The 72089-nt window shown below is 45.6% G+C and overlaps 1 protein-coding gene across 1 annotated transcript; it reads left to right on the top strand.

Moving 5' to 3' along the window:
• Positions 1–24333: 24333 nt before the first annotated feature.
• On the top strand, positions 24334–54868 carry HOATZ (HOATZ cilia and flagella associated protein). The gene is made up of 6 exons (XM_083163225.1): positions 24334–24674; positions 28502–28537; positions 29871–29941; positions 48002–48061; positions 51888–51940; positions 53804–54868. The coding sequence occupies exons 1-6, from the start codon at positions 24494–24496 to the stop codon at positions 53862–53864; spliced, it is 462 nt and encodes a 153-aa protein (XP_083019351.1). The 5' UTR covers positions 24334–24493; the 3' UTR covers positions 53865–54868.
• The last annotated feature ends 17221 nt before the right edge of the window (positions 54869–72089 follow it).

Genomic DNA, 72089 nt, shown 5'->3' with positions numbered 1-72089 from the left:
ACATTGTGTGCGAGAATCTCACCGTGTGTGGACATCGCATTGTGTGCGAGAATCTCACCGTGTGTTGGCATCACATTGTGTGCGAGAATCTCACCGTGTGTGGGCATCCGCATTGTGTGCGAGAATCTCACCGTGTGTGGGCATCGCATTTTGTGCGAGATCTCACCGTGTGTGGGCATTGCATTGGATTTCTTTGCCCAGGTGGGGTCCCTGCATAATGCTTGCATGCCAAATTTGCCAATATTCCCCCTCAGTGATGATCAAGCTGAAGCTGGTGTATGCCACCACACACTCCGCACTGTTAGTCTCCCTGTGATTATTGTGACCAGCCCAATTCAAATAGGGGAGTTGCCGCAACTGCCACCCCATACTCTGCCCAATGTCACCAGCTGGGAAGCACTTTACACTGTGACTCCTCTATTTCAATTTCTTGCCCGAGCTGTAGCCCCGCCTCTGCAACTGCCACTGGTTAGTACTCACCATCACAGGTTACATCACTGCTGCTGGTTACATTGTCAAGGGAAAGGGCAGAGGGGTATTCATCATGGTGGACGCTTTTCATGGACAGTATCCTTGCTGCTGCATTTCTGTGCACTGTCCAGTCCCCCATGAGCTCAACTGCCGTTGGTGTTACCATGTGCAGCTGCTGGGCACACTGAGCCCAACTGTCAGCATCCTGGACCACCAGCCACAGCTGCAGAGATTGCCTACTATATTTGTCCCATGGGGTAATATAATGTTCACCCCCTCCAGTCCTCTTCACACTCTCATTACCTGTAACCTACCCCAGTACGGCATTCATCTAATTCTCATATACCAGGCACCTTCTTATTCTCCCATCTTCATCACCTCACTTCTGCCCACACTGGTCCTTTCCATCCAGCATACTGTTTCCCCATCCCCTATTATTAATTCCCCTATGCTACTATCTCCCTATTAGTCTGCACCTGTGTACTGCATTGTTTGCATCTACCGCACTCACCGGTCTAATCAGACACAAACCCTGCAACCACAAGTTAATCCTTTAATGTCCTTCTCCTCATGGCTGCTGGAGGCATCTCCTCAACCATGAGGCCCATTTATGTCAAGGTACCCATACATGGTGCGATGATCGCACCCATTATAGGTTGGATCTCATTGCATCGCAACGCATACGTTTTGCATGCGATTTGCGTGCGATGCGATCAGAAGGCAGTACAAAAAGTATGTGCAGCTCATACTTTTTGTACTGTTATGAGATGCCTTTCGGGAGTGCGGATCGCATTGCACAGTGCAAACGCACCGTGTATGGGCAACGTAAGGGTTAAGTTCTATCTCCCTGTACTGTTCTATTTGTGTGGCACTGTGAAACACTCATGGCACCTTATAAATAAAATGTAGTAATAATAATAATCCTCACTGTCTGCTTGTTGCGCTCCCAAAATGTTTTTGCTTTTTTCTTCTTTACTGCAATCCTTACCTATATATCATTCCACCAGAATTATGTTATTTTGATCCAATAAAAAGTCCTTTACCTGCTACTGGTGGTGAGTGTCCTCTCTGGTTAAACAACTGGCATTCTCTGTATATATGTATATTACCCTTCCCATCCTTTTCCTGTACACTATGGAATGCTTGAACAGAGCTCTTCAACATCAACCTTTGGAGTATACATACAATATATTAATGGTACTGTATTTGCCCTTTTATTAAGATTAACTGTATTTGTTTCGAGATCCAAAGAGGAGTAATGAAGTCTCAAAAACAAAATCACAAAGGGAAGTGTCTATGGTCTATCTTGGCACTTCCAACCACAGAGGGCAGAGTCTAAATCAGGGTACAAATTAGATGACTTCTGAATGACAAATCATGTAAATGTACAGGTTAATACACACTGGGTGATTTTGCTCAGCGTGTATGGTGAGCAATGATGTGGAAAAGTCATCCACCCCACCGTCCACCTGCTGGTAATCCCAGCAGATGAGCGTTGGTGGCCGGCGATGATGTGGGAGGGCGCAGCTGCACTCATAGCTGCCCCATACTCACTGGGCGGCTTTTGAGCTGAAAGCATCTCAAACAATAATACTGAGCTGCTTTCAGGTCAAAATCACCCAGTTTGTACGGTCCTTTAGGTTTAAGTTTGCAAATAAAAAAGTCAGGACCTATTGTAACATGTGCAGAGCGCTGAGGACCTCTACTGGTCCATATTGTTAGGACGTTTACTGCGCTTTTATGCATTTCAAAGAGATATTCACAGTAATGCATCTGTTTAGTGGAAAATGTAGCTGTGTAGTACTCTCACAGTGGTATCCGGACTCATGATAGATTGACTCCAGGTCCACATTCATAAGGTCGACAGGTCAAAGGTCGACATGAAAAAAGTCAACATGTTCGGTATTTCATGCCCTACCAATCACTATGGCATGGACGGCGAATATAATAACGCCCGATGCATGGCGAGCGAAGAGAGCCATGCGAGGGGAAGCGGTACACCTATGTCGACATAGACATCCAAAAAAACATGGAAAACATGTTGACATTTTGAATGTCGACCTTTTGACCCTGTCAACCTTTTGACCCTGTCGAGCCGTTATCTGTCAACCTTTTGAACCTGTCCACCTTTTGACCCTGTTAACCTTTTGGCTGTCGACCTTTTGACCCCTTCAACCTTTTGGCTGTTGACCTTTTGACCCTGTCGACTCTTTGTCTGTCAACCTTTTGACTGTCAATCTTTTCACCCTGTCGACCTTTTGACTGTTGACCTTTTAAGAGGACAGAGGGTTAAGTGGGCACCGTGTAGTGGTGTCCACCTGAGGGCGCTTAATAAGAGTGGTTAATCACAGCAGCTGCACTGTCGGGTTAGTCGTACCTGATGGAGAGCAAAAAAGGGATGTAGGTGGTACACAAGGTTCTATAGCAGCGCTGATGAAGATGATGGGAGGTGTTTATAAAATTAAATAAAAAAAAAAGATTGGATGATCTATTACAATGGATTTTAATAAACTATAAAAAATGAGGGCTGTATACAGTGGTTAAATTATGCATGAAATAAAAAAACACAATATTACACATGACAATGGAAACACTCTGCATGTTGGACCTGTTTCTATAATCCTGGGGAAAGACAGTTGTTTGGATTTGAAACAGTTAATAGTGCATCGGTATAATTACCACTCCATGGAAGATGATGTGGGGGAGTAGATAATGAGGAGTCTTCCTGCCAGTTGGCTGGATGGGGTGTAGATGTACCAATTGTTTCCAAATAGGTTCTCCTGAATGTTACAGAGATGGATGGTTTGCACCAATGGGCTAGGAGGGTATGTAGGGGATGCAGTTAAAATCCCGGCGGTCGGGATCCCGGCGTTCAGAATCCCGACTCCGGAATCCCGACCGCCGAAATCCCGACACTTTCTCCCTCCGTGGGTGTCCACGACACCCCTGGAGGGAGAATAAATTAGCGTGCCGAGCGTAGCGAGGCACCGGGCCCGCTGCGTGGCGAGCGCAGCGAGCCCGCAAGGGGGGGCGATCCACGTCCCCCCTTGTCGGGATTTCGGCGGTCGGGATTCCGGCGTCGGGATTTTGAACGCCGGGATCCTGACCGCCGGGATTTCATACTGAATCCGTATGTAGCTCCTGTATGCTGGATTCTCTCTAGTGAATGACCTGGGAGTAGAAGAAATCAGTTTCCACGGCCACTGGAGGTTTTCCAATAGTACTTCCTATAGGTTGGTAAGGGATAATAGAGTGGTGGAATGTCCAGTGTGGTTGTAATATATATCCAAATGCAATCAATGCAGTGTCCAACAGAGGCAGCAGTGGGGTGTAGGTGGGTACCCAACGCATTTCGCTGCTTACCCAAACTGCAGCTTTATCAACGCTGGGAGCGTGCGAACTCGGCGCTAATTCTGTTTGCCGAGTGCATGCTCCTCCCTTCCTTTCGAGTGGGGGTGGAAAGGGGAGTAGGGTGCCGGGCAGGGCCATTAGCATATGTGAATGGCCAGGGTTTCATGGGCGTTCCCATGAAAACGCTGGGCGTACACATGCTAATGCGTTCGATGTCAGCTGCCCGCCCAATTCTCTGGAAATCTTCACTACACGCATATGTACGAGTGGTCTGGACGACCCTTACATAAGCATGCACTTTCAGCATCATTCGATGGTCAGCGACCATCGAAAGATGGGGGAGGTTCCCACTTGCATGTGAACAGATGTTTATGTAAAACATCTATTCGCATGCCAGTCGAACTAACCCGGCGTGCGAAAGGGGACGGGTGTACCACCATTAGCAGGGCCTGTTCAGGGTTACTCGCAAGGGTGCCAATTTGGGGTGTCCCGAGTGAGTCAACCAGAATAAGAACATGGATACTTTCATCGCCTCACTAGATGTTATCTCATCCTCTTGCCAACTGGTCCATCTTCCGGTACCTGCAACAGAACACAGAGACACAGCTCACTGCACTGTACGCTTCTCCTACACCATCTTGGCTCCCCTGGAAAGAGTTTGTGTCTGGCTGCTGCTTGAATGTCGGTAGTGAATGCTGGGGGAGGTGGGGAGGCATTTCACCTACAAGCTCCTTTTAATATCTTATGCCACTGAACCATACAGATTGTCAGGTAGTACCCCGCACCTATGGAAAGGAAGGCACCCCTCCCACATTTTGCCCACTTCCAATGGGCTCAGCCATTATACGGCACATCTTGCAACACTATTACCTCCCTGCTCCGCACCACTTCTCCCACCCTCGCTCCATGCACCAATACTTCAACTATGAACCACTACTCCCACCATCCATTCCTGCTCCACACTACAATTTCCACCCTCCCTCCCTGCTCCGCACCACTACTCCCACCCTCCCTTAATTCACCAATACTTCAACCCTCTACCCCTACTCACCACTACTCCCTTTCTGCTCTGCACTACTACTCCCACCATCCCTTCCTGCTCCGCACTACAATTTCCACCCTCCCTCCCTGCTCTGATCCACTACTCCCGCCCACCATATCTGCTCAGCACCACTACTCCCATCCACCCTCCCTGCTTTGCACCACAACTCCCACCCTCCCTATCTGCTCCACACCACTACGACATCATTGCCTACCCTCCTGCATTCTGCAGGAGACTCCCTGAAATAGCATCATTGCCTACCCTCCTGCATTCTGCAGGAGACTCCCTGAAATAGCAGCAATCTCCCTCTCTCCCTCATTAGTCTAGCAATCTCTCTCATGTCACCTAACCCACATTACACTGTTACATTTTTGGGGATAAAAAAAAAGGAATGAGAGATAGATACATTGAATCATCAGCACCATTTCCTAAAACATTAGCAAGTATAGTAGCTCTTACTAACTGCTTTGGGCTCATCTACATTTGGATATAAGTCATTTTTAGAAGATTCCTCTCAGATGTAGCAGTACACACCCACGCTTCTAGGTGCCACATTCACAGTCTCTTTTCACAATATCTCCATATATTGAACTAGACACGCCCTTTGAGAGGAGCATGACACGCCCCCTCAATGGGGTGCTGTGCAAAATTCTACTACCAACTATAATCTCCTTGAAACTAATTTTCAAAAGTAGGCATGTATGCACTACGACCACCCTCCCACCCACTACTGTGCTTGATGGGGAGGTGGGCCCCCAGATATATCAGTGTATGGGGCCCCAAGATTTCTGTTGCTGGTCCTGGGGTTGGAGGGGGCCCTAATTATATTTTTGCACCTGGGCTCACCACCCACAAGTTCCGGCACTGCTGGCAGCAGTATGTGGCAATCATTGTAACCTTACTATACATGCTCCCCACAATCTAGTAGAATAGACGCTGTGCGCATGCGCACAGCGTCTATTCTCGTATGAAAATGAGGTTGCGGCTAATTAGCATAAGCCGCGCCCTCATTTGTATACGCCCCGCCCCCTTTTCGGGCGCTCGCGCCCCTCCGGACAAAAGTTGGGAGGTATGATATTGGATGTCACAAAAACAGAGAATCATGAATAGTTTCCATGCAGCAGTGATATTGGAGCAATGAAGCACATCAGGTTATGCTACAGGACATTGAACTCTCTACTGAGCGGCATTCACTTGCAGGTCCAGACAAGCCCAAAGCATTAAGGCATTCTGTTGTGACACAATGAAAGACTGGATTTTGCAAAGAAACAATAGGAATGAATACAGTTTCCAGAAACACCCAATTTACACAACCGACAGCATGTCGTCATCTTGATTATCAATAAACCAAAAGCAAACTAATTAAAAGGCAATTCATAAGAGGTACAGTATATGTAAATCTTGCAGTGCACAAAGTACATTATCCTTCCATTTTTACAGATTTTTCCATTTCAGAAACATGTGTCTGAACATGATGTGATGTAATACTACTGAATGTGATTAAAGTATACCCCGATTACAGCAAAGCAGTGCCGCTAATTCAGGGTTGCCTACCCACCCGGAAATCGGGTCCCCCTACCGGCCCCCCGGAAAGGTGGGCAATCCTCCCAGATTCTGCCACACCCTCCGCATCTCCGCAGCTGCCTGGCCATCTCATTTAATTACCGCTATTTGTGGGTTTTTGCGGTGGAGGGGCTGGGCTAAATATGCAAATAGCACAATTTTGACTTTAAAAGTAGGCAAGTATGCGCTAATTGGACACTGTCCTGCTCTCCCACCCACCGGCCTTAGTGTCCCGTGGGTGGGCTGCCCAGCTGCTCCCGGATCCTTTGAATGGTTGGGGCCTTTGGATGGTTGGCTGAAGTGACTTGCATGGTTGGCAGTCATTTTCTTCTAATTGGCGGAAATCGTTGTCACCGAGCATCTCAGCGTGGCTTCGGATTAAGAGACAGGGGCTTCTCAGTTTGGTGCCTGGGACCCAGTTTGAGGGACATTAAAAAGATTGATTTCGTACATCCAGCACTATTAAGTCCAGGGAGACTATTTTTGCATGTGACTAATATAGATCACGTGATCGGGATCATAATTAGAAAAAAAGATGTAATTTTTATACTTTATTTATTTACTCATCATACTATGAAAACATGATTATATAAAATATTGGCTTCTATGGTCAAATCCAACCACCTGTGTGATATCTATCAGTCAATTAGGGGTATTATATGTCACTCACCAACCAGCTCCTGAGGAAGATGTGGGTTTTGCCACGTTGGGACACGTTGACCTTTTACTTGATTTCCAAGCACTTTAGGGAGCGCAGGGAGCCAAAATGGCCCCCGGAGCAAGATAAGGGGGAGGGGCGCTGGGCACCCTGCAGGTCAACGGCGGGAAACCCAGGTCGGGTGGATGGGGGGGGGAGGCAGCAGCCATGGTGGCCGGTCCCCTTCTTGTCACCTAGTAGGGAAAGGAGCCAGTGAGAAGGGACAGGGTTAATTGCAGGGGGATGTGAGCAGCAGCGGGGTTAAAAGCAGAGAGCAGGGGGAACGAGCTCACTCATTCCCCAGCTAGGACGGAGACACCCACCCACCCAACCCCTTGTTTGTTGTGGTTAAAAGCCGTTGATAGGTACTTGCCAAGTGGGAAATCGTGCATTAGAAATGTTGTAAATGTAGTTTTCACGTTAAAGCAATGTGTGTTAAAAAAATTAAAAAAAAAAGAACAAAAACATTTTGTTGATTTCAGATGATACATGAATGGAAATAGAGAAAAACGTTTGCTTACTTGTTTAAAGGTGCGGTCATGCAATTGTTGGATTGGGTTGTCATTTTATTATGTTATATCAGATACTTGAGTTACAATGTTTGTCACATTATTGCGGGGAGGGAGCGGTGCACAAGGCAGGAAATGTAGGGGAGTTACAGAATGCCTCGCATACTCACCATTAGGTGGCCGCACGCCTGGTTCCAGCATTAATATGGCAGGGGGCCATACGGGTTGCGTGCCACGTAGGGTGAGGTGCGGATGGTAGCTGATCCCAAAATGGTAAGGGGCGTGTTCACGTGAGTCACTTGACAGTGGCTGGCACGGCCCAGGCGGTACCAGACAGTGAGGGGGCGTGGTCGCGTACCCACAGCGGTGGAACGGACACGCCCCGGCGGTACCCCATAAGCAGGAGTAGAACGCACCGCTTCCCTTTCTTTTCCTTAACCCTGCGAAAATTGTTTGGTTATGATTATGAATTGGTGAAATAAAGCTGTGACCATTTTAATTGCCACAAAGCTATGTCGTCATGTTTCAGTTATTTCGTTGACCAGAGCGGGGCGCCAGTAAGTCGCCCTCTCCCGCCTTAATTGGATCTTCAGAGTCATTATATCCGGACCGGCTTCACATAGCAGGAGAACTTGTATTCCCAGCATCCTTTTATCTGCAATTCACTGCGAGGATGACTTGTTTAAAAGCAGCCACATATATACATGGATCAGCAAATATCACTGGGTAATATATTTCTCCTGCTGGATATCACATTCACTAAGCTGAGGTATCTCATGCAGCCTCGCATGTAATAGCTCGGTAACTCCCACCAGCAGCTAGTATCACACATGATACATTGTATGTGGCCCTTTTGCATATGCTGTATCATCAGCGATACCATTCACTTCCCCAGCACGCAACAAATCCTTGTGGCAGCCATGGTGATCTTTGGATCCGATGCACACGGAACCATGGTTCAGATTGGAGTCGGCAGTAAATGACATACGATATGACACTTTTCAATCAATCGATGGATCGAAATAGTGTGAAAAAAGGGCCATATCGTACTAATGTTACATAACATAGACGTTATCACTGATATCTCCTGCTTACCTTGCAGCCCTAATGCTGTCCATTGTCCCATATACTACTATGGGTAGCAGCACGCTCCGAAAACTAAATTTTTTTTAGTTTGACTGCAGGAACTGATGTCACCTTTATATGGCGCAAACTTCCTGGAGCCCTGTTCCTTCCTATGCGAAAGGAGATCACGGTTGTGAAGAGGGTTCTTCTGGATCCTTCTGCCTCCTCTGGCCATATGCCATCAGTCAAACCCACTGCCAGTAATTATTAATCAGTAGGGGTAGCTGGTAGGGCTCACGGGGAACAGCTGATTTTTCGGAGCAAAATTGCTCAGATAGTAATATATCCATCACAGCAACTTGGGGCAAGTTGGATACATACTGTAAGTATTAGGGGCTTTAGTGGCATTTTGATGTTTATGCCCCATGAATCTCGATAATTTAAGGGCCTGATTCAGGTTGGCTTGGTCTACAGCGGATTCGCTCCAGGGACCGATGGCACGGCTCCGGGCATGCATATCAGTGTATGTACGCATGTGCAGAGCCGATGTGCAAAGGCCTTTGGTGATTATCACAGTCCCAAGTTGTGTGCACAGATTGGGGGCAGGCAGTGGGCAGACAGGGGCTGGTGCACGGGGACACCCAATAATTCTTGGGCACGACCATAAAAATGTGCCCCATCGAAGCCTGCACTGGGCGGGCGCGTGACGTCACATGATGTCAGTGCCCGCCCTGTTCTCGGCCATTTCCGAGCCAAAAAAAGTCAGTCTTAGCTGACTTTTATTTGCGAACGTCTAAAAAATCATTTGATGCAACCATTGAATGATTGTGCGGCCGTACACTTGCATATGAAAGGATGTGTGAACGTACACATCCATTTGCATGCCGCCGCATATATTCTCGGGGGAGGCAGGCGAGCGTTCAAGCAGCAAGTGGGTGGCGTTAACCAGCTCACTAAGTAGTGAACGACCGCTGCTTAGTGAGGGAACCAGAATAAGGCCCTAGGACAGTTAAAGCTTATTACAAAATGTATCAAGTGTACACTTTCCTTATATACTGTATATATATATATATTATATATAATATATATATATATATATATATATATATATATATATATATATATATATATATATATATATATATATATAATATATATATATATATATATATATATATATATATATATATATATATATATATATATATATACACCCAAACATTTTATTTAGACAAACACACAAACTACACACAAACTAGGCAAACATTCTTATAAAGATTAAATTCATGATGGGCATGCCTGGACTTGTACCACAAAGAAAAAAGTGTCACTCAGGAAGGTTACTATGGTAGCCACGAGGCCCAATCATGCCTGAGATTGTAATACATTTTTTTGCAACAATAAATTCTAGGCCACATAGTCACAGTTATAATGTTAGTCCACATGATACGGTTTATTCATTCATTTTCAAATGCAAAATTAAAAGGGGAAGTGTGGTTTTTGCCTGCTCATGTTTGGATGAGCTACAGTGAGTCAGCTGGGAATCCTGTGGAAGAAGTGGATTGCGTCTGGTTATACTGTAGGAGGATCCTGTTCAGCAGGTTTCAGGACATTCCACGCGACTATCAGGTAAGAGACAGTTACAGAGTCACTCATTAAGGGGAGCCGTTGATCATAGTAACAATGCACTGACTCTGTTAGGAATCTCTTTTCTATGGCTGCAGACTCAGAATGTGGTTGACTACACCAGCGGGCAGAGTGCATGCCATATTTATCTTGGCTTTAGGTCTGAACAGGTGTCTGATTGGCAGCTTTATTAACTGACCTCTAATACACAATACAATGGGGAAAAAAAAGAACAGACCTAATAGCATTTCATATGAACAAAATGGATACAATATATATATATATATATATATATATATATATATATATATATACACATTTATTATTATTACAACATATTACAACATATTAATGTGTTTGCAGATCTAATCTTCAGAGAACAAGGGAAAGATCTGGCCACATGGGTCCAAAAATTGGCCATCAAAAAGAAGTAAAGCATGGGAATGATGGGAAAAAAATGACAGTAATTACAATGGCATTCTTTGCTCTGAAAGGGGTAAAGCACAAAGTATAACTACTACTAATAATAAAAATGTTTGATAAAACAGGTACTGTACAAAACAATGCTGGGGGGTGGTGCCTGTAATTGCTTTCACCGGGGACATGGGGAAGGGTCAGATTACAGCCATCTCTTATGGTCCAGACCGTTCCGGTTTCTATTACCCCCCCCCGGACCATGCAGTGAGGCTTTAATTTCCCCTTCTCCTCTCCCTGGTGACAGGTGTCACAGCAGCCCCACCGGACGGGGCACCCCCCCTGCCCCCGGCAATGCAACACCCGGACCGGACGCTACAAGCTCCAGAATGATAGATGTCGATGTATGGAGCCTGTCTGGTCCAGCGTTCCGGGGTGCTGTCCGGTTCCGGTTTTTACCCATACCCCAAGTTCTGTGGCTGATTGGAACCAGGTGATATGCAGGCTTACATTAAGCCAGCCACAGAACCTGTGTAATTCATGAGTGTCCTGTTTAAAGATAGTATGGTAAGCCTATGGTTACTACCAGTAGCTGACAAATATCTCTGCATTGCTTTATACAGTATGACGGCACCTTAGATATACTGTTATGTTACTTATATACTGTATCTGCTATCATGTTAAAACAGCTTCAAGGGGTATACCTAATGCATAGTTGCCTACTCCTATACTCCCTGAAATAGCAGCAATCTCCCTCTCTCCCTCATTAGTCTAGCAATCTCCCTCATTTCACCTAGCCCACATTACACTGTTACATCATAGTTACCTCCCCTCCTGCATTCTGCAGGAGACTCCCTGACATAACAGCAATCTCCCTCTCTCCCTCATTAGTCTAACAATGTCCCTCATTTCACCTAGCCCACATTACACTGTTACATCATAGTTACCTCCCCTCCTGCATTCTGCAGGAGACTCCCTGACATAGCAGCAATCTCCCTCTCTCCCTCATTAGTCTAGCAATCTCCCTCATGTCACCTAGCCCACATTACACTGTTACATCATAGTTACCTCCCCTCCTGCATTCTGCAGGAGACTGCCTGAAATAACAGCAATCTCCCTCTCTCCATCATTAGTCTAGCAATCTCCCTCATGTCACCTAGCCCACATTACACTGTTACATCATAGTTACCTCCCCTCCTGCATTCTGCAGGAGACTCCCTGACATAACAGCAATCTCCCTCTCTCCCTCATTAGTCTAACAATCTCCCTCATTTCACCTAGCCCACATTACACTGTTACATCATAGTTACCTCCCCTCCTGCATTCTGCAGGAGACTCCCTGACATAGCAGCAATCTCCCTCTCTCCCTCATTAGTCTAGCAATCTCCCTCATGTCACCTAGCCCACATTACACTGTTACATCATAGTTACCTCCCCTCCTGCATTCTGCAGGAGACTCCCTCAAATAACAGCAATCTCCCTCTCTCCCTCATTAGTCTAGCAATCTCCCTCATGTCACCTAGCCCACATTACACTGTTACATTTTTTGGGGATAAAAAAAAGGAATTAGAGATAAATACATTTACATTGAATCACCGGCACCATTTCCCAGCACATTAGCAAGTATAGTAGATCGTAATAACTGCTTTGGGGCTCATCTACATTGTGTGGTGCTGTGCAAAATTCTACTACCAACTATAATCTCCCTGAAACTAGTTTTCAAAAGTAAGCAAGTATGACATAATGTACTAAGCAGAGCTTTTAAAATCTGCAGCTCTACGGAATTTACAAGGGCAATTATATCATCATAAACGAGTATATAATCATTAGGAGTCTTATTAATTTAGCAGGAACTCCAACACATTGCAGTGCACTAAACTATCCATCAATAGCTAATATCACTTACTAATACAGGTACGTACTAACACCATTTGGCTTACTTTGTGACTGAGAGAAACTGGGCACATTAACTAGCAACTCTTTGTTACAAAGGATAGGGATACACAAACTGATAGGGGCAGACTGGATGGGACAATTGTTCATATCTGCTGTCAAATTCTATGTTTCCATGCCTTTATATTGGCTACATATAAAACTTATTTTTTACATTTATTATAAATTGTAATTAATGTAATCCATTTATTTTGGTATATGTGCATGCATGCGCTATCAAATATAATATGTATGTGTTGATTATTGTTTTATTTCCGTCATAATAAATTAACATTTATATAAAAAAAAAAGACGACAACATACTGTATACAGTATATTATTTATTGAATGTTCTATACCAGGGGTGGGGAACCTTTTTTGTGCCAAGGGCCAATTGTATGGTGTAAAAATCCTTCGGGGGCCATATGTAAAAATGTTTCTTACAAATTGTCCTGCTGCAGCCGTCCCACGACCCGGCGACTGCCGTTGAATAGGACTGAGAGTCTCCGCCTGCTGTTGATTAAGAGAAATCTCGCAAGAACTACCGACCTCTCGCAAGAAGTCCCCTGTACTTGACTCCCGGCAAAGCCGCCGGGTGGGTAGGAGGGCCACTCAGACCGCATACGGCCCCCGGGCCTGAGGTTCCCCACCACTGTTCCATGATCAGTGATTATTCATATTTTATCCTAGTTAAAAATTATGAATTCTACTGTAAATACTTAAATGTTTTCAAGCTTTTATTTTTGACTCTTTTATAGAAGTAAATAGCAATACAATTACATATGGAGCCTCCATTCTACTATAGTATTCAACCGTGTCTTACTACATCCTGTACCCTGTCTGAATGACCATACTAGCTTGTTTAAAACACTAGGTTACTATGGGTAATTGGAACAAATCAAACATAACGAAACAGTAGAAAAGCTGTGTTGGTAACATCAGAAAGTAGGGTTAGATTGCAAATGTATGGGAGGGGTATTAACACAATTGCGCTGCTGAGTATTTAGAGGACACTCTGAGTAATAGCCCGCTGACCAAAAAAGCACGCTGGACACGCTTGGAAAGTTATTGTTTTTTATAGAAATATTAAAAGAAAAGCATAAGTAATATACAATACAATTAGTATATAGCACCTAAAAAAATCTAAAAACATATAGAATAAAGTGTCAATTACAGGTGTGTCTCCAAGAATTAATTGATATATCAATATCCGAATCAGGATCTAAGTATATCCAAAATGTATAGAGAATTAATTGTGAATTAGATTGCAAATGTATGTCTAATTAATTTGTATAAGAGGGGCATAGCCAGCACATTAGGGTTGCCTACCCTCCCAGAATGGCCGGGACGGTCCCGAAAACCGGGTCACCCTCCCGGCCCCCCGGAAGGGTGGGCAACTCTCCCGGTGTCCTGAATGTTAACATAGTCGACATGGACACGGTCAAAGTGTACCGCGTCCCATCACATGGCTCGCTCTGCCCTGCTTCAGGCACAGTGCCTCGCTGCGCCCCGTACACATTGGTAAACTGAATGCGGGCAACTACGGGCTATAAACTCATTTTCACTGTGCATAATTTTGCCACCTGTTTTAACCAAGGTTGGGCAATAGGCTCCATATATAAGGGTGGCCATAATGACTGTGTCATTACACATCAGCCACTAGAAACAGGAATGCGATGGCAGCAGCCAATCCTGTGCTGAATGGGAAATTAATTACCCTGGGAAATTAATAAAATGTAAAATGAGGCAGGATATGGGGGGGGGGGGGGGGGGGGGGGGGGCGCTACACTGTACAGTGGAGAAGTGAGCCAGTGGAGAAGTTGCCCATAGCAACCAATCAACTTCGCCATAGCATTTCTGGAGGACTTGCTGCTGGCATCTTCTCCTCTCGACCACTCTATGCACCGCTGGATACACGGCGTGTACAGACCATGGCGGCATATTGCGCTTCTAGTACCGCGGCTCCTCCCTCCCCGCTCATATGCCCGCGGCGGCTGCACACTGTCGCCTGGCGCCGGTCGCTGGGTGACTGGATGCCGGGACTGAGGCACACTCCTGTCTCCCCGCGCGCGAGGCTGGCGGTGTTCCCGCCACTGTCCCGGGCCGTTGTTGGCGGCCACGTCCGCCACCCGCCGCCGATATAAGGTGTGGGGAGCGGGGGTATAGTAGTCGGCCTCCCACCCTTGGATGCTGCAACAGGTGAGAGGAGCCCTCGCTGTGCCCGGTACCCGCACCGCGCCTGCTGTGACTGCCGGTAGTTACTTGTCGTATTCCGAATACGGGGCAGCTTGGTGCCATGCTGTACGGGGCAGTGCCTTGCTGCTGTATGGGGCAGTGCAGTACCATTCTGTACTGGGCAGCATGGTGCCATGCTATAAGGGGTGGCATGGCGTCATGCTATACGGGGCAGATCGGTGTCATGTTGTATAGAGCAGCGCTGCTGTATGGACAGTGCAGTGCCATGCTATACTGGGCAGCTCGGTGGAATGCCACACGGGAAGCAGAAACACCATGATACTATAAGGGGCATGGCTATACGGGATGCGGTCATTCGTCAGACTGCATTTAGGTCTACAGTCATTAGGTCGACCCCACTAGGTCGACTGGCAGGAAGGTCGACCTGACTTAAGGTCGACATGGGCCAAGGTCGACATGACTTAAGGTCGAATTTGCATAAAGGTCGACATGAGGAAGGTCGACTGGTCATAAGGTCGACATGGGTTTTTCACTGTTTTTTGAGCCGACATGTGCCGACAGGCGGTATTTCATGCCCTACCATCCACTAGGGCGTGGTGGGAGAATAAAATAGTGTGCCCGAAGCGAAGCGATGCGAGGGTCCGATTCTCATTGCCAACTGTGTCCATGTCGACTGTGTCGACATTCGGATAAAAAAACAGTGAAAAACCCATGTCGACCTTATGACCAGTCGACCTTCCTCATGTCGACCTTTATGCAAATTCGACCTTAAGTCATGTCGACCTTGGCCCATGTCGACCTTAAGTCAGGTCGACCTTCCTGCCAGTCGACCTAGTGGGGTCGACCTAATGACTGTAGACCTAAATGCAGTCTGACGAATGATCCCATTCCGGCTATACAGGGGATGCCTGTACAGCTGAGCACTGCAGCCTGGCTGGTGGTAAGGCAGAAGCAATCATCATATATTATGCTGGGGCAGAGCCTATCCATCTGTAGGGCAGGGACTTGTGGGTAATCCCCAGTTCATGCACTGGTGTGTCACCTACACTCCTGTAGGAACTAAGGGATCATACATTCAGTGCCATCAGGATGCAATATTAGCAGCCTGGGTTGCATTGCAGAATGCGGTCACATCAGATGGCGGTAGCTTCATGGGCCAATATCAGGATACTTTGCATTCCGGATGTTGGTAAATCTATCAGCATCGCATCCCCCATAGAAACCTGTGCTGGATGCCACTGCGAATGGAGGGATTGCAGCAGGTATATGAGAAGGCAGCTGAAATCGCGCCCCTCACAAGTTTGGGTCTACCATAAGTACAATATATAGCCGCACTTACTTGTGGCATACAAAAGACCCCTTATGGGGAGAATTCAGTGCAGTGATGTCCTGTTCTGGAACAGAGCATCCCACCTGCTGGTATTGTAAGTTTCCCCTTGCACCCTAAAGAGATGCAAAGGAAAATTAGCGATGATAGCACTCAGAAATGGGCAATATGTGCCCAGCAATGCCCAGCAACACGTAACATTGAATTTGTGTCTACAGATTTCATTATCCATTGTCTCCTCATTCCCTGGTTCGTGTGAATGGCCGACTCTATAGTACAGGCTGCATTGTGTAGCACAGATAACCCAGATGCAGTGGTTTGCAGTACTACATCACTGCAGTTTTTGTTGTGCATTACTGTAAGTATTTCACATGTTCATCATTTAGGTTACATTAGCTCAATATTCCAAGCATATAACACTGGGATACAGAGTAAAGTGTTGCCTTTATTATAAGAGAGTGTACACACTGGACGATATTGTAAAAGATATCGCTCAGAAGGCCCTTTCTGAGAGATATCTTTTACAATGTCCTCTAGTGTGTATGTGCCTTAACATCTGCACTGTGTGTGATTAGGGGGAGGCAGCTGTATGTATTTTATTCTGACTTCCTATACGAAACATCGGGGCTCACTGTGCATGGGGGGCTTTTCAGGGAGGGTTGGTACCCACAGTTAAGCTTGAACCATTTTAGTTGTCCCCATAGTAGTGTATGGGTATAAAAGGCAAATTGTGGCTTCTAGTAAGTATCACCATGAAAACAATTAGGGCATTTGTTTAATTTTACATTACTTTAAATGAAGCTCTGAAATGTATTTTTTTCCTCTCCTTGACATACAGTATGTCACACAGTTATTTCAGGAAGCATGATGGTGCCATGGTTAGCATTGCTGTAACCGAGCTCCAAGCACTGCCTCCAAACCCCCCAGATGGCACACTACTGTGGGGGAACGTGCAACGCAAATGCCGGGTCGCTCCCTGGATAGACCAGTTTCCAAATCCCGGGTTGTGACCCAGCATATGCGATGTGAAAGGGGTATTACAATGGTCAAAGTGATTTGTTGTGATTACGCTTCAGTTAGTTTACTTCATGCTGTCCATGGAAACCTTTTCTGAAACCCAGTCACAGGTAACAAACCATATCTGTCATGTGGCTCTTGGCACAATGCATACACTCAGCTACACCTGCCCTCTTACATCACATACACATGTCCATGGATACAGATTGTATACAGAAAAAAAACTTCAACAGACCTACAGTTGGTGCTAACAGTTCCAAAGAACAATCCTTTCCGTGGAAGAACTTGGAGACATTTCACTGCTGTGTTTTTAAAAGCTGCTTTATTCATAGAAAACATTTTATTAAAGGTAAGATTTTCAAAGGGGTCCTTCAGGCTTGGCAATCACGTACAGCAATGCTATATGGGTATTTGCACGCGGGTGAATAGGTTGATGTCAAGACCATGTCAAAAATTATAGATATTATTGGAGTGTAATTAGATGATTTCATTTTACTTATTGTCTTACTGTGGTGCCAGTTTCTCTATTAATAGCCTGTGTTCTCTTCCAGGTCTGCAGCGTTGCTCCCAGACTGTGTTTGGCTTTCAGGCAGTGTAGTTAGCTGATTGTGTTTGCATAGAATTTACAATCACTAACTAAACTACCATCAAAACCTAACACAAAATATACGCCGGTTCAGCGGGTATGCAGCATAAGCAATCGCAGTATAATATTATGTGTTTTAATGACAGTGAAACTACAGTGTTCATTTCTTTTATGGTATAGGTAAAACAGAATGTAGATTTATTTATCATAACTGATATATTTTACATCACTAGGCAACAAGAAGTTGATATAGGATATAATAGGAATGCACTGTATAGCTTTCATTTGCTGTTTAAACCCTTTTCATTAACATATGAAGGGGAGAAGCTACAAAATGGTAATTCTTAATCTACTATTTCCATGTAAAGAAGCATCTTTCATTTCTCATAAGGGGGCATATTCATCATTAGTTCCCAAAGGCACTGTGCAAATAAGGACCTGGATTTGCAGTAGACCCAAATATGGTAGAACAATTTATTATTGCTTCAAAAAGCAGCTGTCCCGCAAGGCCCCAGCACTACCACTCAACAGTAATACTAGTGGTGAAGGTTTTCATTCAGCAATATTACTGCGTTATTTTAGATCATGCAGGAGCACTGCTAACGCCATCTGGAGATAGCGTTACTTCCCACAGTCAAGCAATTTTCAGAACTTTATTGAACTGTTTCGTTTCTATGGATGTGTGGCACATCAGTTCTGTGCTGTACTCAGGATATATGTGTGGTCTCGCCTGCATTACAGCAGTGGTGAATGTCCATATAAAGATGAACATGCCTAAGGCACTGTTTCCGCATGTATATCAGACCTGTTCACCTTGATGAACAGGCCCCAAGGTCTTACAGGGTTCTACTAGAGCAGTGCTATTAAACAGGTTCATCATTCTTCAACTGATCTTGCCTGTAACATAATACGCCGCCATATGGACTACAACTATAAGTATCTTTTGGATTTCAACAGCTCGGTTACCAGGCAGTGTAGTTAGATGATTTGAAATCATTATCAATCACTAACTATACAGCCAGGTGAACGGGACAGGAAAGCAGCATCGTCTCTACAGGATAAAGAATCACAATCGAAGAAGATGAAAAGGATTACTTTACATGTGCTACTTATAATTATATGTTTCTATATCCATATGTACTCAGTTCTAAAACTCTATGTAAAAACAATGACACTTTCATTCATTTTTTTTTTTTACATATTTTAAAAGTATTTGAGTTAATTTCCTTACATACAAAATCAAGTAATCCCACTGTTAGCCACTCTCCACTTCAATAAAACCCGCCCTTTAGTAAATATACCGCGTAGACTATTTTGCAACATTTCCGTAGTTTGGGATTTGATTTTAGGGTGAGTTTTAAGCCCTGCTCTTGCTGCTGCACTTGGGGTGCTTTGTTTCAGCCTCTGAAATATAGATTGTACTGAAGATCACAGCTCAGCACTGTTACTGATTTCTATAGACAAACCAAGCTTTTAAAATTGTCTCTGACATTGAGTCTCATTTTCTATACTTCTATATTCTAAATTGAATTCACAGCACTTATTCTTGTTTTGTATGAATAATTAAAATATGTGTGCAGGTATACACAGATATAGTATAATGAAAGTGCATCAAGATGCTTGAAAAGAAGTATTTTGTAGTCAGAATATAGATTTTCAAAATTTCACTCAATTGTCTAAACAAAAAAAAAAAACAATTGAATAGTGTACTGCTAAAATGCATCAATTAGTAAGGCTCATACTTAACGTGTAACTATTTTATCTCTGTAATTCATGTTACGCATTTTGGCTAATCTTACACCTTTAAAATTGCTTGTAGTAGCACTATGCTATTAAACTTGCTTGGAGAACTCTTTATGCACATTGCAAAAGTATTTCGGAACCCTCCCCCCCCCCCCCCCTTCACCCTCTCCACACCTGAAAGAAAAGTAAAAAAAAAATCAATTAACGCCTTATAACTGTCTGGGTTGGTTTCCACTAGTGACTTCACAGCAGACTGGATGAGCTGGGATTGATCACACTTTCATGGGGAACCCTGGTGTGACAATTGTCTCAGCCCAATACTGGGTCCCGACTGTTGGGCTGGCCCGACAGTCATGATCCTGTCCCGTTCTCGGCCAGCTCGACGAGAAATCGGCAGGCGGGATTCAATGTCGCGAATGCCGAAAAGGGGGCGTGGCCGTGAGATATGGCCGTTGATCGTGGAGCTGCGGCTGGGCGCTCGACAATCCACGGCTGTTCTGAGCAGAACGGGCCCGACTGCTTTTAAAGTTGGGCACGTTCTGCCGGGCAGGGGGGAAAGCCACTCAGTATGTACGCACTGAGCAGCTTTCCACCAGCGATGACAGTGGTCATCGCTGTCCATACACACTGGGCATAATCGCCCAGTGTGTATGGACCTTAAAAGATATCGCTCAGAAGGGCCATTTTAAGCCATATCTTTTACTTTCTTGTCTAGTGTGTATGGGGCTTTAGATGGCTTTATTTCTACACTGCAATTGACATTTCAGTTTCAACACACCCCACTTAAATGTTAGCTGGGTACACACTAGTAGATATATATATATGCAAATCAATTGATCTGCAGATACATCTATAGACAGATCGGGACTGACATCACAAATGGGGGGGGCGCATGCTGTCAATCACCTGTTCGCAGCTTGGCAGTACAAGCCATCGGCAGATCAACCGTACAGCACAGCCAAAGCGGTATATCTGTGAACACCACAGTTCACAGATATATCGCTCCTACATAGTGGCCGATGGTGCAGCAATATATCGGCCAGTGTTTACGCACCTTAACTCTGCACATGTTACATCTGCAACAATAGCAGTGCAACATGGTTTTTCCCCATTAGCAAGGCTAAATCAGGCCAATAGTCTAGTGTTAAGCTGTGTACACACGGTGCGATTTTGGCTGAAAATTGCAAGCTATTCTGTCTTTACCTCATTTTGACTAGAAATAGCTGGTGCAGAGTGCATTGTGCACCAGCGATTTTTAGCAATAATCGGAGGAGCATGCTCTAGCGACCATGTGGGGCTGGCAGCTGGAGCGTGCTCCTGGAGATTTATCTCCTACAGCACATGAAATCACCGGCAATATGGTCGCTGAGTATGTGCTGAAATCTCCCCTGTGTGTACACAGCCCTAGTTATGGATATTGCAGGGAATGAAGCACACTGACAGTTGTTACAGGTCCTCTAGTCATGCACACAGGGTGATTTCCAGCATACTCACAGGTTACCTTTAATATGACATCTTGTGCTAGAAAAAGGGTACTGCATGTACCTGTAAGACAAATAAATAATGAGACTTTGGGAAACCTGTACAGCTCACAAATAGTAAGTCTGAAACCTATCCCCTCTATTTTAAAGGGGATACGGTCACCAAGCATTGCCTGAAGCATAGCGAGCCATGCCAGGGGATGTGGTGCACTTTTTTAGTCTCTGTCGACTGTCGACATTCAGGACAAAAAAAATTGAAAAAAAAAACCCCATGTCGACATTTTGACTGTCGACCTTCCCCATGTCGACCCAATGCTTGTGTTGACCTAATGACCTGTTCACCTTAAGTCATGTCCACTTTCATGCATGTCGACCTTCAATTGTCGACCTAATGTATGTCTTCTATCCAATGATCCCATTCACTTTCAAAGTGTTCTGGATATTTTATTTTAAACTCAAATTATCTGAAGGGTCACAATCAGAGGCACATCTCCTTGGAAGCAGTTTTTGTTAATACCCCCGGGCCTCTGACATAATTATTTTTTTCATTACATGAAAAAGACTTAAGCTGTGTACACACGGGGGGCGATAGGGGCTGAAATCGCTGGGAATATGGTCGCCGGCGACCATATTCCCAGTGATGGGAGTGTGCCCCGGCGATAAATCGCCGGGTGTGCGCTCCCGTTTTCAGCCCCATTCTAATCGCTGGTCACAGGAGCTTGCTCCTGCGACCAGCTGATTACCTCTGCGGCACCGCCGGCAGAGGTTCCCTTTCATCAGCGACCATCTCTGGTCGCTGATGAAAAGGAGAAACTGAGCAATATATCTCCCCCGTGTGTACGGGGCTTTAAGGGCTGAGTTTCCCAAACTCCACCATTACGGTCCAGGTTTTAAGGATATTCCTACTTGAAAACAGGTGACAATTAGTATCTCAGTCAATTTGAATCAACTATCTGGGCTCAAGTATGGATATCCTTATATCGTGGACTGTAAAGGCGGCGTTTGGGAAACTTTTACACACAGATTGCAATTGCACCCATATTCTGTGAACGTAACTAAATGCAATTATATTTCCATGTGCAGAGTTATACGGATCGATACAACCGCAACACCCCAGCCCTACTCTTGGTTTCATTGTTATTTATTTTTCTAGTCGAGTCTACAAAAATGACGTTTGTTGGATACATTCTTCCCTTTTACTACAATTCAATATTTAAAACTCAAAGTAATAGTCACTTCAACGCAAGTCATTTTTTTTTCAGTGGAGCCTTCCAAGAATCTACATCATGTTACGGTCATGCAAAGAAAGTGCGCTCTGCTACTGTAAGGAGTTGGGTCATACTAGATATATTGAATGTATCCCGCTCTATACATGAATTCTGATACCTCAAGCAACTGATCCTCCCTTGTTTTTAAATAATGCCCTAAGGCAGGGTTCTCAAACTCGGCCCACAGTTCACGTTTTCCAGGTCACTCAAGGTGCACAGGTGCATTGCTTGTGATTCTGTGAGGAGACCTGCAAAACATGCACTGTGGGGTCCTGAGGCCCAAGTTTGAGAACCTGTGCCCTAAAGTATATCCAACCCTTCTAAAGTGAAAAAGTGGAGCAACCAATCAGCTTGTGTCAATTTATAAAATGAACTAGATAAATGATAGCTAGAAGCTCATTGGTAGCTATGGGAAACTTCTCATCTTATTCTCTAGAAGGTTTAATACATCTCTCTATGAGGAACGGCTGTAATGGGGCCTACACGTAGCGAGTTGGGGTCATTTTCACTTAGAAAATGCCCCTATCATTCTGTGTGTAGGACCGATAGCGATTTGCAGCCCAGTGCCTTGCTATCGCCCGGGGGCCGGCGATTAATATCCAGGATGCTGGATATTAATCAGTCATTGCCAGTGTTCTCACCAAGACCAATGCCACTTGTTATAAGCGGAATTGGCAACTATGCTGGGAATCAGATTCCTGTAAGACTAGCCAATGGGAGTCTGGGTCAGGCATAGAAGTAGTGTGTAAAGCCTTATACTGATTCCAGAAGTTTGGCGGCATTATGACATTAGCACAGAGACGATGATCTTGCCATGTGCACAACAGCTGTGAAGAATTTGCACATTTACAGGGGGCGATTCTCTAACAGGTGCCCATACACGTACCAATTACCCGGTACTTTTTGTGCTAAAATAGCATCGTTGTGCATGCGATGCAATGCTATTTTAGCACAAAAAGTACCGGGTAATTGGTACGTTAAGGGTTAAGACAGAAATGCGATAAACACCCCGTTATCGGGTTTTTACCGCATTTCTGTATGCTCTAACCCCCCTCTGCAGTGGCAGCGCCTATGGGCTTCTTACTGCAGCGCTGTTTGAGGGATCCGTCACGGATCCCTCCCAGCATGCCCTGCGGCCGGCGCCATCACTCTGCACATGCGCAGATAGACTCCCAGGTCTCAGACGCGGAAGTCCAGTGCCGGCGCCGCATCGCAAGCTCTGTCCCTTGCGTTAATAACCGTATATGTTAGAACATAATGCCGTTATTAATAATGCGGTGGCCGGCGAAGGGGGGGGGGGGGGCGAACAGGGCTGCGGATGTTACAACATCCCGCCCACAAACTGGGATTTTAAACATGGGAGGACCATCGATGGCACTTCAAGTGACTGGTTCTGATATATTGACAGGACTAAAGATTGACATGTACAAGATCGGCAGTAACAGATGGTCGACAAAAGAAAAAGGTCAACATTGAAAAGGTCAACCTGAGTTTTCACTGTTTTTTTGTGTCAATGTTGACACCTGAGCATGTGGATCCACAAATAGTATACATTTGGCATACATCCCAACTGCTGGAGGAGGAAGAGGGATGGCTGTCACCCAAAACGTCCCATTTTTGCCACTGTGAGGGTATGGCCAGCGCTGTGTAAGCTGCTGACCATGACCCCAGCACCTCTGCATGCCACAATAGATGCAGCCGAGGATTCCGTTCTCAATCCACCCCTGGGTAGGACGGATGCCCAACTGCCCCCACCCCCACTGTGGAACACCGGCAGGGACTGTCCCAAAAAAGGGGATCTCCTGCGAAAATTGGGACAGTTAGGAGGTGTACATAGTCAATTAGAATTCCTTTTAGCACAGTGGTAGGCATTGCAATGTACAGCAATCCAGTTGCAAAATCACAGCATGCACTGCCACACTCAGTTATGGCATAACAGGAAAAATGTGGCAGGGCATGCTGGGAAGTGTAGTTCCCACACCAACGTGAGTGCCAGACGTTGACTAGTGTACAGTAGTTTGATTAAATTGGAGCAGCTATTCCTCCAGCACCTCGCTTCACGGCTCTGACACGCACTGACTGCCGCTGTGTGAGCACTGGCAGCCGCACTACATCCTGCGCCAACAACAAACCCCGGTGTACTGCGGCTGCGCAGCGTCCGGTTACCATAGCCACCAACACACACACACACACACCGGCGGCAGCATGGAGGAAGAAGGGGAGGAGTACGGCGGCCATCTGACCGTGTTCTCCGGCTCTTCTGAGCGCGATGTGACGGTCAGCCGCATCTTCTGGAACTCGGTGACCCTGCAGCCGCCGCTGGAGTCCAGGCTGGTGTCTGGGGACATGGAGCAGCGGCTGCGGGCGGCCGGGGAGCCCAGCCTGCGTGAGTGACGCCTAGGACGCCTCTCTGTGTAATATGCACATACACTGCGAGACGCACACACACACTCGAAATATGGGTATACTATAAGGGCGTTGCAGGGGGCTTGTGTGTAGCATGCACATATACTGTGACACCAGGGCTTAAAGTGACCATGCAGAGGTGGGGGAACTAATTTCTCTATGCCACCACCCAAGAAGGGGCAAGACGGTGGACTACGGCACCTGAGCAGCAGTGAGCGCTGAGCTGGTCCCTCTCCATGCAAATCTAATGAGCGGGGACCCAGCACAGTGTATATTTAATGAGCGGGGTCCCCGCCTCATGCATATGTAATGAGCGTGGACCCAGCGCAGTGCATATTTAGTGAGTGGGACCCCGCGCATTACATATGCTCGGGGCGGGGACCTGTTCATTTAATATGCACTGCATTTGGTCTCCGCTCATTAGATATGTACAGGGCAGGACCAGCTCAGCGCTTACTGCTGCCTAGGTCGCCTGTCAGTTCAGTCAGCGGCGCCCACCACAGACCCCGCTGGTACCGCTCCCGCAAGCCACTGCAGGGTCTGCCACATATGTAGCTACGCCACTGCCCCTGCAAACTAGAATGCTGTTTTCTGTGAGAATTACTGTGCAGGGCCAATGTGGAGGTTAAAATGTTTCACATTACCATTAGAGGTGGTGGAATCAGTTCCACCCCGTTTCCCCCTCAATTTAACCCCTGTGTAACACACAAACACATAACATGGGTATAAGTTACTGCATGTCCCCCGCTTGCAATGCATGAACTAGGGACTATGTAAAAACCGGACCCGGACAAAATCCCGGACCGCCGGACTGGACATCAAAATCTGCAGTCTGGAGCTTGTACTGTCCGGTCCGCAGGCTGTCTTGTCCGGAGGGGGGTTCCTGTGATAGCTTTCACTAGGGACATGGGGAAGGGGAGATTACAGCCTCCCCATGTGGTCCGGACCATCCGGTTTTTGATACATGCCCGGACCATACAGGGAGGCTTTATTCTCCCCCTCCTCCTCACCCAGGTGACAGCTGTCACAGGCAGGCCCCCGGACAGGAATGCAGAGTTCGATGTCCGATCTGGGGGTCTTGTCCTGGTCCGGCTTTTACCCATACCCCATAAACTGTCCCCCGCTTCTGATTGCACAGATAAGCATGAGAGTAAAGGTCCTCAAACATCAGTGGAAGGCACGCTGGGATTGGAAATACTGTATTAAACATGTTTAATTCCCCTGGTTCCCTGACAGATCGCAGATCATCGAATTAGCTTACTGGTGTCTAGGGGCTTTTACTCTGCACTATGGCCTTTATTCAGATCTGATTGCAGTACAAATTTGTTTGGAAAATGGGCAAAACCATGTGCACTGCAGGTGGGGCAGATGTAACATGTATAGAGAGAGTTAGATTTGTGTGAGTTATTTTGTTTCTCTGCAGGGTAAATACTGGCTGCATTATTTTTACATTGCAATTTAGATTTCAGTTTCAACACACCGCACCCAAATTTAACTCTCTGCACATGGTTTTGTCCATTTTGAGAAAAAAAATTGTTCTGCGATCAGATCTGAATAAGGGCCTTTGTCTCCTGTCTGCCTCCTACCCCATTTAAATTAGGTGTACAATGGTGGGGCCTTTAGGCGTTTCACTGCTAACCCCTAGCAGCTTTTTCAAGGGTAACCCTTCCCTACTCTGTCTGTTATCTCAGTCCCTCATGTCACCGTCCCCATCTTTCTTTACAACCTCTGTCCCCATCTTTCTCTTCTATTCCAGTGCCCCCTATCCTTCTCTGTCTTTCTGATCTCTATCCCCCTCCTCTGTTTTTCTCTCTCTCTCTGCCATACCTGCCCCCCATTCATTAATCTCTCTCAAATCTGTCTTCTTACACCTTCCATCTTTCTCTCATTGCTTCTTTCTCTGTTTGTCTCTGTCCTTCCTTCCCTGCCTGTCTCTCTCTCTCTCTCATCTTTGTTCCTCCTTCCACACTTGTCTCTTGCTCATCTGTCACACTTGGCCTCTCTTTACATCTGTCAGTCTCTCACCACTTGCCCCAACAGGGGTCACAGAGGACTAACAGGGGAGAGGGATGTAGGGGTGTCACCACCAGGGTAATGACAGGAGAGTGCACGTGTGTGGTGGGCAGGGCCTCATTCATTCTGTCCCTAGCAGCCCCGGAGAGGGGAGGGGGCTCTGCCCTGCTCTCTACTGAGCAAATGCTTGAGTAATATTTAGGGATATTATATTAGAAGTGGATGTAATTTATGAATTGCTAAATGCATGAGGTGCACTGCACATTTCTATTTGGTCCTGCTGTAGGGGTGTGGTATGGCGGTCCAACAATCGGGATAACGACGGTCAGTATTCCGACTGCCAGTGCTCTGACAGGGGACGAGCGCAAATAAGCCCCTTGGGAGCTCGCTGTGCTTGCCACGCTGCAGATTCAGTGGCTCGCTTCGCTCACTGCAGGTTCTATTACACAAGGGAGAATAGCCCCTGTCAGTCAGGATACCGACTGTCGGGCAGTCATCCGGCACCCCTGCTGTAGACCCCAAAGTAGTGTTCATTCTAGCACCCGCTATCTTAGAAAACCCATGCAGTTCCTCTTCCCTGCCTGAGGCGTCATCGCCTGCTGTAGTGCTTCTTGCACAGTGTGGTCTGTATATCAGCACTGATATGCAATCCAGACCTGTGCTAGAAACACCACAGCAGACAGTGACACCCCAGGCAGGGAAGAGGAACTGCATGGGTTTTCAAAGATAGCAGGTGCTAGAATGAACACTACCCAAAGTGTAGATAGGGTTTTCCCTAAACACACAAGGTTAGTTGGAAACAAGTGCACAACTGCCATAGGTGCAAGGGGTGCAGCTGCTATGTGGCCCACAGCTGAGAGGAGCCCACCTTCCCTGTTAGAGAAACATGTCCCATATACATTTTTCACAATTGGGTGGTTCATAGGGCAAACTTTTTCTATGGGGCCTACAAATACCTATTTACACCATTGGATAGAAAAGATGGAGGTATGTGCATGAAGCCGACTGTGGGTTGGCGTGGTGTAAAAATAAATTTCTTACAAAACACTTTATTGTGTGCAGCTATTGAAATACAAAAAGAAGTGACGTTGGTACACTGGAACTTATTCTGGTTCACTCGCAAAGGCAAATTCCTTCTCAAATGGTACAAAACCATGTGCACTGCAGGTGGGGCAGATGTAACTTGTGCAGAGAGAGTTAGATTTGGGTGGGTTTTTACTTCCAAGAGAGATCTATATTGCAGTCTAAAAATAAAGAAGTCAGTATTTTCCCTGCACAGAAACAAAATAACTCCCCCAAATCTAACTCTCTCTACACATGTTACATCTGCCCCCCTGCAGTGCACATGGTTTTGTCCATTAGATAGAAAATTTACGGTACTTATCCACAATGTTTTCTCCTTTACCAAGCAATGTCTGCTGGACTTCTATAGACCTTACTGGTCATTCATTCTCTAATCGTTAGATTAAATAGGCTTTGAGTTCACTGAAATGACACTTGAGCTGAAACAGCCTGGTCAGGAATACATAATTAAAGGAATCAATACACATTTGCTTTTACTCGTTGATCCCATACAATGAATTATTTTAAGTGAAAACTGAAATGACGCTGATAAAAAATATTGTATGTCTGAGAGAGATCCTCGGCCTACATAGATGTTATTGGCAGGAATCCCGCAGTAGGGTTAAGAATCATGCTTGCCTCTTACATTGGTAGTATTGTGCTGGATTATGCTTGTTTTAATGTATTGCGGATAAATGCTAATCTTGTAAGGTCTTTTCTTTTCATTACCAGGAAAGACTTGTACACAACAGCAGCTGGATGATCTCAGTAAGTAGATGTACTATAATATAAATTGTTATATTTCATATTAACCACTCCTCTGCTTAATGCCCTGAGAGGGGCCGTAGAGCCCGATCTCTCAGGCAGAAGATGTGATGGGATGAGCTTACAGCATTTCCCTGGGTAATAATAGCTGAGAAGGTTTATCCCAGGGAAACATGTTGAGCTGAGCCACAGGTTTTATAAACTTCTGCCACTAAAGGTCCATACACACTGGGCGATTTTGAGCTGAAAGCCGCTCAAACTTGGTGTTTTGAGCAGCTTTCAGCTCAAAGCCACCCTGTGTGTACGGACCGGTGGTGAGCGGTGATGCGCACTCCCGCATCATTGCCGGGAAAGCTGTTCATCTGCTGGGATAACCAGCAGATGAGCAGCTTTGTGGACATCTTTGCATAGCGCTGTGCTATGCAAAACCGTCTGCCCCCCCACTTACAGCACCGGGTTGGTGGAAAAGCCGCTCATTGAGCGGCTTTCCCCCAGCGATGACAGCAGTCATCGCTGTCCATACATGCTGGGCAAAATCGCCCAGTATGTATGGACCTTTAGAACTGCTATCTTATGTACCAACACCGATTGTTTGGACAATAATTGGACCAATGAATTTCCTCTATTTACCTCATTTAATTGCAGCATGCCATTTGTTGGAAATCCCCATGCGCATTTATTTTAATATAAATCAGTTTCATAAGAAAAATAAATTTTAGCCAGCGCTGGTACAATAAAATTATGATCATTGAAGCTGTTGCCTTAATGGACGTTTTCTTTGTGCAATACAGATATGGTACGCCATCACAGCCTGTAGGTAAGTGCAGATTCAGCAATCTCGCAGAATAAGATTGCTGTCACTCACACAATGGTGGAGCTGCTAATGCACAGAAGTGTGTGCTCATTGGAATACACACAAGCAGTCTATGCAACTGAAGGTCTGAGCAGAAGACAGAGCTGCACGGATAGTGTAACAGCGGTGCGGGTGGGAGGGTAGAAAGGTGGATCAGCAAAACAGCACGCCTGATACATTTACTTGTTCTTCAATGCGAACGTTGGTCCTAATATTGCTTCATGATTACATTGCAGATGCAATCATTGATGAAGGGACCTCCTAACAGCGACAACTTTATAATTGCTCCTGTATCTTGTTAATGTACCCATTTACCACCCTCTTCTAGTTTGAATTCTGACCTATGGCGTAACAGCCTGGACTGAGGAAGCTACATAAACTTACCATAAATGAGTTTGTTTGCTCAACAATAGTTCACAGGATTATTCACACAAAACCTCTGCTGTACAATATGGTGTGATAGTTTGTGTTACTCTGTTTCAGAGACGGAATATTTCTTATTTGAAGCACAGAGGGCACAAGATATAGAACAACGATCTATTTATCTACAAAAAGTAAGTATTAGGCCTATTTAAGGTGGATTTACTGGTCTGATCAGTCATCATCAGTTTAATGAGGAGTTTTCCTTGACTCTTAAGGTGCCCATACACTTGTCCGAATTGGGCCCGATTTCACCTGTCGCACTGAGATCGGGCCTATTCTGATGTGTCTGACATACGATCCATTGCACAGTTCCATGCACATCGGCGTCGGCGGTCGGACAGGCTGCGCATAAGATACATCATATGTTTTTTCAGCACACACGATGCATCGCATCCGATCCCCGAGCAGCCATACTTCCTGCAGAAGAAGCGTTCTCCCTGCTCTGCAGCTGGTGGCAGTAGCATAATTAAAAAAAAAAAAAATTTAAAAGAATGGGCGGCCGCTGATTGGCTGAGAGATTTATCGCATGTAAAAATGGCACATCAAGTGCCAGATCGTTCGCGAGCCTCTCGGGGAGCTCAGGGGAAATTGGGTCCGACAAGTCGGACAAATGTATGGGCACCTTTACTATACTGTATGATCCCCCTTTTATTCCACTTTATTATATTTTTCTTCTGTTTATAGTTTCTATAATTTTGTTATTGTTTTGTGCTGTGGGGTCAATATTTATGTGCGACTGCTGTTATTCAACCTTTCTCTAGGCGTGAAAAAAACCCAGGAAGGTTGGGCTGCTTGTAAAGGCATCTGCCCGGCCCTCACTGGGTGGACCTACAGAACAAAACCAATGTGATTTGCTCTGCACATTTGGGGTAATTTAGATGTGATTGGAGAATCTTTACATGCAGAAAATGACTGATTATCAGTACTTTGCACATCTGCAGTTTCCTCAGACATCGGTATCAGGGAGTTATTCACATTCATTCGCAGCCTGTGCGTGGGCGGCCCGGCATTCGCCGGGCGGTGTTTGGTGGACTCGCAAAGGCTGCGAATTCACAGCCTTGCGAATCAACCAGAATAGAACAGACTGTCAGTGACTGATGCTTTTGGGGGCAGAGGTGGCCTCTGATTCTCCAAACAGAAGCATGTGGCTGTTATTACAGGGCAGGGAACAGGCCAGGATCTCCATCAGAGTTATCCAGCCTCTGTGTAGGACTTTTGGTGGCCAGCTTGCATGACCCCATGGGCTACACAGCCGCCTGATGCTGCAAGGGAACTTTTGATATGGTGTCCTTGGAACATCCGATACTGTGTCCATATTACAGCTATCGCTGCTGCTTCTGGGTGAAACAAGTGGCCAGTGTCTATTTATTGCTTATACACTGTAATAATGGTATAATATATTAAACGAGTGATTATAAACCATTTGGTACATTAATGTTTTTACTTTTTCTTTAGTGATACTTCATTTTGGAATGTTGAAATTGTGCACAGACAGCTTTACGTTTAAATAATACATGGAAGTGACCAAACATGAAATACAGTATATGTTCCAATCACAGAACATGTTATTACTTCAATAACCTCTGACCAGTAATCAAGATGAGATGAGTTAGAGAAATGCCTCTAATGCTTGTTCTTTGTATCTCCAATTAATTGTACGGACTATTTTCCTGACTAGTACCTTATTTAGGCAAGTGGTGCTCTTATACATTAATATTAATTGTGGAAAACCCATTTGTAGTCTATCTTCTTGGAGAGAAAATCATTACACAGTGAAATAAGGATGCTGGCATTTGTCTTTACAAATTGATTGTTGTCAGAGGAATCCAGGGTCTACTTAGGATTTAATGGACATATGTCAGAACTGTATTTAATAGGTTAAATTAAGTATTTAAACAGCGACTCTGAAAAATTCCTGAATGTATGTCACAGTGTTTTCTTGCTCGTTTTCCTCTTGGTCTAGAATATTGTAGGTGTTATTCATTTATTACAAATACATTTTTCAATGCCAGTTTTGCGTCAAGAGACGCTCTACATTTTTCAAGTGTGGTTCGTTTTTAGATTTCATCTCCCTTGGTGTTGGGTACACATTAAAAGATGTGTACCTACCGCAAAATCGGGACTGACAGGGACTTAGCGGGAGCCGGCTTCGGCAAGGGCTAATGCCCTTGCTGATGCAGGTCGCAACGAGCCAGGGTGGGTGCTGGTTAAGGGGGTATGCTGCTTGTGTTCATTCTAGCACCCGCTATCTTTGAAAACCCATGTAGTTCCTCCTCACTGCCTGGGGTGTCGCTGTCTGCTGTGGTGTTTCTAGCACAGGTCTGGTTTGCATATCAGTGCTGATATACAGACTACACTGTGCTAGAAGCACTACAGAAGACAGCGACAGCCCAGGCAGGGAAGAGGAACTGCATGGGTTTTCAAATATGGCGGGTGCTTGAATGAACACTATGCTGCATTCCGCAGCATACTTCAATAGTGACGTCTCCTGTTGGTCCTGCATACAGTGCCGACGCAGGATGTTGCTGACTGGGGCGCACACAATCCGCAACATAGAGCGTACACCGTAGAGGATATTTAGATTTTGCCATTCCGATCCGTCGCAATTGACTGTGTCCTGACCAAGGGGGATGCACCCGAAAGCTCGTATACACGCAATTATGTTTTGAAACATTTACCTTGCCTCTGGAGTGCCAGTTCTTTGGATTGGATATTGTTTTCTTGTATGGGCACCGAGGCCTGATGTATTATTATCAGAGTGCCGGCAAGTTTGGACTAAAATATATATATATATATATATATATATATATATATATATATATATATATATATATATATATATATATATCTATAGATATATATATAAATATATATATATAGATATATATATATATATATATTGATTCATTGTTTGATTGATTGTTTTCCTTTTTAAGTCATAAAAATGTTGCTGTATAGGGGGTATTGACATAACATGTTGATGCATAGTCCAATATGAACATCAATTTTCCTTTATTTATTTTAATTTTTTCCTATTTTACCCTATGGTAATGGCTACTGCTAGGAAAGTTATTGGTAAGCAGAGAGTATAAAAATACTGTTTATGCATTCAGACAGTTATGGGGCTTGTGCGCACGTCTTCCTTACATCCCTTCCCCCTTATTTATTTATTAACAGTTTCTTATATAGCGCACACATATTCCGCAGCGCTTTACAGAGATTAGTTGAACATTCACATCTGTCCCTGCCCCAGTGGAGCTTGCAATCTATATTCCCTACCACATGTACACGCAGACATTCTAGGGTTAATAATTCAGCTGGGATATTAAACAGAAAAGAGCCAATTAGCCTACCAGTATATTTTTGGATTGTGGGAGGAAACCGGAGTACCCGGAGGAAAGCCACGCAAGCACGGGGAGCATATACAAACTCCACACAGTTAGAGCCATGGTGGGTATAGAACCTATGACCTCAGTGCTGTGAGGCACCGTCCGTACTGCCCTCTTATTGACTGATGCCCCTGCAGCATCCCACTTGTACTCTGTAGAAGGCCATGATTAGCAGTAGTGATCATTCTCCAGTATCACAATATTTGCTGCCGCAGAGCGGTTCACACTAAAGTCTCATCATTTACTGCTGAGAGGTTTCAATGAGATTGAGAGTTTTTACTATTGTATTTACAAGATTATTTACAGGTGTAACCGTTAGTAATTTCCCAGAAGATGATGCTGTGAAGCCTGTATATAAATGGAGTTCTCTCCCATAGGAGCCGGGAGTTCTTAAAGTAACAGTTCCCAGGAGAGCTTTCTGTTTAAGTACATTGCAGTAAACGGATTAGATTGTAATAGAGCGAATAAAGACTGAAATCTATAACCGTCAGTTCTGTTATTCAGGCTCTTTTCTGTTTAATATCCCAGCTGAATTATTAGATCATTTAAGGGCTTTTGGTCTCACAGCAGCATTTGTAGAAAAGATGGGACACACATAGTTATATTTAAATCTGTGTGTAGTCTTCATGTATATCAAAGGATATAATATATAAAAAATGTCAGAAGATAATGCCCCATAATAATCACATTTCTGAAATCAGTTCTGTCCACAAATGGTGTGCGTCGCCCGTCTGCAGATGCATTGGTTTAGTAATGGAAATGTTTCCTGCAACTCTTCTCTGATATTATCATACCTCCCAACTTTAGAGGAGGCGTGTCGAAAATTCAGGGGGCGTGGCCTATACTCGCGACTCTCCCGCGAAGCCACGCCCCCCATTTTGCCGCTATGGGGGCGTGACCCAGAGGCTTTATGAGCCTCTAGGCATGCCCCCAGCCCCCTGGCTGCGGGAATAGACGCTGTGCGCATGCGCACAGCGTTTATTCCCCGCTGTTTAGCAGCCGACAGGGGGGACTCCCAACAGCCCCCCTCACCGCGGGACACTGCCGGCCGCGGGAGGGACAGCGGGACAGGCCCTGATCATCGCGACTGTCCCGCTAAAATCGGGACTGTTGGGAGGTATGTATTATTCTTTCTCTCTCCCTCCCCAAACTTTTATGACACCCTCCATAATATTTTCTTTATTATGCTTGACTGTCCGGTGCTGCTTTATACTGTACAGATGCTGCTCAGAACTCTGTTACCTCTGCCAAGTCTGCATGGAGCTCATTCCAAATAGCTGTAATGTAACAGGCATAGAACATGATAGACTTGTCTAATAAATCAGCCAAGTACTAGATGAAGCTCATTATATTGTATTAAGGTCCATGCACACTGGGTGATTTTACCCAGCGTGTATAAATTTGCAAAAATCTCCCAAAATGTTTTTTTACGTTATCCTTATGGGGTATTTTGTGTAGAATTTAGTGAGAAAAGAATAATTCCTTCCATTTTGGAATAAGGCTGTAACATAACAATGGCCCTTATTCTGATCGGTGCGGCCGGATCCGAATATGCGGCCAGGACCGTGCGTGCGAAACCCCGCCATCCATACGGATCGCCAACTCCGTCCGTACGCGGTAAGAAGCTGGCCGAACGGACCGCACGTGTATTTTTCACGGAATACGCCTCCTCCATCTCAGGGAACCTCCCCCATCATTCGATGGTCGCAGACCATCGAATGCAGGACCGAGTGGTCCACCAGCTCCCGCAACCTCAGACCACACGGACATTTTTCCGTGCAAAAGCAGGGATCTGGGCGGGCAGCTGACATCCGGCGATGTGATATGTCCGCCCCCTACACGTGCGTCACGGCCACATTACCAAACGTACGGCCAGCGTTTGCATGGGAACGCCCATGAAACGCGGGGCGTATGCATATGGTAATGAGCCCAAATAGCCCTTCACGCCCCTCTCCACCCCCTGTTCGGAGTGTTCACATTTCATGCGGGATTTGGCCGCACATGCACATGCGCAGACACAAAACATCGGCGGCACGAACGCACGCGGATATTACCGCACCGATCAGAATAAGGGCAAATATGTGGAAAAAGTAAAGCGCTGTGAATACTTTCCAGATGCACTGTATTAATCATTACAGCTTAAGAGGAATTCACTGTGTTCTACCCATGTATTCCTATGGGTGTGCGTACTTGGGGCCTAATTCAGACTTTTCTCAAATGGACAAAACCATGTGCACTGCAGGTGGGGCAGATGTAACACTTGCAGAGAGTTATATTTGGGTGAGTTCTGTTGTTTCTGTGCAGAGTAAATACTGGCTGCTTTATTCTTACACTGCCATTTAAATTTCAGTTTGAACACACCCCACCCAAATCTAACTCTCTCTGCACATGTTACATCTGCCCCACCTGCAGTGCGCATAGTTTTGTCTATTTGTGAAAAAAATGTGCTTTGCGGTCAAGTTTGAATTAGGCCCTTTGAAGCACATGCGTGTCCTTGACATGGGCACACTTACCGCACCAAGCTTAGCGCAAAAAAGACCTTCAGCAGGATAGATTAATGTGGTTCTATCTGAAAGTGAAATGGAAAGAAAAGGTAAAAAAAACATGACGGATAAGTGCTAGTTTGCAAAAGCACTGAGGGGCAAATTTAATAAGCTCGGTGAAGTGATAAAGTGGTTGGTACTTTATCACCGGCCAATCAGATCCTACCTGTCATTTTTCAATCCAAGCCTGTAACTACACAGTTGAGAGCTGATTGGCCAGTGTTAAAGTACCAGTGACATTGGGGCAGATGTATTAAGCCTTAACAAGAGATAAATGCAAGGGTGATAAGGAGAGAGAAACGTCCAGCCAATCAGCTCCTTACTGACTTTTTTCAAACACAGCCTGTAACATGGCAGTTGGCAGGTGATTGGCTGGACGTTTATCTCTCCTTATCACCCTTGCATTTAGCTCTTGTTAAAGCTTAATACATCTGCCCCATAATCACTTCCCCAAGCTTAATAAATCTGCCACTGATTTCATAATTTATTACCGTTTTTCTATGACAGTGAAAAAAATTATGGGAAGCGCGTTTCTGTAAATGCCCTACTTTAACCAAATTGACATAATAAAGCATTCTATGAGCCTAATTAATCATTAGGGCGTGTGTTCCAATGGTTCTGGAACAAGTCCCGAGATATTCACCTTTTAAAATAGGGATTTATCTAACCTTTGCACCTGCTCAGGAGGTACTCAAAAAAATAATTACATTAATTAAGTCCTATAGAGAATAACAGATGTAAACCGCTCCAGCTTATTGAATAGCCCCAAATTTTCACACACTGAAAAAAAAAAAACACTTTTACATGCAAAAACGGGTTATTGTGGCTAATTGAATTCCCCCTAAACCTCCATCTTTATTGTAAACAATTGCAATATATTTTATTATGCATTAGGTCCCCATTATTATAAGGGCCCCCCCATACACTTGTGCGAGGTATCGCATGTTAGCATCACATGTGATACTCTGGTCCGGTCACTCCTGGGAAGTGGCATTCAGACCATCTCTTCTATACATAAAGTAATGGTTCCATCCATAAGTTACATTGGCATAGCCATGTGGCAGTCACCTTGAGAACTTGACCCCACACGGTACATTGGGACAGGTGATAGCTAATAAGCATGGAAGAAATCAGGCCTTTAAATTTGTCCCCCCCAGTCCTGTCGTCCTAGGCTGCAATCTAATCAGCCTATTGGTTTAACTGTTTGAAAGTGTCTTAGCTGACATATTTAAAAATGCATTAATTTGGCAATAACTAGCTTGTATGGGAAACATTTACATATTGCTTATGTGCACAAATGATGTCCTTATGTAGAACTGACCTTATCTGGTGCTTGCGACCCCTTGTTCCTGTAGAGGCAGATAAGTAGAATTAGCACACATTTTTAGTACAGAAATTACATTTTAATTGCGGACATGAGAGAGATCTTTTTTTGTATTGCATAGATATTAAGGATCTTATTCTAATTGCTTCGGTCCTCTGCGTATTCGCACGAAGGACCAATGGTGTGCTTCTGTTCATGTTCAGACGCAGGGTGCACGCACCCGTGGCGAACATTCTACACAGCGGGCGGGGGTGCCGGATGACAGTCCGACAGTCAGTATCCTGACGTCGGGATCCCAACTGCCGATGCTCCGGTGCACAACCCCCATAGAGGGGGAATATAACCTGTGGCAAGCGTAGCAAGCCACCGGGACCGCAGCACGGCGAGCGGAGCAAGCCTGCAAGGGACTTCTTTGCACTCACCCCCCTGTCAGAGCACCGGCAGTTGGGATCCCGAGGTCGACATACTGACTGTCGGGATCCCCACTATTGGAGCCCTATACCATACCCGTGGGCGGGGGGTGCCGTGCAGCTCCATTTGCATATGGGAATGAGGCCGTGACACGGGTGCGGGGGGTGGGCAACTGACATTACTGGATGTCAGCTCCCCGCCCTGTCCTCGCACAGGGCGCCCACAGTTTAGAGACATAATATAGATGTCTCTGAACTGCGAGTGCTGGAGAAATCATTCGATGGTCGCCGACCATCGATTGATTTCTCCCCGCCTGCGAATGGATGATTATGCAGGGGGTCGCGCGTGCGAGGGGGGGAAGCCGGCTCTGCGGGTGGCGTCTGATGACTCGCAAAGATGCGAATTTTGCAGCCTTGGGAGTCAATCAGAATAAGGTCCTAATACCCATATGAGATGCAATACAAATGGGGTGCACGTTTTTTTGGGGTGACAAGTAACACAAATATAAAGTGCTACAGACTATGCTGGCCAAATATACAGAAATGTATACACAGAATACAGCGAATGGTGCGCATTGTTCTGCAGATCTAGGGATTGTTCAGTGGGTTAAATCTATTAAGATAATTATAAATCCTCTAATGCTGCCTATCGTTATTATAAACCTAACTATTATAGACAGCCCCAATTTACATAATAATCTCAATTCGATTATAAATGCATCCCATGAATATTACATGCTGCAATCCTTTTAGTGTCGCTTATTAATGTGTAATAATTAAATCTTCCATTACAAATCAAAAGATGGTTCATTTATTTTTAAATGATGCTGTGTGTGTGTGTGTGTGTGTGTGTGTGTGTGTGTATGTATATATATGTATGTATGTGTGTATATATATATATATATATATATATATATATATATATATATATATATATATATATATATATAGGTTGTAGGAACTAAGAAGGCACTCAGAGGACTTTTCTTGCTTTCTATTTGCTGTGTTTTAATACACTTTTTTGAACTAAAGAAAAGTCCTCTGAGAGCCTTCTTCGTTCCTACAACCTATCTTTGCCTGGATAGGCACCGGGGCCATCCACACAGAAGGGAGAGTGCCAGTCCATTTTCTACATATATATATATATATATATATATATATATATATATATACAGGTTGAGTATCCCGTATCCGTGGTTTTTGACATCATTCAAATTATTTTTTTAACCCCCTAACCCTCTTTTTATACTTACCAAGTCCCAGGGCGTACACAGCAGGCCTCCGGCATCTTCTCCAGGGTCTCCAGCGGTCCCATGAATGTATTGCGCGCGCACACACTCGCGCAATGCATTCCTGGGACCGCTGGAGATCCAGAGAAGATGCCGGACGTGGATGCCCGGGGACTGCGTGGACAATTATTCCAAAAACCGAAACATTCCCCTATCCGGATCAGACCGTCCCCTCTGGCGAGTGCTGGCAGAGAGGGACTCATTAAACTGGGACACACATGCGGCTCATGCTCTTGGCAGCTGAGCAGCGGGTCCCTGCTTGTCTCCACTTCAGGGAGATGTGCTGCGCTCGCCACGCTTCGGGCTCGGTGGCTCGCCACACTTTCTATTCTTAACTCCACGCCGACGTGGATAGTGGGGGTATGAAAAGGTCGGAGGACGCGTACCGCCGCCCCTCGCGGGCTCGCTGCGCTCGCCACGCTTCGGGTTGACGTTGATCATGGGGTGTCGTTAACAATTGGGGGGGGGCATTTCACACTTCAGGGTGGCTATTTGGGGTCTGTGGGCCATTTAACATTGTTCCCTATGTAAAATCGGGTCAATTGAACCATTTAACATTGTTTCTTATGTAAAATCGCGGTAATCGCGTCGGTCGCATCGCATGCGATTTTTTGGTCGCATGCGACCGACGCGATTTACATTTTAACATGCATTTCTATGTAAAATCGCAGGCATCAGTCGCATCGCATGCCATTATAATGCCATGCGATGTACATGCGATGCCCGCGATGGGCGCCGTTCTAGGTAAAGAGTACCAACTTTTTCATTTTTGTTTTTTTATTTATGCGTAAATGTTCATATATATTTGTAACTTGATATTTGTGCATATGTTTGTTGCCCGATATGAAGGCTAGTCAAATTATTAGAAACAAGGTGATTTTAATTAAAATTAGTACCAGCTGATTAAGAGGTAGTGGTAGCAGGAGTGCTTTTACAAAGAAATATCGCATATGCCGTCGTGGATAGTGGGGGTATGAAAAGGTCGGAGGACGCGTACCGCCGCCCCTCGCGGGCTCGATTTGCTCGCCACGCTTCGGGTTGGCATTGATAGTGGGGGTGGAGTTGAGAATGGGGGTGCATTTAACATTGTAGGCACCCATCAGGGTGCTTGTACAATTAAAAATCGCATCGCAATTGGCATGCGATGCTATGCGATATTTCATTGTACAACCAATCCTGTTAATTTAACGGGAAGATCGCATCGCACTTCAATCAAACTCGGGGGCGCCGTGCTAGGAAACAAGTACCGCCATGCCTTTTGTTGCAGCCAGGGCAGCCATCGTGGGGGGGGGGTAGAGGTTGAGTTGTGCAGCCAGTGCTGTAGATACAGGTCTCACCAGGCATTCCAGGAACGGGAAGGGGGGCCCTGCCTATTTGTTAGTCCCGGGCCTCACATTTTATGATGGCAGTCCTGGTTGCAGCTATAAAATGATGCTCTCACTTTAAAATGTATTATTAGCACAAAGCTAATTGAACACATCCCACCTACTTTTTGGGTCCTATTTCCGCTTTAATTCCAGCACTATGCGGCCCTTCAGCTATTACTTGTGAAACTGGCACATTTGCCGTCGTTCCAGTAAAATTCTTTCTCTTTAATATACGGTAGAGCGCATTGAACATTTGGGATACATGCCAACCAAGCAAATCTTCATAGTAGCCTCTTGAAGAAGCTGAGCTCTGCAGCATGGTGTATTCTGCCAGTCAGCAAAGAAGCGCTTCCAATTAATTCCAGGAGTAGTGCTTCGTACCCATTAGGAAACATTAAACATTTCTTTCCAAAATCAGATCAGCTGAGAAGCCCTCTTTCTGCGGTTTCTATCCTTAACCCTTTGAGTGCCAAGTAAATTTGTGAAAATTGGCAAGCAAACATTTTATTCAACATTATGACCTGTAATGCATTACATGTATAGGTAATATAAACCTTTTAACACAACATTTTTATTTTTTTATTTTTACTTGAACTTATATAACAAATGTGAGCGACGCTGGCATTTTTTTGCAGATATTTGGCACATCTCTCACAGAGATGTTGGCACTGAAAGGGTTAACCATTTAACACGGTCTCTGGGGCAGAAGTAGGCCGGTATTTAAATTACTACATTTCTTAATTTCGCTATTTGAAAAGAAAAATTTGAATGCAGACCGATTTATTTAGCAAACTAAATAAAATCTGTGAATATCTCAGGTTCTCAGTGTCTAATTCAGATATGTATGCAAATTCCATAGTTTACATCAGTGGTTCCCAACCTGGGGTACTAGTACCCCTGGGGGTACTCTGCAGACCAGTTGGGGGTACTTGAAAATAATATTGGTAATGGTGGACGATGAAAAGGTCTTTTGATGGCTGAAGAAGACCCATTGCTATGGAGACAAACCATGTTGTGTCATATGCCTGACCAGAAATCCACTGGGAGCTTCCCATGCTGCCCTCAGACATCAACAGTCATCTGCCCAGCACTGACAAAGGTGGAGGAAGCAGCGGCATTAATCCTACCAGTGTTAGCGGGAATCCTGGAGATTATACACAACCTGTGTCTAGACACAGAAGGGCATGATTCCTTGCTGTATACTACTCCTCCGCTCCTCCTTATAAGGACATGCATAAGGATCCGCATACCGCTAAGTACTGTCCATATTTCAAAATGAGAGGAGGGGGTACTTATCAATGAAAAGACTAATCAAGGGGTACGGGAGAGAAAAAAGGTTGGGAACCACTGGTTTACATCATACGTGCTGACTTTCTGGCTATCTCCATAAGCAGGGTGGCTGCGGGGTGAGTTGGTGGCTGTTGGGATGCGGGCAAGTGTAAGCATGTTGCGGGATACTTGACCACTTTTCCAGGTGGCTGGGAGAGCCACTCTATTTTATGGAGCCTCCCTAACGTTCCAGGAGTGTAGGTCTGTTTCTAAGATGATGTTTGCAGTGACTGCTGAGCCACAGCATGATTGATATTCTGCTGCTGTTTTGGGAAAAGGGACAAGAAAGGCCAGCATTTTAAATAATGTGGGTATGGTGGCCCTGTTTTATGGGCATGTTGAGACCATCCTAAGTAGCCTGAGGGCTACTCATGACTAAGGGTCCCGCAGATGATCCAGTGCTGCATGTTCGGATGAGATCTCAAATGCAGCCAGGAGCTGGCAGCCGCTGCAGAGGGACAGAGATGTCAATGCTGTGTGCTGTGATTGATGGGGTAACAACACCTGCAGATGTCAAAATCATAGCTGCAGGTGCTGGAATGGTCAGTGCTACTGACTGTACATATACTGCCCCTGCACCAGGGGAGTAACTAGAACTTTGTGGGCCCCATAGTAAAGTCTTAAAAAGGCCCCGCTTCCCCCCAGCCCTTGTCACTACACTGTCCCTTAGGTGAGAGGGGAATGAGAGAGAAAGTGGGTGTATGGAGAGGGGGGGGGGGGAAGAGTGGGGAGCGTGGCAGAGAAAAAGAGTCAGATAGAGAGAGAGAGTGTGTGTTTGGGAGAAGGAGCAAGCAGGGGAGACACTGCTTGGTCACAGCACAAGATGGGTGTGGTGGCATAGTCTAGGGAAGGGCATAGACAGATGGATGTTGGCATTGACTGACAGATGGACACGCAGGGCACCATATGGAAGCATAGACGACCAGATGAGAGGGGCCATACATGGACAGGTAGACAGACAGAAGGAGGAAGCCTAGACTGACAGACAGAGGGAGGGGTGTAGATGGACAGAGGAACAGACAGAGCACCATATGGGGGTATAGACAGACAAACTTGGGCATAGATGCACAGATGCCGCCCTCAGGAGGTGTATAGATGGACAAACGGGCATATAGCGCACAGGGCCGGCGCCACCACTAGGCAGCTCTAGGCATTTGCCTAGGGCGCCGGCGACTGGAGGGCGGTAATGAGCTGCCTGGAGGAGCAGCAGCAGCAGGAGGAAGGGTTCCGACACCGAGGAGAGCAGGAGGAAGCAGGTGAGTGAGCCTACCCCCACCCCTGGAGCCCGCACTGACCCCCGTGGAGCTCTAACCGCCCCCCCCCCCCCCCCTCCCGTACCCGCATCTCCCTCCACCAAAAAACTCCATCTCCCTCCATCAAACCCCCACCAACGGAGCGGAGCATAGTGGCGGCCGCTTTAACCCCCCGGCGTCCGCATTAATCCCTTTCCTGACGGAGCGGAGCACCGCATTTACCACCCCCCTCCCCCCCAGAGCGGGTGAGTGCCCTGCACCGGCGCTGATAGCGCACCATATGGAGGTTTTGGATAAATGGATGGGGGTGAGCAAAGCCATAATTACCATATATTGTAGATGGTAGCACAAATAGAAACAGGGAAGTATAGTGCCTCTGTCATGTATCACACTTCACTGCATTAATACATAGGGAGAAGCGGTATCCGAGCACATAATGGCACTCATAGCACTACTCCCCCATATCGGCAGTTTTTACATCTACCCGTAAAGGAGGTCATGGCTATATGTGATGGTCCACTAATATGTACAGAGAATTGGAGGTGGGCACAAAGCCTCGGAGCTGTGTTATGGAATGAGCAGAACACAGAGCAGTAATTTGAGGTTTCTGTATATTGTGCAAAGTGGTTTTGGGTGTAGTATAAAAAGTATGTCGATATTCATAAATGTCATCATGGTTAGAATATCAACATTAGACGTGGTATAAATTGCAACAGACAATTCAAATTAAATATAATCTATATAAAACTACACTAGAGATGAAACCTCGATACTATAAATATCTGATCTATTGTATAGTATATATTATATAGTATATATTATACACACATACACATACTCTAGGGGAAAAATGCACTACAGTATATAAAAAAAATCTGATGGCAAGAGTATGAAGATTTTTATCAGCATTTTTAACCATGTCGACATTTGCAAATGTCAACACTTTACATGCTCAAACGCCCATGCCAATATTCAGAATCTGTTGACATTCTGACCCTGGTACTGTGGTTCAGTGTTAAATACCCCACTACATAAAATTCTGTTCATACAACTAATTTTATTCGGAAAGAAACTTTAATGAGAACTTCATATATTTTTCAATGTTCGTACTAAGAATACATCATAACGTACCAGCATTGTTACCTGTTCAGCATGGCTTAAAGCCGCAACTCCGTGCATAAAACAGGGAGGCGTGGTCAAGAGGCTCAGTTGTCCAGACCAATAATGGGACAGTAATGTGTACATTGCTTCTTGTAATATACCAATAGTCAGCACATATATACAGTAAGGCTTCATTCTGCCTTTTTTTGCTAGATCCTTAGTGTATGGATCACTATACACCCCTACATAAAGCTAGTAATATTTATAAACATGCTATAATCGGTTTGGGTATGAAATCCTGGTCATTGGGATCCCGAAGGTCTTTATCCCAACGGCTTCCAGGTAAGTATTGTAACCCTGTCCTACATTTCCTGCAGCCTAACCCTAGCCACCCCCTTTCTCTGCTGCCTAACCCTCATTTCCTGTAGCCTAACCCTAGCCACCCTGCTTTCCTCCGCTGCCTAGCTGTAACCCACATTTCCTGCAGCCTAAACCTAGCCACCCGCCCTTCCTCCACTGCCTAACCCTCATTTCCTGTAGCCTAACCCTAGCCACCCTGCCTTCCTCCACTGCCTAACCCTCATTTCCTGTAGCCTAACCCTAGCCACCCGCCCTTCCTCCACTGCCTAACCCTCATTTCCTGTAGCCTAACCCTAGCCACCCGCCCTTCCACCACTGCCTAACCCTCATTTCCTGTAGCCTAACCCTAGCCACCCGCCCTTCCTCCACTGCCTAACCCTCATTTCCTGTAGCCTAACCCTAGCCACCCGCCCTTCCACCACTGCCAAACCCTCATTTCCTGTAGCCTAACCCTAGCCACCCGCCCTTCCTCCACTGCCTAACCCTCATTTCCTGTAGCCTAACCCTAGCCACCCGCCCTTCCTCCACTGCCTAACCCTCATTTCCTGTAGCCTAACCCTAGCCACCCGCCCTTCCTCCACTGCCTAACCCTCATTTCCTGTAGCCTAACCCTAGCCACCCGCCCTTCCTCCACTGCCTAACCCTCATTTCCTGTAGCCTAACCCTAGCCACCCGCCCTTCCTCCACTGCCTAACCCTCATTTCCTGTAGCCTAACCCTAGCCACCCGCCCTTCCTCCACTGCCTAACCCTCATTTCCTGTAGCCTAACCCTAGCCACCCGCCCTTCCTCCACTGCCTAACCCTCATTTCCTGTAGCCTAACCCTAGCCACCCGCCCTTCCTCCACTGCCTAACCCTCATTTCCTGTAGCCTAACCCTAGCCACCCCGCCTTACTCCACTGCCTAACCCTCATTTCCTGTAGCCTAACCCTAGCCACCCGCCCTTCCTCCACTGCCTAACCCTCATTTCCTGTAGCCTAACCCTAGCCACCCGCCCTTCCACCACTGCCTAACCCTCATTTCCTGTAGCCTAACCCTAGCCACCCGCCCTTCCTCCACTGCCTAACCCTCATTTCCTGTAGCCTAACCCTAGCCACCCGCCCTTCCTCCACTGCCTAACCCTCATTTCCTGTAGCCTAACCCTAGCCACCCGCCCTTCCTCCACTGCCTAACCCTCATTTCCTGTAGCCTAACCCTAGCCACCCGCCCTTCCTCCACTGCCTAACCCTCATTTCCTGTAGCCTAACCCTAGCCACCCGCCCTTACTCCACTGCCTAACCCTCATTTCCTGTAGCCTAACCCTAGCCACCCGCCCTTCCTCCACTGCCTAACCCTCATTTCCTGTAGCCTAACCCTAGCCACCCGCCCTTCCACCACTGCCTAACCCTCATTTCCTGTAGCCTAACCCTAGCCACCCGCCCTTCCTCCACTGCCTAACCCTCATTTCCTGTAGCCTAACCCTAGCCACCCGCCCTTCCTCCACTGCCTAACCCTCATTTCCTGTAGCCTAACCCTAGCCACCCGCCCTTCCTCCACTGCCTAACCCTCATTTCCTGTAGCCTAACCCTAGCCACCCGCCCTTCCTCCACTGCCTAACCCTCATTTCCTGTAGCCTAACCCTAGCCACCCGCCCTTCCTCCACTGCCTAACCCTCATTTCCTGTAGCCTAACCCTAGCCACCCGCCCTTCCTCCACTGCCTAACCCTCATTTCCTGTAGCCTAACCCTAGCCACCCACCCTTCCTTCGCTCCCTAACCCACATTTTCTGCAGTCTAACCATAGCCACCCCCCTCTTCATCTGATGCCTAACCCACATTTCCTGCAGCCTAACCCTAGCCACCCCCTTCCTCCGCTGCCTAACCCTCATTTCCTGTAGCCTAACCCTAGCCACCCCCTTCCTTCGCTCCCTAACACACGTTTCCTGCAGCCTAACCCTAGCCACCCCCCTTCCTTCGCTGCCTAAACCTAGCCCCCCCACCCCCCCCCCTTCCTCCGCTCCCTAACCCCTAGTGCCTTACCCCAAACCATACTCCGCTTGGGATCATCTGCATTCTCATCGTGGTTATCTCAGTTTCGGGACTTGGGGCTGGGTTGCCAATCTTCGATCAGCTGAACGCCATCCAGCCAGAATGTCTTCCCACATTCACGGCTGCAAAGGGGGAAATCCATTTGGAAACACTCACCACCGAATGGATTTCCCCGCCATGTGCAGCCACCGACTATGTGTCGACACCAATAGCATGCTAATATTTTGGATGCATTACACAGTATGTAGTATTTGTAATAGGAGAAGACCCAAGTGAGAGGTTCTGGGGGATTTGGTGGCACAAGTCTGGGTGTTCCATACTCCTGGTGGTCTACCAGATAGTAGAAGACAGTAGGCAAATAACCCCTATAAAGGGGATATATATTGTCTCCTGCTTCTGCCATTGTCCCACAGCGCTCTGAGCAGAGAAACGCCAGCCAAATAATGGCCAGTGAGACCCAAATCTCTCACTTTCTGAATCTCTCACCCCCCTGTGTCTGGAGAGCAATGCTGTGACCGGGAGTAGGAGGGGTCAGTGCTGAGGATGTAGCTGATGCAGGTGAGAAGGAGGCAGCTAACCGGATCAGCTGATTATTAAATAAATATATATATATATATATATATATATAAGATCGAAAAACCCAACCGCGCCTCACAGAGAGATGGCAGCACCTCTGAGGGGCCCCCTGTTAGACAGGACCCAGGGTTTAGAGATAGAGAAAGTGGGGTATCAGAGTGCGCCAATTCATTTGCATATACAACAGTATTGTTGAACAAACGGTAATTAGAAGCAAAATCTTAAAATAAATTTTTTAATCGGAATTCTTCCAAGAGATGATACAGGCCCAACGCGTTTCGTCAACAGCTTGACTTCATCAGGGGCATTGGAAGCAGAGTAGTACAAAGCAATTTCACACTGTAAAATCATGACAGATTGATGTCAATTGTACATAAAAGCAATATTAAAAATATTAAAAAATATAAGTAAATGAAGAATATGATGATGATAGAGGACATAACGTGAGGAGGAGGATAGCGGGAGAACCACTTGAAACCCTTGTTTATCGAGAGAGAGTCTCAGTGGCCGAAATATATTTATTTGGCACCCAATTTGTGGATCATATATACCATCTTCTAGCTTGAACAAGAGATATGAGAAAAACCACTATAGGCGTTCATGTTGTGAAAATTTGCACCGTGGTTTTTCTCATATCTCTTGTTCAAGCTAGAAGATGGTATATATGATCCACAAATTGGGTGCCAAATAAATATATTTCGGCCACTGAGACTCTCTCTCGATAAACAAGGGTTTCAAGTGGTTCTCCCGCTATCCTCCTCCTCACGTTATGTCCTCTATCATCATCATATTCTTCATTTACTTATATTTTTTAATATTTTTAATATTGCTTTTATGTACAATTGACATCAATCTGTCATGATTTTACAGTGTGAAATTGCTTTGTACTACTCTGCTTCCAATGCCCCTGATGAAGTCAAGCTGTTGACGAAACGCGTTGGGCCTGTATCATCTCTTGGAAGAATTCCGATTAAAAAATTTATTTTAAGATTTTGCTTCTAATTACCGTTTGTTCAACAATACTGTTGTATATGCAAATGAATTGGCGCACTCTGATACCCCACTTTCTCTATATATATATATATATATATATATATATATATATATATATATATATATATATATATACACACACACAGCATGTTTATACTGCGTGCATATAATGTCTGACAATCTGGGTATTAATAACCTTTGTTTTTCTTGCATTTTATTCATTATTTAAAGGCTAAGAAAAGGGAACAAATTCTAGCACTTCTGAAAAAACAAAGAGACGATCGCATTAAGGTACATATATAAATATACTGTAGCAGTGTTACATATATACTGTAGCCGTGTTACATAATGCATAACCCGCATCTCATTTTATTGCATAACAAATATTGTAGGTGTGATACAGCACAAAAATACACAATCGATATATATTTGCCAGTAATGTGTTTAATGATGTGATTGCGTTCTGTCTTATTGTTCGTTTCATTATTGTGGGTGGAAGATATTTAACAAGGTAATGCAGAGACACTTACAGATTGGCACCGCAGTATGGCTGTGTAAGACGCTGTACATCATAACGCCAGCGCTGCTACAGCTACTGCCAGTGATTTATGACACCATTGCACCGCCGTTCTCAGCCTGCCATCCTGATCCTTATTGATCTCTTTTTAAATTGTTTATTAATAATACATTGTAGGTTCTCCCCTTGCAGAACTGCTGCCTCTGTAATTACTGCTCCGGCTTTCAGCTGCCAGATCAGTTTTCTGTTGATCAATGTTTACTGTTTGTAAACATAATATAGGAACAGGGTGGAAATAATGATTCCTCTTTTGGCTGTGTGGGCAGAAGAAGCACTTACGCTGGAGAATGGCTCACCTGCACCCTGGCACACTATATATGCCGGATGCAATGTAACAAGTTTGAGTTTGAAAAAGAAAACTCTCATTATACAAAACATAAAAAGAAGGTAAATTCAGTGGGTATCCCCCTATCCTTAATCTGATATGATAAATTATTGCCTTGTTAGAACCAGTGCCCAGTTCAAATATTGTGTATAGGAGCTGCGGGTGGAGAGTGCAGGGGGAATCAGTAGGACGGGATGCATTAGTGTGGGTGTGGTACAGGGTTCCGACAGTCGGGATCCCAACAGTCATTAGCCTGACGTCGGGATCCGACTGGCCAGACTCAGACAGTGTGGCAAGCACAACAAAGCCCCTTGCGGGCACGGTGGCTCACTACGCTCGCCACCTATTCTATTCTCCCTCTATGGGGGTCCTGGACCCCCACGAGGGAGAATAGCCGGTGGCCGTCGGGAACCCGTGCGTCAGTGTTTTAACAGTCGGGATCCCGACGTCGGGTAAATGACTGTCGGGACCCCGTCCGGCACCCATTAGGGTGACCTGAGTAGGTCTCTGCATGGAAATTGGAGAGTCTCAAGGTTCTTCTGGGAGAAAAATTGGGTACTTGTTTCCTAGAACGGCCACAATCGTTAGTAATCGTGTACCTTAAGTTAAGGTACACGACTAACGTGATGGACCCGATTTCCTTTGAAATCAGGTCCATTTTGCTGCCAAAGGCAAAATCGCGTTGGTCGCGTGCACTAACATGGCACGCGACCGACGCGATCAATGCGATTTTGCCATAGGGTTCAATGTTAAAATATTTTTAACATTGCAATCGCGTTGATCGCGTCGGTCTTGTGCCATTATAATGGCACAAGATGCGATGGACGCGATCAACGCGATTGCAATGTTAAAAATATTTTAACATTGAACCCTATGGCAAAATCGCGTTGATCGCGTCGGTTGCGTCGCGTGCCATGTTAGTGCACGCGACCGACGCGATCAACGCGATTTTGCCATAGGGTTCAATGTTAAAATATTTTTAACATTGCAATCGCGTTGATCGCGTCGGTCTTTTGCCATTATAATGGCACAAGATGCGATGGACGCGATTAACAACATTTTACATAGCAAACAATGGGAAATGGCCCAATATGGGCCATTTCTCATTGTATATGCCCCCATCATGTCTATTAATTAATGCCCCCCCATTGTGAACGGCACCCCACGATTAACGGCAACCCGAAGCGTGGCAAGCGTAGCAAGCCCGCGAGGGGCGGCGGTACGCGTCCTCCGACCTTTTCATACCCCTACTATCCACGTCGGCGTGGAGTTGAGAATATAAAGTGTGGCGAGCGCAGCGAGCCACCGAGCCCAAAGCGTGGCGAGCGGACGCGTATACCTGTGAAGTTATGCACGGCCGCTCGCCACGCTTCGGGCTCGGACGCTCGCTGCGCTCGCCACACTTTATATTCTCAACTCCACGCCGACGTGAATAGTAGGGGTATGAAAAGGTCGTAGGACGCGTACCGCCACCCCTCGCGGGCTTGCTACGCTCGCCACGCTTCGGGTTGGCGTCAATCGTGGGGTGCCATTCTGCCGTTCACAATGGGGGTATTTGAGCCATCAGGGGGGTTAAAATTGGGGTCTGGGGACAATGAATCCAATGTAAAATAGGGTCCCAGGGACCCTATTCACATTTGAATCAATGTAAAAATCGGGTCCATCGCGTCGGTCGCATGCAATGCGATCGACGCGATTTTTATGACCCGATCAAAATCGGTGTGGCCGTTCTTGGAAACAAGTACCAAAAATTGTACTTGTCTCCGCTCCCTCAGTTTCAGGAGACTTCTGAATATGAGGGATTTCTTGCACCCGGGAGAGTGCACAATTCTGCTTCATTGAAGGGCATGGGCATAATGATGTAATTCGTGGTGAGTGGTAAAATCATGGCCCAGCGACAAAGTACCACCAATCACAGTGTTATGTAACAGAGTGCATATTAGGCAGCTGCCCTAGGGCCCCACAATTATAGGGGCCTTTAAGCAGGGGTTTGCTGGTGCCTACAGTTTCTTGTGAGGCTACTAGAGATTGCTGCCTGGCTGCTTTGGTTGTGAATTCCACAAAATCAGAGCTGGCGGCAAACCTTCTCTATCGGCCTGCAGCCAAACGGTTACTGGGTATAAGCTGTTAATTGCTGGGTGGCTGATCGAAGGTAGGGAGACACCGCAGGAATTTATGATTTTTTTAAATCTTATGTAGGGGGCCCCTGTGCATTGCTTTGCCTAGGGCCCACAATGCTGTTAAGATGGACCTGCCATCCCCCTCCCATGCGGTCTCCACAAATCTGCGGTGAAAGAAATAGGCAAATATACATAGCATGCTCTATTAAACCTAAATATATAATGATTTAACACCATTATTGTAGCTGTTCCTGTTCTACTGACACTTGGAAATACAGAGTGTAGGTGGGTCACAAGGAAGATGGGGAAAAATCTGGAAAAGATCGTTTTTTTTTTTTGTTAAACAATTTAAATAAAAATGTACATTATAATTTTGCAAAATCATTGATCAACCTCTAAATTTGTAAATATTATTTGTCTTATTTCTTAAATTAAATCAGCTGTGAGGTTTTATTTTTTATTTTTGATCAACTGATTTTTTCAGTTCAGATTATTTTAAATAAGTGTTCGGAATGTGCCCGATATGTAGTAAACCATTAGAATAAATGGGGAAATGCAGTAAGTATAGAACTAAAAAGGGGGCGTGTTCCCAGAATTCCCCACTCCAAGATCTTACCACCCAGGATTGCATTGCAATATGCGATCCTATCGGTGCTATGCAGTCAGAAGATGCAGGGACAGGGGCTCAGAAAGGAGCCCTTCCCTGTGATCTACTGTGCCAGGGGTTAGTGCTGACCCCTCTGACTGCCAGCAATGCGGAAAGTAGCCCATAATCTGCAATGGGCTACCGCCATCATAGAATGACTGTAGCTGCGAGACCCGATACCATGCTGCCCAATATTGGTACTGTGCAGCGGGCAGCATTGCATCCCCCATAGAAACCTGTAGGGGATGCAGAGATTACTGCTGCGGTACCTTCGTCATACATTTCAGAGGTACTTACCAGCTACTAATTTTATTTGGTGCTTATCCAACTTTGATTTATTGTCATACATTACAACTGTCCTTATACGTATTGATGGACGTACGCCTTTTTTCAGCCTAACCTACTATGTAATTGTGTATTGTTTTAACACATTCATATATTTTATTTAGAAAGAATTTGTCTCTATGGGATATAAACCTATAACTACATCGGAAGACCGAAGGTGAGTCTTGATAATAAATGTAAAATGTATGTAATCATAGTAAGGGGACGGTCTAATAAAAACGGCCTGTGGGTTGTATCAAGCATTAAAAACAGTAGAGAACTGAACCAGTAGAGAAGCGGGTATCAGGTACGGGCACTCGTCACCTTCATCAGTGTGTCTTTGCGCCCAGACACTTGCGATTCATACTGCTGCTGGCTGGCATATATTCTTCTACATAGAGGTTAAGATTTGCTCATATATGTTCTTGGCCTTTAGTATCCTGTGCCCAGGGCAATAACTAGGTGGCTGTCAGCGGTGGCTTGCCCACAGCGCATTTGCACAGTTCTCTATGTACAGTGATTTAGGGAATGGGTTGTAGGACAGCTAATACAGTCTCTATTTATAGTAAATAATAAAATGAACGGGCCACTCTGCACCTTCCTAAAAACAATTTGTTCTATAGTGGGGAGCAGTCCTAGACTGAGTAGCGCAATGGGTAATGCCTCAGTGACATGGGGTGAAGAAGTTGTAAAAACAGCAATGTTCCCCCAGTGGGGTTCATATGGGACACATATGATATGCCGGTGGGTCAGGGTGCCGGCGGTGAAAAGACCGACCCCAGCATCCAGATACAATGAACCCCACTAGGGGCTTCCGTTGGTACCTTAACACTCTCCTCCTACTACCCTCACCCTCCCTTTCAGCAACCTGATCCTAACCCCCGTGCTCTGCCGTCTAATCTTAACTCCCTGCCCCACAGCCTAAACCCCCCCCGTTAGTGCCTAAACCTCTCGACAGCCTAAACCCTAACCTTACCGCCCCCCTCCCCCTGCAGCTTATCCTAAATGCCATAATTAGTGCCTACACCTTACCCCCTCCATCTCCAGAAGCCGGACCCTTACCCACCCCGGCATATTTACATTTGGGATGAGGCTGTCTGTATTCCGGGGTTGGCTTCCTGATCTCTTTCGAAGTTCCGGTGCCACTGTTCTGGCGGCAGTCTGGATGCCAGCGCAGGTATACTGAACGTCGGCATCCTGATGGCATACCGTTCATATGGCCTCCTCTATTGGCAATTATTATTATTGTTATTATTATTACAATTGGCAAAATGATCAATACTGCCAAGGGATCCGATACGTAATGCCGGCGGTCGGAATCCCGACACTGGAATCCCGACCGCCGAAATCCTGACATGGGGGGGACGTGGAGCGCCCCCCCTTGCGGGCTTGCTGCGCTCGCCACGCAGCGGGCCCGGTGCCTCGCTACGCTCGCCACGCTATTTTATTCTCCCTCTATGGGTGTCGTGGACACCCACGGAGGGAGAAAGTTTCGGGATTCCAGTGTCGGGATCCCGACCGCCGGCAAATTTACTGCATCCCCTGCCAAGCTCTAGTAGTACACACCGTATTAACAGAAGAATAAAAATAAATGACACACACTTCAATTTTAAAATTAACTTTAACTGACTTCCCAAATCCATGTTCCTCACGTTTGCACCTGACTATAGAAAATAACAATTGGTTAAATAGCTTACTCAAATTTTGAACCAAGTCGGCCATTTTCTTGTTGAATTCTTGCTGCGTTATGTGAGGGGTACATGACATCGCTACTGATTCCCTCACAATATAATCAGCAGTGCTGCTGTAGCAGGCATTTAGGCCAATGTTAGTATCATATAACAAGAACAGGGCTCTGCGGTATGATACATTATTTATTGCTATATTCCGATATCAGTGAAGTAGATCTAATACCATGTGAACATGGTACTAAACGCTATGTCGGATGCAGTGGCTCACCAGTGTAATATACTAAGTAAGAGCACCAGTATAGCTGCTGTGTCTATTCTATACGGTAACAGGTATGAATGTTTTTCCTCAGGTTGTCCACACATGACATAGGAGAGCTGGAAGATATAAGAGCTGTGAAACAGCTGCAATGACTGGACAGTTGTAAATCTGAGATTACCTGGCATCGGTTTGGAAACTACCCGGACAATAATGCAATTAAATTACTTTAACCCATTACTACACAATTCATTAAAATTTACGACAAAATTCTCAGAAAGGACATTATAGAGCTGGAAAAGTCCAGAGAAAACCAAGATAATAAAAGGGTCGGAAGTCATTAAGCTATGAGGACAGATTAGCAGGAATAGGAATGTTTACGCTGGAAAAGAGATGTTTAAGGGGAGACATGCTGAACATGTACAATATACCAGGGGGCAATATCATGAAGTATCAGGTACCCTCTTTTCTTTGAGGGCAGAGACTAGGACACGTGGGCATGCGCTTAGACTGGAGGAAAGTAGATTCCGTACCATTAGGAGGACAGGCTTCTTTCCGGTTAGGGCAGTAAGGGTATGGAACACTCTTCCGGAGGAGGTAGTGATGGCAGACACATTAAATACATTTAAAATAAGGCTGGATAAACATATACTGGAAAAAAACATCCGGGGGTACAACCCCAAATCATTATTCAGCCCAAAGCTACAACAAGCAAATTATTAAAAGGTTGAACTTGTTGGACGTACATCTTTTTTTCAACCTCAACTACTATGTTACTATGGTATAAAAGAGTGAGTAAGCCAATCCCTCATGGCTAAGTATGAGTCTGATGTGCTGGGCCCTGATGCTGTAACTGATGGGGTGATGCTTACTCTACACTACAGAAGAACATATAAAGTGCATGGGATGTGGATTCTGAACATCCAGAAAGTGGGGTAACCTGCAAACAGATATAGTGATGGGGTGGCGAGCTGCTCCTCAGTGGGGATCCTGACTACTAACTAAGATGGCCGTTCTATTCACATGTGATCTATTATCTTCTAGAAGGTGCTAAATAAATAGCAGTAGATTCTGATTGTTTGCCCATAGCAACATTTCATGTGAAATAGAACTCCCATCTTAGTACATTTTCTATACATATATAAAGCATTTATCACCACTTTCTGTGCACGTGTCTTTGTACGTGAGCATTCTCATTATATCTTCTCGACACGTGAAAATTTTTTCTTAAAAAGTGGTTTACTCTCACAAATTATTCAAGTAAGAAAATAGTACTACCGACCTGTTATCATTAGGATAAGTGATGTGGTGGTGGAGAGGGTTGTGGCTCTGTTGGTCCTTGCGGCTTCTGATTGGCAGCCACCTGCACTGCTTTTGCCTATCACATTTGCCAGAAGAGCAGGAACATGAACCATGAAGAGTGGAGAAGAGAAAGATGCGGGGGAGAAGGGATGGTGCATGTGGATAGTTGAAAAAGTGAAAAGACATGTAACGGGAAAATTGGGTAAACAGGTATACATACACATTGTATACAGACCAATACAAACATGCTGCCAGATACACACAGTGGAAGCAGTGAATGGGACAACTAGGTATATTATTACATTTTATTTACAAGGCACCATAAGTGTTTTGCAGCTCTGTACATAGCGCATACAATGGAACAGTACAGGGAGACAGGACTTAACATTACAGTACATAAATAACAAAAATTGTGTACATGTAACAAAGAGCACCACAATACAATACAGCTTAGATGTATGTAGCGAGGGAGTAGTCCGCGTACTACTATGGGCTGGCGGCCATAGGCAGGAGATGAGCGTTTACCAGCAGGACAGTATGCGGGCAAAGATGGTCACTGAGTAGGAGAGAGCAGTAAATTAATTGGGAGGAGAAGAGGGCTATGACAACAATAGGGAGGAGGGCCCTGCTCTGAGGAGCTCACAGTCTAGTGGGAAAGGAGGACAGACAGATGACATGAGGTGCAAGCAAGCGGGAGGTGGAGGATAAAACGAGGGAGTGGACTTCCTTGTCTGTAGTGAGGCGGAAGGAGGACAGAGTGGGATGGTGTGAGTAGCTCTGACACTTCCACTAATCTGCCACTGAGACAGGCTGATCGAGGTCATCACTGACATCATAGACCCATAAAACACCTGGGCACCCCCTGTGTATTTTCCAACGCTCCCTGAAAATGGCGGATTTCCATCCCCAAACGCCGGCTTCCTGTCAGTCAAGCTCCGGACGCTTTGCATTTACGATCCATACGCATTTTCTTTCGGTAAACGTCCCGCTGCATGCACGATGTGTACGGTATGCATGAGCAGTCATTCCATAATCCCTCGATTTGTGAATTCTCTGATTAGCAATGAATTCTGAATCAGGCCCCTAGTTTGGGAATCACTCGAGCTGCAGACTTGCACTTAAAACTGCAGATCAGGTAACAAAGCGCTAGCTTTGTTATTTCCTTAAAGTACAGTTTGTGAAAGATCATTACATTTTTTTCTATAGTTTTGCAGCAGAAAGCCTTCTTCCTTCTCCATAATAGATGAGTTGGCAGGTTAACAAGTGAGTAATGCTTTGAGATACACCATAAAGAGCGTCAATGCAAACGTGGTTAATTTCTTTCTGGTAAACATTGCCAGGTACCCCCCAAGCTTTCTCCTACACTGCAGAATACAGAAATCCATCCTGACGGACCAGTATAATGGCTGAGAGTCTAAAGTCTTGATTCTTTGTCACATTTATAAATAAGTTTCACGTTTTTATGTTGCGGCTTTCTAACCGTTTCGATTTATTGAGATACGTCTCACCTACAAGTTTTGTTAGTTGTCTCTACAGTATAATAAAACCTGCAGATAGGCATTTACATTATGTCATTTTGATGCTGATGCAAAGGCTTGTGGCTGTACTGCTTTCTTTGCTGTATGAGATTAGCAGCTGTAGGTAGGTAATGAATAACATAGAGCTCCTTAGAAAAAAATAAAAGTTGTGGATAGTATTATGTTACGCCCGCTATTGCATACCCTCCAACATAACCCATTCCATTAGGTACAAAATGCTCTGTTCCTGGACTTCCCTGCCAGTGGCAGTTACACAGGTTGGACTCCAGCATAGTCCAAATTCAAAGAGGGGGGTCACATCAACTGCCAGTGAGTCCAGGACAGTGACGTTTAGGGTGGCTCCCCTTTTTGAATATTGGACTGTGCTGCAGCCCCAGCTCTGCAACTGCCACTGGTAAGGAAGTCCAGAAACATAACTTTTTGAACCTAATGGAATGTTGGAGGGTATGCCTATCATATATTTATGTTAGCTAGAAATGCTGTACGTTCTGGATTTCCCTGGAAAGCAGCAGTTTTTGAGTGTCAGACCCAACATCTGAAAATAGTTTGGGATTCTCACTTGTCCAAGGATTCAGAGGGGGGAGGCCGTAGGGGCTCCTGCAATGTACAGGCTTAAGACACAAACAGTGAGGACCTAAGTGGCAGTGGTTTCTTGTCCAAAAGCTCTGTATGGCTAACTTCTGGCACCAGATCCAGGGCCAGATGCACTAAAGCCAGCCATACATCTACAGATCGATTGTCAGATTGGGCTGGTTGGAACAAAATCCTGGTAATGGATGAGAGCAAATGACAGTTGACCATTTGCTTTGAATTGCTGGAAAACTGCCAAAAACTGTCATTCAGATATTACCAGGTTTTTGTTCCAACCAGCCCGATCTGACAATCGATCTGTAGATGTATAAGCAGCTTAAGCTTCGAAAGAGATAAAATGGAGCGTGATAAACAACCAACCAATCAGCTCCTGTCTGACATTTTTCAAACACTGTCTGTGACATGGCAGGTTGGAGCTGATTGGCTGGCTGTTTATCACTCTCCATTTTATCACTTTTGAAGCTTTGTGCATCTGGCCCCCAAGATGCTACTGGCACTTTCTATACATGGCTGCCTGCAGGTGTACTGGTTGTAACCCGTATCCAGTCAACGGTGTCTAGTTCGCCAATGTTATCTTCGAACACGCCTAGATCAACTGTAACGAAAATTAGACGCAAATTTTAGGCCGGCGAGAACAGGTTTTTTTATGTTTTTTTGGTGCAGTCCTGCACCCCACAATTTCTGCTTCATTCTCAGCCCTTTCCCCCCCCATAAACTGCATGTGATCCGGTAGAACAAGAGCTGCACATGTTCAGATCTCAGACTATTGGAGATGGAAACCATCGGATTCGGCCCTGTCCGATCAGACTAGAATCAGGCCCTAGGTTTGTTATACGATTGTGCACAGCTTACAGAGAAATAAAACCAGAACTGGATTCTGTACACTGACAATTTGCTCCAAAAAGGTGATTTGTAGTATTCAGCATGTCTCTGTGCTACAATCGGTCACAATGTGCTGAGTTGTATAATGATGCTGCAGAGGAAAGAGACACCGAAAGGACAACAGGAAATTAAGTCTAAAAAAAACAGTTGTAGTCAGTACAAGAGTGATGCTGGATTTGCCTGGAGTGGACTATTTTATGGTGAAAGAATGTCATTATTTGACCCTAGCTGTGAAATGTGATAGGGTGAGAGAATCAGAAAGTGAGAGATTTGGTAAGAAATCTCCAGTTTTTTTAAAGCATTTTGATTTTGCAGTGTAAATGATTGCCGCTTTATAAAACTGGAGATTTCTTACCAAATCTCTCACTTTCTGATTCTCTCACCCTATCACATTTCACAGCTGGGGTCAAATAATGACATTCTTTCACCATAAAATAGTCCACTCCAGGCAAATCCAGCACCACTCTTGTACTGACTACAACTGTTGTTTCTTTTTTTTTACTTAATTTTTTTACTTAATTTTTCATTGTATCAGGAGGAGTGCCGGGACCGCAGTCAGGAAGATCTGCTCGTCCCGGCAGGTCGGCAGCAGAGCAGCAACAGACCCGGTGGAGGTTGATGCAGTGGTGAAGGGGGAGGGGGGCAGGGGTGCTTTAAACATTTTTATGGCAGGGGTGCACAAATTTTAGTTACACCACTGCTCAAAAGTGGTAAGTGTCCTTACTGGATAGAGATTGTTCATGAAGTGAGGGAGAACCCTGAATTGGGACTAAGGCTAATTCAGAGGTGGACAGAATTAATACATTGGGTGCAATGTTTTAATTTTGTGCAAGTACCCCTATGGATACCGTCAGGGGATGCATATTGCAATTTCATGCGCAACCATTCAATATCAAGACAATTATGGGTGGTGAATGATGGAGTGGCTAAAGGCATCGGGTGTGTTGGTGTCAGATGGACATTTTGCGCCACCACAGGATTGCTCCAGTGTCCAGCGGTGCGGCCGATGTCTGATTGATGGAGCATCTTTGTGCACGCATCGGCAGACTTGCTACATGGCCAGTGTGTGTCTCAATAGGATGACAATTGGCAGCAGCAATAGCATAACAGATACTGTAGTGGTGACTGCAATTGTCACAGCCGCTACTGCAAATGTGTCCATCACTGGCGTGGCAGCCCCCCCCCCCCCTCCCGGCCTGCATCCAGAGGAGGACAGAGGTGAGGAGGGAAGTAAATGAGCCTAGCGCAGAAGGCGATGAAACAGCAGCCGTGGCCCCCAGCCCCCCCCCGACTTGATCCTGGATACAACCTTGCGGGGAGCCCCCCCAGGGAGATGAGGGCCCAAAACTCCTAAACAAACCCCCAACTCCAGCCTCACTGACTGACTCTACCCCCTCTCTCTGGCTCCCACCCAGCTACAGTTCCAGCAAGGGCCCTGACACGCTGCCCACCCAAGCCTACAGCCTTATGTCCATCCTGTGGAGGGCTGCAAGGAGATAGACTGTTGAGCCCTTCTGCTGCTGCCCACAAGCAGCATGATCAAGATGGCGCCGCTAATGGCTGCCTAGGCACTGTGCACTCAGCCATATGTACCTCTGTGTCTCCCCTGTCTCATACACTGCATAGCAACCTATAACTGTGCTGTCTCTGCTTAGTTGTTACCTACCTGGCTGTTGTGGCGACCAGTGGTGCCGATGATGGCTGCCTAGGCGCTGTACAGCTTGGCGGGTATATGTTCCTGTGTCCCCCCTGTACATGTCCATCACCCTCCCCAGGGTACATGTAGTGTATACCATTATGTGTTATGTATATCTGTACTGTCACTGTCGAACTGTTACCTACCTGGCTGTTGTGGCGACCAGTGGTGCCGATGATGGCTGCCTAGGCGCTGTGCAACTTGGTGGGTATATGTTCCTGTGTCCCCCCCTGTACATGTCCATCACCCACCCCAGGGTACATGTAGTGTTCCTAATATATGCAAATATACCTGGCCAATAAAGCTGATTCTGATTTGTTGTGTTAAGCCAGCGGTAAGTCTCTGTACAGTTTTATCAATTAACATTACTGTGTGATGGACCTCTGGTAGAGTCCCATTTTTCCACCTACACACATGACAAAAAGAGGAATAAGGAGAGCAAGGTGGACACTTTCTACACAATGACAACTATTACTCCGAATTGTAACTTTTAAGTAAATAAATGTGTGCTGTAAATTGTGTGCCTGAGTCATTTACACTATTTATGTAAACCTCAAATTGCCAGGAGACATCACTGCAGGGAAATCATGCATTTGTGGAAACTCCCCAACATCACCAGCACAATTTTTTCCTGCTTGCTTTTCCGGTTATCACATCGGAGAAATTCATTGCAATCAGTTGGGAAACCATCTGTATCATTATTGGAATTTCCATCTCATAAGAAGATTAACAGCCCGGATTTACCATTAAAGTCTTATATAGTTTTTCAATAAGCGCTAGTTTGGGAAGGACAATTATGTATCCAAGAAGTTTGATTAAACTTCCACATCATCCCATTAGCTGCAAATTTTCACATTTATTTCACAACTCTATCTCTCTCTGCACATGTTACGTCTGCCCCACCTGCAGTGCACACGGTTTTGTCCATTAGCAAACCAAATGTGCTGTGCGGGTCAACCTGAATCACCCCCTTTATTTCAACTGGGTATCGGTGTCCGTGTAAATACCAAAAGTGTAAATGATGGCATAAGCATTGTCTCCCAAATCTCAGCTTGCATATAAGAGCAAGACAGACACAAAAAATATACTCAAGTCAAGTGGTATAAGACCTGGTGCCCTGAGAAGGGACATTTGGTGCTACTGCAGTAATACTGTATGAGGAAACATCTGCATTTTATATATAAAACAATGAAATAAAAAAACAATCATCTTTTCAAGAGACCTACTTGCAATATGGACCAGAAAAAGGAACCAGGGAAGTACCTAATGTCTACTTCCGGCCTTATAGGTAGAGTTCCTTTACAGGCTATAAGTTCTAGCAGTCCCCGATTTCAGGTGGCAAATGGGCATTTGTGACATAAAACATGAGCCTTGGCATAATCCAAGAACCGAGGCCTCTAAACTCTGGGATTCCCTCCCTGTGCCTGGGAGGTACTTGGGGGTACTGCACAGTGCTACAAACTGGTGGCCAACACTCGTACTGTGTCCAGGCCTACTCTTGTTTATTAATACAGAAACCTAAAGTTTACTGCAAAGTAAACAGGGCTGCCATCAGAATTTGTGGGGCAGGACCCTCAAGAGTTAAATGTTCATGGATGGGGTTAGCTTGTTACAGACACTGGAATACTAGAGGCACAGGGGAAGAGGGATAGAAGTAGAGGGATAGAAGAAGAGGGGATTAGAGGAGGCTGGAAGAGTCAATGTTACACTAGGTTGGGCTGGGATGTTAGCAGGGAGGAAAAGGCAGAAAGCAAGGGGATGGTATATGTGCACGGTGCAGTAGGGGAGGGAGAAGGTGGGTAGGAGCTGGAAGGTGAGGAGAAGGAAGGCCAAAGATGGAGAAGAGAGGAGGAGAAGGGGTCGCAGTGAGGACAGGATGGAAAGTGACCAGAGAAAGAGAAGGAGGCAGATAAGACTGTAGAATATCAGCTTTATGAGGTAGGTTAAGAACCACAATGTGAGGGAGAATAGCATGGATACTAGCAGGAAGGTATGGTCGGAGCAAAGTGAGTAGCGTGGGAAATAATAATTGGCGAGCCGTGCACACACGGGGCGATTGTTCTAAGTGATTTTGACTACATCGTCAAATCGCTTCAAAAAATTGCCTGAATCACCCCGTGTGTACACAGCGGGCGATAGCGATGCACGGCCCTGCAGTGATGCTACCGCCTGGCCGAATACACACTGCAGTGTCTATTCAGCTGTACATGCGGGCTGCTGCTGGGGATGGGCACCGGTTTATCTCCGGCAGCGACATCGCGATTTTGAATAAGCAAAGTCGTTTAGTGAAAATCACCAAGCTGCTGCCTGTGTGTACACCCCTTTAGATCAGGCGTACCGCTGATAGTCAGCAAGGCTCATCTGCCGCAGGGAGAATTTCATCTGCAGAGATAGAAGATTTGTCCTATTGCTGTATATTAGTTAATAGACTCCTTTAATTTCCTTCAAAGTGAACAAACTGACAATAACATAAGGCATACAGTACGGCGTACGTTATACTATTTTATGGGATTATAATACTGTATTTATTCCCGTGCATTAAATAACATACTTTTACTACTTCTATGAGTCAGCGGTTTGAGATTGCAGGTTCTGGATGGGAACATTCATCTAGAGAACGTCTTGCCAAATCACTAAACATAGTGGTGTCTATAATGCTGATAATGCAAATTACTGATTAAATCTAATTTATTTCTGTAAGTGTGTACGGTATCTCTAATACTAATATTTATGGTTGTTTGCTTAATGGGAGGAAAGTAACTATTGCGCTCGTTATCTGATGCTGAGTGACTTGGCACACTCCTGGTAACGCTCATATGTAACACTCGGCTGTACAGTAAATCATATCGCTGGGACTGGTACAGTAAGCAGCTTTCTGAGGCGATATAATGTGAGTGTAGTGCAATGCCATTTGCAGTGTAGACGTCTGACAGCACTTTATTATTGCACTATATTATAGATAGATAATGTACGCACAAATCTGGCCCATACACACCTATGGTATAAACTTGGGGAAACTGTGTTAGTTGTAGTTGATCGTAAGCAGGGGCAAGTACAGTAGGTGGTGGTGGTGGTAATGATGGCAGTCGCCAACACTAGTAAACCAGGGTTGCCAACCTTCACGGAAAGGCCGGGAGGGTCCTGGAAATCGGGTCCCCCTCCCAGCCCCCCCGGAAAGGGGGGCTACCCTCCCGCATTTCCATCCATCACCCGGGACCCCCACCCGGCGGGGGGGTCCGTGGGTCAAATGACGCGATCGTGTCATTTTAGCCCCGCCCCCCGCAGTGCAATGACTGAAATACCGACATTGCACTGCCGGGGGCGGGGCTAAAATGACGAGTTTGCTATAGCCACACTCCCAATAGAGCAGCCCGTCCGTTGCTCTACCCCCGGAACGCCCCTTTCCCCTCCCGGCAATGGCCACGCCCCCCTACTTCAGTGTGCTGGCTGCCCTCTCCCGGAGAGGGCAGCATAGAAGTCGGCAAGTATGTAGTAAACCACGAGCAAGGGAAAGAAAAGATATGTCACGGTGTGGTGCACCTTTATTGACTCTCACAAATAAAAGTTAACTTTTATTGACATCATTTTAAAAAGTAGCAAAATATAAAAACATACAAAACAAAACAACATAAATGTGGTGTGTTAATAAGCGGTGGCTCACTCTTTCCGCACACTTGATTTGTTATGTATTATATATGCACTGTTGACAGGTAATTCCCGTTGACACCTCTATGTTAAGTAAGTCACTTGTTTAATGTACTAGTGTCTGATTCGGGTTGTGCTTATACTTGGGGGTGCAGGGCACTGTGTAGGGTCTATTGGCCTGATATATGTTCACACAATTTGATCCCCCTGTGATAGGTGGGCTTCAAATGGTTAATATTATTGGTCTGTAGTGCTGCAATAAAGGGTGGTGATTATCTAGCAGTGTGCCATGACCTACTTATAAGGTTCTCTATATAGGCACTAGCACATATTGTTGATTTTGTAACAGTATTTGTGCACATAAATATTCAGCTACACCACACAAGCAATTGCAACACTGTATAGAAATGGAAATAACCAGTGTGATTTAGATGTGTACGCTCGAGAGTTATGTTACACTCCAGCACTATATCCGGGGGGGGGAGCCCAGTGATATTAGGCACAGCTCAAAAAAGTCAACCCCTGTGTCGACTGATGGTTAACACATGGTTTGAAAGTCTGGAGGTCTTGTACATATACAGTATATATCACTGTCCGCTGAGATCAGTGATTGTCTGTGGGTTAATTATATCCCAGGCTTATCAGTTCATAGATTAATTCGGTGTTGTCTCATGGAGCAAAACCCGGCATGTTTCATAGCAGTGCTGGCTATATCATAGCAATGTGGCTGGGTAAGCCCAGTGGACATTTACAATGTCCTATACTCGATTGAGACCGTGCAAATACAAGTGTTATTATGTTGGAGTGATAACTGTTTGATGTTATAAGACAGATACTAACTCCACGTACTGGCTGGCCACACGAGGCTGAGTGTAGTCAGCTATGCTGGCGTCCCCCGGCAGTAGTGTATACCATACAGATTAGTAGTGGGTTAATACAGACCCACAGTGCACATGCGAACCCCCAGTTCAGCAATCCTGTGAAGTAAAGTACAGATCAAAATGCATTTCTACATGTGGCGAAGGAGTGAGCGTCACCGCTAGCTGGCGCGCGCTTCGCTTCAGCTTTTTCCTTGAAAACACAGTGTTACAATTGCTTGTGTGGTGTAGCAGAATATTTATGTGCACAAATACTGTTACAAAATCAAAAATATGTGCTAGTGCCTATATAGAGAACCTCATAAATAGGTCATTGCACACTGCTAGATAATCACCACCCTTTATTGCAGCACTACAGACCAATAATATTAACCATTTGAAGCCCACCTATCACAGGGGGATCAAATTGTGTGAACATATATCAGGCCAATAGACCCTACACAGTGCCCTGCACCCCCAAGTATAAGCACAACCCGAATCAGACACTAGTACATTAAACAAGTGACTTACTTAACATAGAAGTGTCAACGGGAATTACCTGTCAACAGTGCATATATACATAACAAATCAAGTGTGCGGAAAGAGTGAGCCACCGCTTTTTAACACACCACATTTATGTTGTTTTGTTTTGTGTGTTTTTATATTTTGCTACTTTTTAAAATGATGTCAATAAAAGTTAACTTTTATTTGTGAGAGTCAATAAAGGTGCACCACACCGTGACATATCTTTTCTTTCCCTTGCTCGTATATATCTTATCTATGTCCAGTGGTAGCACACCTCCCATATAGTAAAACTTGAAGGAATATACCAAGTACAAAATTACGTAGGGGGTCCATCTCCTCTTCCTCAAGTATAATGAGGGTCCTGTGCGAATAACACCCCTTTTCTTTGATGTTACATATGTAGTAAACCAGTTGTGATTGGCTAATTGCAAATAAGTCGCTGATGCTGATTGAAGCTTTCCTTATTGTTTGGGTATATATTATACTTTTACATGAAGTTTCAGTGACAAACGCCATCATTTTAGAGGGGGGTTTCCAAATGCAGTCCATGACATGTCGCTATGCAGAACATTGGAGAAAGTGCGGGAGTTTGGGGGGGGCAGTAAAAGAACTGTAAAAGTAACAATCCTGGACATTAATGTAAACATTGGTCTTTTTATACACTGGATATTGTATGGTATACAGTATTAATATCTATCACTATAGATGGTCTATAGTATAGGCTGTATCAAACATTTAAATAATATAAATAAGAGGTCAGGAAAAGGTTAAATATACCATAATAAATACACAAACATTATAGAACCAGTACAGCACACAATTTCCTACCTCGTGGTAATACTCCCATCTCTTCTTTCTGGCAGCTGCTCTCTAGTCCAGTGCACTCTTTGAGGACTCAGGATAGAGTAGAGACGGACGGAGTCAAGCTGCCGCTACAGCGGCTACCCGGAACCCCGCTGCCTGTCACCGGACCCCCGCTGGCTGCACACAGGAGACAGGAGGTACATACCCTCCAACATTTCATACATCAAAATCAGTACAAATTGGGGGGAGAGGGCGTGGTCAGGTGTACAGGGTGTGTGGCTATTGTACAGTTGGATGCTTTTCTGGTGCGGCATACTGTATGAGTATGATCCATTTGTACATTAGTGTGAAGACTGTGGTGTATATTATACACACTAAGTGCCCCCCACCGGCTGTTACTGTCAGTAGCTTGGGTCACTGAGAAACCGCAATAGCCGCCACAGAAACTCTCGGTGAGCAGCGATAGCACTGAGGTTCTGCGACAGCTCAGTCCATTCCTAGACTGGGCATCCCAACCTGCTCCCTATCAGGGCCCCCAAGCCTGGTCACGCGTCGCTGGTACCTTATGGCTTGCTCCCAGGCCTCCGCATACTGACAGTATGCATAGATATCCCGTCAGGGGAGGGGGGGGCACCAAATGACTGCCTTGGCCCGGGCGCCGGAAACCCTAGTTTCGGCCCTGCCAATTAGCTTGACAATAGACCAATTAAATCATGTACAGTATAAACCGTATATACATTATACACTTATCTGCCTTTTTCATATTTGAAAAGTTTAAAAAATAAAATTGCAGATACAATGTACAGTACTGTACATATCCAGCTATGACCTGCGGGTCCTGATGAGTTCTCAGCCTATTGGTTTATGATTCCTGGTATCTGTATTTCATACATGTCCTTTTGTGACTTTCTCTCTTCTGTTGATGTATTTCCGGCGATTGATGATTTGTTTGCTGTTGTTCCCCCTTCCCTCCCTCCTGTCCTTCCCCATGCTATTGATCTTCTCTACCTCCGATCTCTCCTGTGTCTCGTCAGCCTATGTCAGGTGTCTCACAAATGTCACTGTCATTATTGCTGCATTATAGCTGCAAGTGATTACTACATCCTGACACTTGTGTAATATTTATTGTATTTTATTTTTAAAAAGAACAAAGATTTTATAGCAGCGCTCAAATGATAGAGTGGGTGAATCAATTTTAATAAAACATAATTAACAATAAACACCTAATGGCGATGGCAGCAGGGGTCTCCTGATCCTGTAGATATTGAATAATGGTGAACCAATAATAACCTGCACTGTCCACGTTTAGCAGTAGTCCCAATCTTGGATGGAGTCCACACGGCAATAATCCTGGAAACCGTCAGAGGGTTGCAGCTCACCTTCAACCTCACAGTATAGTATCCTGGAAGCTGCCTGAGGGAGTGGCTTGTTGACTGTAGCCCACCTACCACCTCACAGCAGACGATATCCAAATGTCCCAGGAGGATTTAGCCAAAAGACATCCAATAATTGTAGGGTCCATGTGGTCAGAACATTAAGTACATAGGTCCAATACTGATGGCCAGGAATCAGGAGGAAACACCGACGCGTTTCACTGGACTAAACTCCAGCTTTATCAAGATAACCAGAATAAGGGCCTCAGGGTGAGATGTATTAAAATAAAAATGTGGTAAAACCCCCGTTTTACCGCATATTCATATTTACTAAAACCATGATACTATGGAAAGATCTGAAGATGTGTGTCCCTTGCATTACATTAGTGCTTATATTTCACATCTAATACACTATTATTTGTAATTGTGTCATATTGTCTTTATGGATAACAATTGGAGCAGTACTGGGGAGCATCTCAGTGTTCCGGCTATTGATAAAGATTAATATAATAATCTGTGAGGTGTAAATCATGTTCCTGTCATATGACGATGTCTTCTACCTGAGACAAAACACTCCACTTCCACAATGCCTTTACCAGGGAAGCTTGGGCCTTATGTAGGTCCGGACACATGTGCAGTACAATACAGATATTCGGTACCTTTCAGACCCATAGTGCAGGTGCTTACACACACACACACACTATGGAGTTACAGGCATAGGTGCCGATTTATGTTTTTGCTGGTGGGTGCTCAAGTCAAAAACATAGAGGAGTGGCTTCATGGGAAAGGGGTGTGGCCACAAAATAATACTAATATATATTATGGAGCACAGTTGTCTCCAATATTCAAATTACGGCAACAGAGTTCCACATACATAAATTCCACATACACAGTGCAGGTACATAAATGCCCCCACAGTGCAGGTACATAAATGCCGGTACTTATGTATTATCTGGGCTCCCATGTTAAATGCACCCCATTTTTTCATACTCCTATTATCCAACTATGCATGGAGTTGATTTTATATAGTGTGGCGAGCGCAGCGAGCCACTGTGCCCAAAGCGTGGCGAGGGGACGCGGTCTCATAAGAAAAACGGGAGCCCAGATATTACATAAGTACCTAAATGCCCCCACAGTGCAGGTACTCCGCGGACAGAATACACTCTTCCCGGCATTCTGTTTCCCAGGTGGCGGGTCCGGCAATGTGGGTGCTGCAGCAGCAAATTAGCAAGTTAATATGGCGGCCCAGCAGCGGGACTCGGGCCCATGGGTGCTCATCAATTTCCGTGGGTGCTCGGGCCCTTGAGCACCCACAGAATCGCCACCTATGGTTACAGGAGTCTTCAAGTAGGCACTCTGGTTGGGTAGTAGCCTCTTACATAATAATAATATTATTAATAATAATAATAATAATATTTATAAATCACTTTTCTCCCAATAGGACTCAAAGTGCTTCACCATTGTCTTTAAAGCTCGAAATACACAACAAGCCTAACAGTAGATGTCAGTGAAATGCTTGAGTAAATAGGAACGTCTTTAGTCTATTTTTAAAGGATTCTACAGTGGGGGCTTCCCGCTACATAATGAGCTACTTTTAATTTAGTGGGATCCATACCTCCCAACGTTATAACTGTCCCAATAAGGACTCACTTTCGCATTTGTGCCTCCTAAACAGGCGTGGCCACAGTAAAAGGGGATCTGGTGACTTCATTGGATGATGCTTCCATGAGCCACGCTACCGTTTTCGTCGCTATGGGCACATGGCCCACACTCTGTCTGCAGTGAATAGATGCTGGGCGCATGCACAGAATCTATTCACATGGACTGTCATGAGAAAATCAGGACAGTCGGAAGACATGAGGATCTGTGGCAGATACATAATTAGGAACTATCGAGTCCCATGGTATTCTTGCTTTTGAGGACCCTACATGACCACTACCACTGCCCACTCCCAACATTGGGAAATGATGACATCCACAGCCATGTAGTTGGTTTGTAGTAGGCACGCACACCAATGACAGTGACAAGTCATGAGGTGCCCATACACTGGTCCCATTTGCCAGTTTTTACCCGATTCCGAAGGATCGGCAATATATATTGGATGAAAGCTGGCCAATGCCTCGCACTGCTGGCACACACCTATAGTTTATAGATAGGGGAAGCACCAGGCAAGAGAGGCGCTCTCCCTGCTCTGCATCCTCTGCTGCCAGCCGCTATGCCTGGCATGTCAGTCTGTCAGGCAGCAGCATCAGCAGCGCTATGCACCTCCGAGACCCCCCCAATCTTCCCACTGCCGCTGGCAGCCGGTGAATAGGAGTTTTGGTAGCGGTGGTTAGTCAGGAGATTTTAAAACTTAAAAATTGAAATCAATGGGCAGCCGCTGATTGGCTGAAAGAGCTCTCCCAACCAACCAGTGGCCACCCATTGATTGAATGGGAGTTTTGATATCTCCTGCCCACACGCCACTACTGCAACCTGTTCCGTGCTGGCCTCTACCACTGGCTGCCAGTGGTGGGGGGGGGCGGATTAGTAGGGGGTCTTGGAGTCACATTCATTTGAACTCCTCCGGCAGCTTTCCAGGAGTCCTTTTTACATACGATAAATCACATGCTCTTACTATTTATACTGTAGGTAATTTTAGAAAAACACCTCTTTTAAAAAAATGAGTTAGAAATAGTCATGTTTCCCACTGAGGCACATGCATCTGGCACGCTCTGTCCCTTTGTCAGACTGAGCACACATATGTTTATATAGCTTAAACAGTATTTGTTGTTTATTTTCATTTGGTTTCCGATTGTCAGTTTTACAAAAAGAAGGTTCTGGAGCAGGATTTCCTTTCACGTCAAGCAGCTTGGGAGAATAAACCAACTGGACAGTGGTCAGGAAGCTCCGAGCATCAGTCTTTCTCCACCACACTGACGGGAAAGCCCAACTGGTGGTCAGAGACCCTGCATGTATTCCCGCAAATGTCATGGCCCAGTAGTTCGAGCAGAGACAACGAGGACACAAGATATCACGTAGTACAGCACAGTGCACATTCATCCTATATAATAGAATAATAGTGTGCCGACCATAGCGAGGCACCATGCCCAAAGCATTGCGAGCGCAGTGTCCATGTTGACTATCTCGATACTTGGGACAAAAAGGGAAAAACTTATGTCGACCTAATGCATGTATCAACCTTATTGACCCTGTCGACCTTAGCCGTGTTGACCTTTTGTCTTTGTTAATCCCCATTGGCTATTGCTCCTGTACCCAGGACACTATTGGCATCCATTGTCTTCTCTCTATTGATGTATGCCCTTCATTTTCTCCTTTGATCTCACTTATGTCAGGCAGTACCAGAGCCCTGTAGGTGCTTGCTGGGTCCAATGCTGCTGCTTCTTGTGTCTGTGGGCTGCTTGTTCCCTCCGTTCGCCATCCAATCTGCTGGGCTATTTTCTGAGCCATATTGAAGTAAGGATAAGAACTGGAACTGGACAGCACCCTGGAACGCCAGACCGGACAGCCGCCAATCATCACTATCTGTCATTCTGGAGCTTGTAGTGTCCGGGTGGGGGGGGGGAATTACCGGGTGGTGTCCTGTCAGACAGGCACTCTCTGGACCAAACATTACAAGCTCCGGAATAAAGAGTTAGTCCAGTCCAGCATTCCGGGTTCCGGTCCGGTTCCAGTTTACACTTAGTCCCGCCATATTGTGCTTAAAGGACACTTTATGCAGCGTTCATGTGCAGGTTCACATTTCTGAACCTGTATACATAAACCAGTTCCTTTCAGTGGAAACGTTTCAGAGTGTTATGCTTCACTCCTAGGGTCATGTTCAACTGGGTGTAGACCGACATCCTTGCTCCCAATTCTTTGAATTACCGCAATACCATGGCATTAGGTGTAAAAATACTTGTTGCAAATGTTTTCTGCAGGCAAAATCCCATGGTAGAGGGCTAGCGATGCTATGTAACAACCCAGCTGCTAGGGTGGTTTGCAACTCTAACAATGCCCAGTTACCCCTCACATTCACATGCACCTGCAGCACTGCACTCACAGAGACATCAGTAGCAGCACCACCCACACACAGACCAGCAGCACTGTGCTCATGCACACACACAGACACTAGTAGCACCACGCACACACAGAGACCAGTAGCACCACACACATACACAGACCAGCAGCACTGCGCTCATGCACACACACAGACACCAACAGTACCACACATACACAGAGCAGCAGCAGCACCGCACACACAGACACCAGTAGCACCACACACACAGACCAGCAGCACTGCACTCACACATACACCAGTAGCACCACACACAGACCAGCAGAACTGCGCTCATGCACACACAGACACCAATAGCACCACACACACACAGATCAGCAGCACTGCGCTTATGCACACACATACACACTGCCAAGTAGCCTATTGCATCATGGTAGCCCTGTCGCCGGGAATCCCGGCATTCCAAATTCCGACACCGGAATCTCGACCACCGAAATCCCGACACATTCTCCCTCCGTTGGTGTCCACGACACCCATAGAAAGAGAATAAATTAGTGTGCCAAGCCTAGCAAGGCACCGGGCCCGCTGCGTGGCGAGCCTGCAAAGGAAGGCGATCCACGTCCCCCCCTTTGTCAGGATTTCGGGGTTCGGGATTCCAGCGTTGGGATTCTGAATGCCGGGATTCCGACCGCCGGGATTTTGTATGTATTCCCTGTCGCCACACTACAATGCCACATTAACGGCATAGTAAAGCGGGTGGCAGAGATGCTATGATGCAATCTGAAGCAAATCACAGCATTGCTCTTCACACTTCTCTGGGTTCGCCCACTTCTTCCGGGGTGAGAGGGAGTGCAGGGTGAGGGACAGCGGGGTTCATAGGTCTTGCCAGCTGGTCCCAACGATTCCATTCACAGATGCCAGCACAGCACCATACATACAAGCAGCACCACACGCAACAAACAGACGCCAATTGCACCCCACACAGACAGACACCAGCTCTCCCCACACAGACACTAGCAGCACCCCACATACACAGACACCAACAGCAGTGCACACACACAGACACCAACATCAGAGCACACACACACACAGTGGTGGAACATGTGAGCAGTGGGCCCATGTGCAAAAATAGAATTTGGGCCCCCTCTCCTCCACCCAAACCCAAGTTCA

Source organism: Crinia signifera, chromosome 19 (genome assembly GCF_055691185.1).
Source record: "Crinia signifera chromosome 19, ASM5569118v1, whole genome shotgun sequence".
NCBI classification, from domain to species: Eukaryota; Metazoa; Chordata; class Amphibia; order Anura; family Myobatrachidae; genus Crinia; species Crinia signifera.
This window is presented reverse-complemented; position numbering and strand designations above follow the sequence as displayed.

Excerpts from the sequence above, each read along its gene's own strand:
- HOATZ (XM_083163225.1), top strand. The coding sequence starts at position 24,494 with ATGGAGGAAGAAGGGGAGGAGTACGGCGGCCATCTGACCGTGTTCTCC. Across the intron at positions 29,942-48,001 it reads GATCTATTTATCTACAAAAA|GCTAAGAAAAGGGAACAAAT; the intron begins GTAAGTATTAGG and ends CATTATTTAAAG. Across the intron at positions 51,941-53,803 it reads ACTACATCGGAAGACCGAAG|GTTGTCCACACATGACATAG; the intron begins GTGAGTCTTGAT and ends GTTTTTCCTCAG.